Source organism: Psittacula echo, assembly GCF_963264785.1.
Source record: "Psittacula echo genome assembly, chromosome: 9".
NCBI lineage: Eukaryota > Metazoa > Chordata > Aves > Psittaciformes > Psittacidae > Psittacula > Psittacula echo.
The window spans coordinates 10,339,450-10,411,538 of NC_137745.1; the positions used below are offsets into that span (position 1 = coordinate 10,339,450).

General features: G+C 40.2%; 2 protein-coding genes across 2 annotated transcripts in view; one reads left to right on the plus strand and one right to left on the minus strand.

Moving 5' to 3' along the window:
* Positions 1–7,727: 7,727 nt before the first annotated feature.
* Positions 7,728–60,393, minus strand: SHQ1 (SHQ1, H/ACA ribonucleoprotein assembly factor). The gene is made up of 13 exons (XM_080625506.1): positions 60,371–60,393; positions 59,140–59,214; positions 57,504–57,676; positions 56,133–56,197; positions 55,183–55,305; positions 54,257–54,408; positions 52,706–52,818; positions 50,962–51,089; positions 41,004–41,158; positions 39,208–39,261; positions 36,537–36,660; positions 30,053–30,173; positions 7,728–8,656 (listed from the first exon to the last, which is right to left on the minus strand). The coding sequence occupies exons 3-13, from the start codon at positions 57,644–57,646 to the stop codon at positions 8,011–8,013; spliced, it is 1,824 nt and encodes a 607-aa protein (XP_080481632.1). The 5' UTR covers positions 57,647–57,676; positions 59,140–59,214; positions 60,371–60,393; the 3' UTR covers positions 7,728–8,010.
* A 5,850-nt stretch (positions 60,394–66,243) lies between these two features.
* Positions 66,244–72,089, plus strand: part of GXYLT2 (glucoside xylosyltransferase 2) — a gene marked incomplete at both ends in the record, with an annotated part of 20,162 nt that continues 14,316 nt past the window's right edge. Inside the window, one exon of the mRNA XM_080625519.1 lies at positions 66,244–66,458. Coding sequence (XP_080481645.1) covers positions 66,244–66,458 — 215 coding nt within the window. The remainder of the gene's footprint in view (positions 66,459–72,089) is intronic.

Genomic DNA, 72,089 nt, shown 5'->3' on the forward strand with positions numbered 1-72,089 from the left:
CATCGGTATCTTCTTGGAATAAAGATTCTTCCCAACTTCTAGAACCATTGCACTTACTCTCAGAGGCTGTACATATCTTTCATGACCGTGGCCAATGAAGTCTGCTGTCAGACATCTGAAGACAAAAGGCAACTTTCCACTGGTGCTCCACGCCAAATCCTTGCCTAATAGTTCAGAGCAGGGATGAATGACTGGAGCGCTGCCAGGCACCTCGGTTCAGTTTCATACTTCTCCTACATGATCCTCACACAACTTTGGCTTTCGATACAGCCTGGTGTGTCACGGCGGATGGAGCCGTGGTCCTTCCCACACGGTGCCACAGCAATCCTTCCAGGCACACTGTTTCTGCTCCTGGGCTTTTGCCTCTGCTGTTTCCCAAAGCAGCTCAGATGTTGCTTTGCAGGCCTGAGCAGGGCACAGGTACGGCAGAGTTAGGAAGAAAAGCAAAGTGTTATAACTTACACCAGGTCTTGGGGAGAGGCAGTTTCAGCTCACACCTTCACCCCAGCTATAGGGACCAGGCACAGAGCAGTCACGACAGGTATAAAGCAGTGTGGGAAAGCAACTGGAAGGATGGACCAGAACTCTCAACTTTTGAATGCTGTCTTAGTTATGTGATCATTCCAGAGGATTCCTAAATTAATGTCAGGGCTTGCAGCTCCTGAGTAATGTGCCAGGTACAGCAAAGTTAGGATACAGCCCATGGACACAAACCCACACAGATGCACACTGTAACTCCTCACAGCACTGTTCCAATGGATAAGGCAATTTAAAACCCGGAAGGATACACATCACAACTTTAACTTAATGACAGTCTCCTGCCTTCCAAATGCATTATTTCCAGGATGTTACAGCCCCTGTGCATTAGTCCTTACAATGGCACACAACACGTCCTGGCCATCTTTTATTCCTCAGGTATTTTCCAGTTGGGCTAACAAACAAACTGAACTGATGAGTTACCTGCTTCCAGTTGTTAGCAGCCTAGCAGAAATCAGCAGGAGAGTGAGCAACACGTTACCCTATTGCCACTATTGATCCATCAGCAATCCTCAGGATGGGAAAGGGAGGAGCAGCTGTGGAGGCATTAAGCTGCTTGTCCAGGACAGCAAACACTGAGTAGCAGTGACAGCTTGTCCCTATGCTCTGCCTGCTACTCCCAGCTCTGGCTCTGACAGTCCTGAGCTACTTCTTCCTAAACCCACAGAACAAAGTATTGCACTTTCCTTTTAGCACATCATCACTGAAACCCTGATTCACAGGCTCAGGTGCTTTGACCTTGTCTGCTTTTACACTTCTACATTCAGATCTTTAAATGAATCACCTAATTCCAGGTAACTGCTTTCAAATCCAGCCGAATGGGGCATGAATCTTGCTGAATGAGAAATGCAGGTCTCTATAGTGAAATAGATTAAGCGCTGATACACTCCCCATTTTGTTTCAAGACTCCAGTTGCGATTGCCTGCTCTAATTTGAGATGGGAAGTCTCGCTATAGGGTAATTAAGCACCCGAGGAGCTCAGGAGAGCTGCCTGCCAGCACCTGGCAGTGGGATTCCCCTTCCAGAGGCACCTGCACTAAATGGTAATTCCTCCCCTCCATTTCCCACTTCACTCTCCGACGCTTCTCCCAGCGGCTCAGAGGAACAGATGGAGCAATCACCCTCCTCCTCTCCACAGTACGGACCCCTGCTGCTACCCAGCGCCTTATGCAGTTGTAATACACATAATTAGGCAAATCAATGGACAATGCAGCATATTAGAGGAGGAGGAGTTACATCAAGGCAAAACACAAATCCCAATTTATTTACTACAGGAAATGGGATATTTTTACACAGTTGCCAAAAATTGCAAGCACAAGATGAGAAGTAATCACAGCCCTGGCAGGTAGGGGCTGCAATCAGGTCACTACCTGGACTGTGTGGAGCACAGTTGAGGGGAGTTTGTTCTCATCTTGATATGCAGTTGATTTATGCCTTAAACATCTCATTACCATTTATGAGTTGTACTCCCAAATCTCTCACACGTCCATAATTAGAGAGAATGATGTTTACTGCCATTCACCCTACCACTGCCTCCAGACTGAAAAGCACAACTGAAGGTTGCAAAACGCTTGTTGCATGCAGCATCCCTCCCTGTCCTTCATGGAGAGCCAAAGCTCACATGGCAGTGGCCGAGCACACACAGCTGCTGTCTCCTGACAAACTTTCTCCTCTCATTGCTCCCCAGGCACAGATTTGTTTAAGGTCAATGCTGGCCCTGTGCTCCCTGCACAGCAGCTTCTCACCTCTGCTCCTTCACCCCCTGCAGCTCCCATCCCTTGAAAGGAGGGGGTGCAGACTCACCACATCCAAGAGGCAGAATAGAGGTGTGAGAAATAAAATAGACTGACATAAAGAGCAGGCGTGCTGCGGACACATGCCCTGTGAACAGGCAAACAGACAACAGGAGTGATGTACAGAGGTACACCAAGAGCAGCTTAGCTCACGAGAAGCGGGGTTCTGTGCTCAAAGTGGGGCTGTGCACAGGGAAAGCAAATCAGTGATGAGAATAAGACAGGCTATTAAATTTCTGAGCTCTTCAAAGAAGGTGCTCTGCCTGCCAAGTGGAAACCCCAGGGATCTGTTTCCAGTGCTTGAAGCAGTCTCACACACACACACACACACACAGAGTGGGTTTTATCCTCATTTCTTGACTCGAAGCAAGGCTATGCCTGGGGATCACCAGAGATCAGGGTCTACCCAAAAGACAACCACTGAAGCACTGTTCAAGTAGTGTGAGGCCTCACAGACCCCGCTGGGCAGAGGGCTAAGAGGTCTGCTTTACAGAGGTATCAATACACAGTGGAACAGGGAGCCAAGCCTTCACACACGCTTTTGTTGTATTTTGTAAGAGGTTTCTGGCATCTGCTTTTGGCCAGGTTTCTCTAATTTTCAGGGAGTTAGAGGAGCAGTGACTCCAGCTGGTGTGGCTGAGAACCTCAGCTCCCAAAGCACCGATGGCCTTCAGTCAGGCGCTGTTACTGACACACAGAAAGGTATTCAAGGATACATCACAAACTGCAGATTTTCGTCTCATGCCCTTGCTCAGCCCAGGTCAGTAGCAGTTTCCACTGCCAGATTTGAGCTTATTACTTTTCAATGTATTTCTGTCTTCCTTTTCCAAAGCCTGGACTTTCCTGAGCTAGGTAGGCCCAATACCTCTGTGAAACCAGCGAAAACGATTTGGAAGTCACTCAGAGCATCAACAGTAAAGAGATGGACCAGGCACTGAGGTCACTGGTTAGTAAAGTTACCACCTCACTGACCTAAAACCTTCTGTCCTTTTCCATGCAAATCACTATCCAGCACTACCCGAGTAAATGAAGCTTCTCCTGCAGAGATGCTGGGGCAGAGCTGTCCTCCCCCATGGAGCTCTGCCAACATCTTAGTCCTCACCTAAAGGACACAGCTTTTGTTCTTGTCCTGAAGCATCCTCAAAATGGCGCCAACTGTGCTCAATTGTACTGCGGCTTTTGAATAGGAGAGAACATGTAATGAAATGCAAACCAACATTACCAAACGCATTTCAAGTATGATCTAAGTCAGGTCTCCATCTGCAGTATTTGTGGAAGTGGTACTGTCACTTCTCCAAAACCTAAGGATATAAAAATAGCTTGATTTATGGGTACCACAATACTACAAACTCATTGTGTCAGTGCAAAATCATGCCTCACACATGCCCACATAACCACAGGCTCAGCCCACTTGCCACTAAAAAAAGAGGGAAACAGACCCATGACAGGCTCAGAAAATACGTTAAAATCAGTGACTTGCTAACACAACTGACACCAATAGCATTTGTTTGTGTGCTATAGAGGTGTAAATATCAGCCATTGCCAAAGCCTTTCAGAAAAGCCTGTGAGTTCCCATTAGCTATTTCCCTGGGTGCTGCACCCTGCTCACTGCAAAGACCCCCAGGGTGTAGAAACCAGATTTGCTCCATGTAAAAGCCCAAGTCCAACCACAGCAATTCCACATTCATTTTGCTCTCCCAGCTTATCTTCTCACAGTTTTGGAGTGCATTTTTGCTTATCTCAGAGACAAATGGCCTCCAAGGAGAGCTCTAAACAGCAGAGCTATTTATCTGCTTGACATGTGCTTCCCTGTTTGTTTTCTCCAGCCTTGAGACAGGAGGCTCAAGCTTTGACAATATTCAGCTGTGTCAATGGCAGAGGGTTGCCTGGCTCCTTCACTCCAGTGCTGTGAATCAATTTCTTTGCCATATTTATCATTTACTGTAGTAAATCAAGTCTAATCGATGCTTTCTTCTTTTGATATAGAGCAAAGCCCTTGCAGACTTTTCAGAAAGCTGTTTGGAATTAGGAAAAGCTAGGGGTGTGTGGGAATATTTAATCAATTCAGCACTGTTTTTTTCTCTGTGGAACATCCTGTGGGTCACCCTGTCCCTGTTGAAAAAAGGAGAAGACAACAAAACAGTTGTGTTTAGCTACTTCTGATTGTTTCCAGTTCTTAAAGCACTGTATGAACAAGTGTCTCCCAAAACACAAGTGCATCCGCACTCTTTCTGAGCCAACTGCTGGATGCAAGGGCCTCCCTCCCTCTGCACACGCATCATGTATTCCCCTCTGTCCTGCCAAGCAGCAGAGCCAAAGCTTGAGAGCATCGGAATCACCTTCGTTCTCATTCACCAGGGCTCTGTTACAGTTCAGCAGGTCAAGAGAACAGGGCTGCCATCAAGAGCACAAACAGGTCCTGCTGATCTCTCTCTGCCATCCTTGGCAGGAGCAGCACTCCAGGCAGCAGAGAGGATGGAGAACAGACTCCCCTGGGACCTCGGGCATGAAGCCAGGCTGCTACCATTTACTTACCCAGGGTTACTTACTCTCTGTAAGGACAGCTCACGAACATCTCTGGAAGGATGTGGGGCTGGGAACGACACCTTGCCTTCACCAGGGTCTGGGTAAGAATGAAGACTGGTGCTGTCCCAGCGACAGTCTGCTGCAGTAGAGAAGTGCTAGGACATTAACTGAAGCCATCTTCCCACAGCCACCTTAGCTGGCTTCAAGGGAGCTCCGCACCACTGCCACAGCGTAAGGCTGGGAACAAAACGCTCTATTTAGCCTAGATCTCTAACGTAAAGGTAACTGATTAATAACAAGACATTCAACAAACTGTATTTCCAGCTCTGCCTAATCTCTCCCCCAGCAAAATGCCACAGCATTTCCCCCCTCAGGCTTAGCTCACATTCCAACTTATTTTCAGTAGGAATTTTGTCCAAACACTGCAGTTCTTTCCCTTCAGACTGTTTACGATGACAAGCAATAACTGCCTTAAAACAAAGTATTGGCTGTGCTACAAATAAGCTTGGGTGGATAAGGTGGGCAGGGGCACTAGAAATGGAGAATTGTAAAACCAGCAGAACAGACTACACATGAGTTCCACATGTATGAACCAATTTCCAGCCTGGAAAAACTGCGTAAGAACAATTCCTATAGATGTATCCAAACAGCTCCTCTACATAAATTTGACTCGCTTCTTACAGAACCCACAGGAGCTTAAAGGATTGAAGCATCAGGGGTGGTGGGGTTTGGGGGGGTATTTCCCCCCCCAAGTGGTTCATGGATTCAGCAAGCCTCAGTTTTGCCTAAACAAGGTTGCAGAGCTCCACGTTTCTTTTAGAAGTGTCTCTGTGTGTTCTTTCTGGAGAAGCAAAGCTTCTCTTTCACACAGACACTGCTCATCCTGAGCACTCTGGGTGTGCTGGATAATGCAGACACACATGAAATTCTTATCACCCGGTATGGAAGAACTTCCCACCCCATCACTATAACGGTCACATGAAATTGCTGTTGATCAGTGTGTAACTGTTCACATTCATTATCAGTTCCACAACCACTAAGTGTGGAGCTCTGCAAAAAGGCAGTGCTGAACATCAACACTGGAGGAAAAGGGGAAGAAAGCTGGGAACGGGAATGGGCCCGAGAGTACAACACACCGCAGCACATTTCCCCAAGTGCAGATGTGCAGAGAAAGAGCAGGGCAACAGCAGAAGGAAAGACAGGACACTGGAGACTTGCGGGAAGCGAACAGGCACCAGGATGTTTTCAGAGGCAGAAACAGAGCTCAGTTATGCAGGGTCTCAAAGGTGACAAAATCCCTGACAACGAAGTTAACATCTGTGTGCATGTTCCTCATTTGTGTGCATTTACTATGGCATCACATTGTATGGACACTGCAGATACTTACACCCAAATGATATTCACACAGGTAGACGGAAAAGGCTCACAAATGGCATACAGAAAGCATGCTTTAAGCACACAAAGAGCAAAAATATTAACTAAAGATGTTGTCCTCACTCCAGAAGAGGCAGCCAGGCCCTGCAAGTAAGGTCTGTTGGAAAGAGCTCTCCTCAACAGTCTGCCACAAAATGGGAGAGTGAGGAAAGGAAAGAAGAAATAAAAAGTGCTCAAGACCTGGGCTATTACAAATACCTATCAATTTTCACAACATGTATTTCCTAACTCATGCTATATAGTTTCTCCAGCCCATGTTCAGCTGAAGGAAGTTTCAGAGTTCATACCTGTAATCTGGGGACAGTGGGAGGAGGGTTACTTTTTCTTAAGCACATTTCTCCCCCTCTCTCAGGCATATGCTGCATAATTGCAGCCGCAGTGTAGGTTTTATTGCTACCATTTAGAAGAGTAAGTGCTCACTGACACGCAAGATGGGAAAGGTTCCTCCCCTGGGGAACAGAACACAGAGACTGATTAAGCAACCGGTGGGTATTTAAGAACATAAAAAATAGTGGCAGATCAGGGCTGCAGCCCTCCCTGAACAGGAGCCGGCGCAGGAACAGAGCACGCCTGCTGCTTTCCAGCAGGGTGTAGCATTGATGAAGAATAAGTCTTTAAGCTTAGGATTTTTATACACTTTTTAGTAGCAAAAATGTTGAAAAGTAATTACATTTGCTGCTCCAGAGGCACGAATCAGGGGCTCTTGTTCTGTCAGGCAGGTGAAGCAAACCTGGTGGTCCATGTCCCATCCTGTCTCCCTCCCAAATCCTTTTGTAGAGACTGAATAACAGCAAAGAATTTGCAGCAGCCACCTGAATTCATGAACTTATTTACAGTTAACAATAATCAGCACAAAATATATTGACTGATTGGATTATTTTAACATTATAAAGACAAAAATGAGTCAGCCAAAGCTACATGAAACACTGGTAACATAGCTAGGTCTAGACAGTACTGGTTTGCTTCCAGTCCTACACTCAATTGCTGCACCCCGTTGTTTCTTCCATTTTGGCTAACATTACTGTGGTGATACCAAGAGTACACACAGAAAGAAACAAATAATTAGTTTCTAGTTTTTGAAGAGTAATAGTAGCGTGCGTCCACACATAGAAACCTTTCAAAAACAGCGTAAAAGAATAAATACATGACAAAACTATTGAAATAACTGAAAAACTGCAGAAATATAAGCTATAACCCTTCTTATACTGATAAATTCCTTTATTTTGTACAAAAAATAGAAAATATACACTTAAAAATATTTTTCAACACTATTTAGACTTTAAAAGTTATAACCATTTTTTTAAGAGCTATGAAGCAAAATATCATAAACAACTTCATACAAACATAATGAGGATATTTTTCAAGTAAATGCCAACAGCTAAAGATAACTAAAATGATGCTACAAATCATTTCAATTGTATTTGATTAGGACATCATTCTACTACCAAATAAGCTTAATGGAAACTGTTTCTAGAAGTTTACTGAAATTACACATTCCCACATGCAGAGATCAAATGTGAGACTGAAAAATCTAACTATGAGGGTATCTATCATACAGTCATGTCAATTCTTTTCAAAGCAGTCTTGCCCTCCAAACTGTCAACACAACAAAAAAGAAAAATACCAGCTTCTTTCTGCAGCTCAAGATAGCCTTGGGAACACCTCATTATAGCAACGAGCTGCACTGCTAGTGGGTCACACTGTGTTCTAACACAGTCCTTTAGTCTTCATCTTCATTTGTGCCACAAAGAAAAAGCAATGGATTTGTCTTCGAAGACACCTCTAAGTAATTTCCCTTCCCATCAGTACCTTCTGAAAGTCTGTCAGGTTCAGATACACGGTTTTCGCCTTGCTCCTGCAAAATGCAGCCTGGAGTAGCCGATCCTTCAGGCTGTTCTGAAAGTCTAATTGCAGTGTGCATTTGCTTTCCTAATTCCACTATCAATTTTCCAGGAGGAGTTGCAGATTGCAAAGAAACCTTTGATTTTTCATCACTAACCTCAAACGTTGAAGTGTTTGTGCCCTGCCTTAATCCATTACAGTCAATAAGTGGAGCTGTCCTCTCCTCTTGAAGCGTGTCTTGTACAGAATTTATTTCCCCATCTTCACTGGTTGAGGACTCTGGCTCATCTGAATCAGAGCCTTCTGTCTCAGATGAAGTACTGCTTGATTCTTCAGAGTCACTTGTCTCCGACTCAGAGGAAGGCAGCTGTTGCCTGGAAACTCTGCCAGCAGCTTTTAACATGCTCTCTTCCTCTTGTACCAGCACTGCTGCTGCTTCCAGCTCTTCTAGTTCAAATCCTATGTGGGACTTAGTGAGTGTGGTTTTCTGCAAGGACTCAGAGAGTGCAGCCAACTTTTTTGACCTTTAACAAAGAACAAGATACAGAACTTTACAAACAGAACTTTCCTATCTGATAATAAGAACACAAATCTTAAACATTCCTACTATTTGCCTGGTTTGCAGACAACTTTCTCTGTCAATTATGATTGTAGAAGTAGATACTACAGACGGCGGAGATCAAAAGTATTCACAATTACTATTATTTTGGGTAACCTTTTCCCACAAGGGTAGCCAATACCCCCTGAACGTCTATGGTGACACTTTCAGAAAAGATAGTGCTTCTTTGATGTTTCAGCAGTGCACAGTAAGGGAAAACAGACCTTTTCAGGAATGCTGATAGCAGCAATCCTGCAGTATTTGGCTTGCTGGATTAAGTTCATATACAGAAATATTATTTTGGGTTACTACCCTTCCAGATATGTCTGTTAAATGCAGATGAACTGATAGAACATAACTGATCAGGTCCATCATGGTGATACATTCTCCTCCTGTCAAAGCTAGCTTGGTGCACCCATGATAACAGGAGATATTCAGTGCTGTCTGTAGATATGCTTCACCTTTCACGTATAACTCAGCTTAAATATAATTCAATAGAAATATCAGGAGCATTTAGATAAACACCTCTAACACAGTAGGCACGCTACGTCAGCTTCAGATCTTTGGTATAGCCAAAGCCATTTCCTCAAGCGTTTTGAAGTCAGCACATGCTTTACCAGAAATGCGCATCATGGCTTTATAAATAGAGAGAACAAGAAGTAAGAGAGTGCCTTGACATGGGGGGAGGGACGGAGGGGAAGGGGAGCGTAACGGGAAAAAGGGGTATAAAATAACAAACATACATCCTGTTTCTTGTTGTAGAGTTTTGCCTCAGACTATCAATCAACTTTTCACCACTTCCTGCAACAGCAGGTCTACTATAAATCCTGCAGTAACTGACTGGGTTTCATTTCCTCTGCCAAACCTGCTAACCTGCAAGGCATGACACACTGACACTGGAGCAAGTAGCTGATAATGTAATACATGACTCCTGCGAGGCAAAAGTTAAAGTGCTTGTTCTCTCAGTTGAACGATTTTAAAGATCTTTATATTCTATTTCCCAGGGGGCATAATTACTCAGTATAACACAGACACGTCATTTTTTTTTCTCCTAAAGGAATTGTATTTAACAGTGGGGGAAGGGAAAGTCAATACAGATTCTTTTTACAGAGACAGCACAACATTTAAAGCTAAACTTGGAATAAAACATACTAAAACTTCCTTCGTTCAACCCATAGACTTAGAAAACTAAGAAATAAGCAAGTGTTTACCAGAAGTAACTGAAGCAACAAAGAAAAATTTCTGTTCCTAGGATTTTTCAATCTGAAGCTAAAAATTAAATCACAACATCATCCCAGCAGCCTCCACTATGAACACGGGTACCAAATCTGAGAAAGCTGCTTACTTCACACTGCTCCAGTTTTTGCTGTTTGAGGATACATTTCCATTTTATTTTTGTCAAGAACTTGCAATTTTTCTTCAAAAGTTACAGAGAACTTGAGAAACTGCCAACCTAATTGGGAACACAGAAAGCATTCCCCCTGTTCCATACGTGAAAAGAAGCCAAGTGATAAACAGAAAGGTTCATGAAGCTCTGCAGTAGGTGGTAACAAAGTAAGAGGCTTGCAAGGAAATTTGCTCCTTGAACATTGGTGAGAAGCTGGTTTATACCCCAAGTCACACGTTTACATCCTTTTCAGAAAGCATTTTGCTTTGCTTCTGAAACAGTCCCTTTCCTTCTAATTATACCTATGCATGCTCACTGGAGGGAAGGGATGCCATCCACAGGGACATGGAGAGGCTGGAGAGGTGGGCCAGTGTGAACTTCATGAAGTTCAACAACACCAAGTGCAATGTCCTGCATCTGGGTCATGGCAATCCCAGGCACATATACAGGATGGGGGAGAATGGATTAAGAGCAGCCCCGAGGAAGGAGGACTTGGGGGTGTTGGCTGATGAGAAAGAAGCTCAATATGACCCAGCAGTGTGCGTTTCCAGCCCAGAAACCAACCATGTCCTGGGCTGCATCATAAGCAGCAGATTGAGGAAGGGGATTCTCCTCTACTCTGCTCTTGTGAGACCCCACCTGCAGTCCTGCATCCAGCTCTGAGGCCACAATATAAGCAGGACATGGACCTGTTGGAGCAAGCTCTGAGGAGGCCATGAAGATGATAAGGGGGCTGAAGCAGCTCTGCTCTGGAGACAGGCTGAGCGAGCTGGGCTTGTTCAGCCTGGAAAAGAGAAGGCTCCCGGGGAACTGAGAGCAGCTCCCAGTGCTTAAAGTGGCTGCAAGAGTTACCAATATGAAAGTGCAACCCTTTTTACTGTCCTACTGCCTGACTGTTCACAAGTACACAACGATCTTTAAAAGCTGAATGTGCCTTGTGACAGAGAACACTGTTTTGTACCCATTTTATATGTAGTTCACTGAGCAACTAACTGTAGGCACAACCATTTCCTCTAGTGATACATCTCCAGCTCCAGCCACCTTAGTCTCACCTACCTATGTTACTACTACCATTAATAGATGGCAAATAAACTCTGAAAGTGCTGTTTGTCCTCTCACCTCTCCTGTCATGTCTGTCACTTTGTTTCCAAATCCTCCATGTATTTTTTTTAGTTTTCCCTATTTCTGCTGTTCTGATTTTTCATTAATACTTTTTCCTGCTAGATATTCTCAGTCCCTGAAATCACAGCCTTAAAATCCTCTCCTCCTCCTTTACTGTTCTCTTATAATGCACTTAACATGTTAGATACAGAAACATGCCACATAACTACATCAAGTATTAAGGAGATGTATGGCATCATGTACTTTCTAGCATTAATGAATACTTCCCTGTGCTCCATTTTACTTAATGCCTAGTGTTAAGGAAGAAAACACAGTGATAGACTGATTTGACTCAACACACATTATGTTACTAAATTAGATGTGGTCCTACCGACAGATAAAAGAATGGCCTCTCTAAAGCATCAAGTGTTTGATCACTCTATACACAAATGGGTTTTTATCAATGAGTTCAAAGGGAAGAAGTGAAAAGGCTGGTGCTTGACAGATACAGACACCAGTCCTACTGGGTAACTGTAAAACTGCAGAAGGAATTCTTAGCCTGAAAATCTTGGGTTAATTCCTTTGGCGTGATCAAAATACACATCAAAACAATTACAATAACTGATTTCATAAACCAATTGTGGCTTCAAGTTTCACATTTAGTCTTTCTTCCCCCAAAGGTTTCGACAGAACTACTGAGAGAGGACATGCTTTTTATCTTTACAAAGGATTACAGGAAAAAAAAGCCATTGATTAAACAGTCTGTTCTTCCCTTCTAACAATCACAGCACAAACGGATACTTTGCTTGGATGAGGAAACGTCTACAAAGGCCAACAATTCCATCTGTCCTCTTAACCTCCATAACCACCTTAGTTCAGCTCTCTCACACAGTGGTCCCATGGAGCAGTGTGACTGCCAACACTATGCACAAGAATACATACAGTCCATGAACTACCAACCAGCATGCTTCAGGACAGGGGAAGAGGGGCAGACCTCCTTTCTCTCTACACTGTCAATGCCCCAAAGAGCATGTCAGGCCAACCACAGTAGGAATCTTCTAATAAACAATTTTTAAAATAGAATATATTTTACTATTTTTCTTAGCTCTTAGCCACATCAGGGATTTGATTTATATAGCATGGAAGTCTCCTTTTCAGTTACTCAGATTTCTTAATAGGCTACGTGTTTCTTCCCAACTTTCGCTCTGGCCATTAAGTCTCTTCCAGAGCTCAACATTTCAGTACCAGAAACAAACTCAAAACCTCATACTCTTGACAAATTCATACATAAAAGCAGAAAACCCCACTCCCCAACTTTCAAACCTATTAAAAGGGAAAAAAGGATTACTTGAAGAACAGCTTGCTTCCCCCTGCTTTTCCCCTAACTAACAGAATTAGAATTAGCTAGCTGTCCTCCTTGTTTAAGGCAATTACCTAATATCAAGGAAAACTGAGTTTCAGGAGTGCATTTCACATCAGCCTTAAGAAAAGGTGGCAGCACTTTATGGACAAAACCCAAGGCAATCAACATAAAAATCAGAGCATGGAAATACTTTCAACGCAAGCCTGTGGGTCTCTGATCTAATGATTTCCTTAGCTGAAGATAAGCAACAATTCAGGATACAAAAATGAGACACCAGAAACGAGATATTGTGTATTAGAGACTTGCAGTAAACAGGTCCTGCTGTTTCCAAAATCTTTTGGGGAGTGTTTAGAAATTAGACAGCAAATAATTCAATTTTTCAAGTATGATTAATGGAACTGCGTGATTATTTTCAGACATGCTCATTCAGTAGGCACATACGTGGTAATGATATTGAATTATTATGGTGCTAGTGTTCTTACATAAACATGCATAATAAGCTTTAAAGGTGCTATACATGATAATCAGTTATCACGATATCAGTTGCTTCAGGAAAATGTTTAATTACAGGTTAAACTAAGCAGATGCCTGTTTTGTTTAATATATAACTTTGAGGAACAGACAGCAGCATCTCAGGGCTTGCCCACATGGTCTGGAATTTAGATTTTAAGACAGAACTACTGTAGGCCTTGTCTAGGCACAGGAGAGAGTCTCTCCATGTGCTAGAAGAAAAAAAATCTTGTTCCAGAGATCTCAGATTATAAAAGAGTAAAACTGGGGTTAAAAGAACAAATAATCATGAGATTTAGCAAATAAAGTGATGTGGATAAAACAAGGGAAAAAAAAGAATTACGGCCACAGGAAAGGGAAATCATTAGTTTTAAAGCAAAGCCCACCTGTGGCAGCACGAAGGGAAGTGATGGCGATAGGGACTGACTGCAATGCTGACACATAAGCAGCAGCCAGGGTGGGAGGAGAGCAGGACACAACTTCTCCAGTTCAAGATTAATGCTTCTAAGAGCTTTGGTTCTACCTTCTGTTCCAAGGAATAAAGAAGGCACTAGGATCTGATGAATTAAGACAGCTCCTATCTCCAGAACACAGAGCTATGAGAAAAAGGTCTCACAGAAGACATACATTAGGGATTTGATTGTTACAGGGAAGATTTAACATAAGCTGGAAGGGAAGACAAAAAAGTCAACCTAGCCACAGAAAGTAAAAAATAAATGCAGGACTTAGGGGACACATCCAGCCACAAAAGCCACTTTCTTCTCAAATGTTAAAATAAGTAATCATGCTTCTGTATACTATGCCCATCAAGTTAACAATAGTACTACAAAACAAAAGGTTTTAAGAAGGAGTGTTAATGGACCAGGCCTTTCCATCTGCCTTACATTCAATTCTCTTGCTTTAGCAGTTTAGTTATATTGAAAAAAGTAAGCAAACAGAACTCAAAGAGTACTTGAAAATACAAAATCATAGAATAGTTAGGGTTGGAAAGGACCTTAAAATCATCTAGTTCCAATCCCCCTGCCATGGCAATATTCTGTATGATTGGTGGCACTGCATACTCCATCATGGCATGAGAGTTACATATCTAAAACACTGCATAGGGTATTTGCAAACATGGCAGTAGACAGTCAGATTGGCAGCACAGCCTTTCAAAGCGGGAGTCAGTAATATTTCACCATGGAATGAAAAATGACTTCTCTTGCACAGGCACAAGCTCTAGCTTGCTTTTGTTTTGTAAACAATAGAAGGATTATTTCTACTGCCTTGTAAGTTTTCTGAAGTACACAGTGTAAACCAGGTGTGAGACATAGCAAAATACAACAGAACGTTCTCATTATCTCCCCTGGCTCAATCACAATCAAGTCAGTGTACAGCGTGCAAGTGCTGCCATGGCACATTGAGCTGTTCTTGCCCAAGCACAACACAGCAGCAAGCATGGGAACCTGTGTATCTAAATTGTTGCTAACAGCTTTGGTTACCAGCCTGGTGTTTGAACGTGACCTAACTGGTTCTGGAACTGAGCTGAAGCCTAACTAATCTTGGAATCAACTTAAGTCTTGTTATGTTGTTTGAATGTGGTTAGGGCTATTAGAGCTATTCACTATGTGTTATATATATATATAAGGATGCTGGGGATGGACTATTCATCAGGGACTGCAGTGACAGGACAAGGGGTAACGGGTTCAAACTTAAACAGGGGAAGTTTAGATTGGATATAAGGAAGAAATTCTTTACTGAGAGGGTGGTGAGGCACTGGAATGGGTTGCCCAGGGAAGCTGTGAATGCGCCATCCTTGGCGGTGTTCAAGGCCAGGTTGGATGAGGCCTTGGGTGACATGGTTTAGTGTGAGGTGTCCCTGCCCATGGCAAGGTAGGTGGAATTAGATGATCTTAAGGTTCTTTCCAACCCTAACTATCCTATGATTCTACAATGGGAATCAGTCCTCCATGCTATCAGTGCTCTAACCTGGCTCTACAGGGCTGACAAGCCCTGTTCTAAGTGTAAACCACTTTAATTATCTTCATACCTTACAGGCAAGATAAACAAGTCTCATAGAAACAGTAGATGCTTCAAGTGCAGACATGCCTTTGCAGTGTCATAGGTTCCACCAAATACGAAAATAGATCTGTCTCACTGTCAAGCAGCCATCTCCTGGTAGGCCTACAATTCCTTGAGATGCATTCAAATACCAACGAGCAGGATGCTGTGCCAGTCAGCAGGGCTGATAAATATAAAAAGGGCAGCTATTTAACTTAGCTTCACTCAGCAAGAGCTCTGGACACACAGAATCCAGCCAATAGTGAAGCTGTTGCATTAAGCAAAAGGCTTTTTGTCTGTGGGATCACAAGGTTTTCTCAACTGCCTTAATTTTATGTATTTACTGAATGAGAAGCTACCAAATTTAAGGAGAAAGTATCAACCTATAATTAAATTACCTTTCTCAACAAGGCCTGACAAAACTCAGAGTTATATGAGGCAAAGTTTCACAGACACCCTCTTCTTAGATACATCAGATAAGATAACAAGCAGTACAACCAGTTAAGAGTATAACCACTTTAAAAGTGTTCCAAATAACATACCTGGCAGCATTGCTTACAATTTCCCACAATTATTCTTTTAGCCAGAGGCATCATAAGTATTAAGACAATTCCAGAGTTAATATCTGAGACACCACCAGATATTATCCCTAAGTAGAGCTTCAGCAGTTCAGATACAGAGAACATGTAAATTTAGTATCTGCAAGATATTGAAATGACAGTTAAACTATAAGGGATAACGAAATCTTCTGCCTTGCCACAAGACTTGTTGAGGACAGGCTGCAACAGGACATGGCTAGTATTTCTGCATGGACTGTCACTGGTGACCAGAAGTGGACCTGTAAAAGGGGCAGACTCTCCAGACCCTTCAGATCATCTTATTTTTCCCCTGCCCAGAGTGGTTCTTGCTGGATTCTATCCATCACTGTCTGCCTAGGCACAAGGGGTTTCAAGAGACATTGTTCAGTGTTCAGTCCCTTGATAATGCCAACATTAACTTCTCACAGGAACTCTGTCACGATCTTGATGAAAATCAATAATCCTATGGCAGTAAGTCTACTACTTGAGCTCTCTCAAAGCAGAAGGCACAGCCAACCATGATACCAAAAGATAAAACATAAGCTCATACAAGAATGACACAGCTGACAAAGCACCCAACTATTCTTAAATATACTTGAGAGGAAAATAAATTGCTCTTCCATCTAAAACCCAGATGTCCTCTCTAGTTCTGTACAGCTGCTTGAGGAATCAAACTGATGAGCTTTGGGGAAAGACTCCTGAAGTAAGCATTGTTGCCTGTTAGGCAACACTCTAAGTTACTGGAACAGCATATTCTGACACCCAGAGGTGGAGATAATGTGAGAGAAGACACAGATACTCTCAAACTGCTATAATGTAACTTCTGTGCTTTAAACAACAGTAAGTAGCATGCTTCCTTCAGAAAGGTACCTAACAAAGCCAAGCATCCCTCCACACTTGACATACAACTTCAAACAGCTAGAAAGAAGAAAACAATATACTGATTGAATTCTTATGACATAGAATTGAAAGGCAATATGATTTTAATAAAATATTCAAGACTTGAAAAAGTCTAGGTTTGATCAACCCCGACTGGTAAAACACAGAAGCAATAATGGTGATGGCACTGAATGCAAAAGCAGACTTCATTAATGTAGAAACATCTGAAGTCAACATGCACAAAAAAAAGCACAAATGACTGAATAATGAAATTAGGTAAAAAAGAAAAAAAATATATCTTCCAGTTCAGAAAAGAATCTTTACAAATGCACATTCAGCTGCAATAATGAGAAACTCATCACACTAAACACACCATCCATTTGACAAAACTACTCTTTAGAAGTCATGGGTTACAAAAGAACATGAGCTTCAGAATCTGCCTGGAGATAAGAGCCTAAGATTCAATTATACCTTTTAGCATGTGTTTTATATGAGATGCTATATTTCACCATTTTTATTTCACTTTCAAGGTTACTCCTAAGGAGTGCTTCAAATTATACACTAGTCCATGACCTCCAACCATAGTGAAGTAGTTTTGAAAAACCAAGTTCAGGATCAGTGAACTAAAATGCTCCAAATTAAGTTCTAAAAGAAATGCACAACAGAAAGCCTGCAGTCTTGGTTAAGTGTTAACAGACAGTGACAACCACTTTGCCTATCTGCACACACTGTGCGTCACAGACTATGACAAGGAATGTAACCTCACACTCATTTTAGTGCAAAGTACCTCATACACGCCTTTACCCCAATTCCCCACAAGCCTGTGGAAACTTTTATTTCATCTGGCCTCTGGGAACAGTTATTCTCTATGGTGAAGCATGGCTAAAACTTAAAGCATAATGATGCTACCATGAAGTTCAAGGCATGAAACGGAAAAGAAAACATACATGGCACCTGAAACACAGGGCAACCCTCTCACTGAAAGAAAAGGCCCTCATTCAGAAGAGCACAGATAATACTCTTTTATACCTGCACCATGCACAGAAAATGTCATAGGGTCATAATGAACAGAGAAGTGTAAAACCTATTTGACACCTCTATTCAAAAAAGGCACCTCTAGCCACAAAGTTCACTATTGTATCAATCAAACAGAAAGATGAACCTGCAACATTTAAGTCACTTTCCAGCCTTCATTAGCTGGTTAGCCCATCATAACCCTATCTGGCTTATGAGATCTGAAAGAATCACGGAATAGGGAGTACATTAACAGAGAGGAACACAAACAGCACCACTCAACAGTTTCACATGCTTAGTTTATTATACATTTTTATAGTAAGCAGCAGAACCACTAACTAACTCCATTAAAATCTCATTAGCTCTGATCAATGAGTATGGAAGATAATATAAGAAGAAAGCTGAATTTAATGTGTTAGTGAAGAAGAAACAGAACCATTTTTTTCAGGAGTCAGGTAAAAATGGACCTAAACTTTAATCTTCTACATTATCTGCAGCAAAAAAAGAGACAGATGAGTGTAAACACAACAGAAATAACGCAACATTTGCTCACATGATGTAGTACTAGATTAACCACTGTCTTCATAGGAAAGAAACACACAACCCACTAATGTCTGCTTCATTTCTATACTTCCTTATGAAAAGCCAGATGTTAAAATAATACGTGCTCAGTCTATTTAAGGTATTTGATGTAACTGCAGGTAAGAATTCATTCTTTCCACTTCTTAAGAGGATGGATTCTGTTTTTTAGCCTGAATAGCCTAGGTATATATAGACTTACATTGTCCATGTCTCTACTAACTGTTAATTATTTCCTTTCTAACAACTCTTGGAAACTAGGCTACTCCAATCAAATTTAAGAGCAACTAGAGTTTTAAAAAAGATCTTCAAATTCCTACATATTTGATGAAAATAAGCAGATGTATAAATAACGACCCTCATAAGAAAAGACAAGCAGAAGACAGCTATTGTGTACTGGCTCGCTAGGAAGCCATGACATGCACATACCAAACGTGATCAGTGATAAAACCAGCTACTGCTTATGCTGCCTCTTGCCTGGTAGAGGTGTCAAACGATGTGAGGAGATTAGGGCATCAGGCTTGGGTTTGCAGAAGTACATGGCACCTTTTTTTGCTCCCTCCCTTGTAGACATCAGACAAAGTGGGGACTGGAAAAGTGTTAACGCCACACAAAACCTTTACCTTAAACGTAGGAAAACCACACTATAAAAAAAAAAAAGAGCACTGGGTTCAGAAAGAAGACAGGAAAATACCTCTCCCTGTAAGCAAGATGCCACCACTTCAAATTGACAGGATTAGAAGAGCAGAAATACAGTAGGAAGAGACTTTTTGACAAGAGAAACCCACCACTTATCTTCAGGTGACAAAAAGCAGTCCTGCACCATAGGCTAATGTGGAAAAAATCCAGTGGGTTTAAGGGGAACATAAGATGCTTTCATCTTGAAATTCTGGCTTTTAAAAGGTATTAAATGAATTCTGAAACTAAGAAAATTATATACTTACACTTCAACCCAACTTGCAGCCTTGTAAACATGAACTGCTATCCACATAGCTTAAAGTATTACAGTTTGTTAACCATAAATCAAACGTAAAGCACAGTGCCATCGTTTCAATTTAAGTGACTTCTTTTATAAGTCTGAGTACTTCAAGTGACTTTCCCTCCGTATTTATTCTGAAATTCCACACACTTCATTCCTACTGATCTGAAACCTGCATGAGTTGAACTTCACATTTATAAATATTAAAAAGAAAATAAAAATGAAGCTTTCCAATATAACATCTTACTTTCATTACTTGGTCTTTTTGTTAAGTTGAAACCAAACTTTTATAATCATGGATTATAAAAGAAATCAAGTACAGCTTAGTTATGTAGCTGATCTTATGAAAATATTCATAAGAGAAAACAGACTTGGAATTAATATTGGACTATAAGAAGAATCTGAATGGTATTTATATGTTTTAGGAATACTTTAACTGAGCTTAGAAGTAGCTCAGTGTTGCCAAAATAGCTTCAGAAAGTTGCAGTCAGTCCAAACATTCAACAATGGCACAGCTTCCAAAGTCATATATGATAAATACAAATAATGAAAGATGAACAGATAATTCACCACAATAGAGACAGTGAGAAAGGAACAGATTTTATAATGTGATAGAAAGTATTGGCTACATTACAGAAATTGAACACTGACAATTGTTCTACATTAGCCCTGTCTCCCTCAAATTTCTTAACTGCCATTATTTAGAATTTGGTCTTCACCATCACTGCCGGTGATCCAGAAGCAGCACTCTTAATACTGTAAATTATACAATTAGTATTACAATATGGGAGTGAAAGATACTCACAAAGCACTGCAGAAAATGTGAATTTCAGTGTCAGGATAATGCTAGTAAATTCATGTATTACAAAAATAACAACAAGGACAATGGACAGGATTAAAGGCACAATAACAAACACATTACTCCAACATGATCCTACCCCTTTACAATGGAACTTAACCACCAAACAACAGAAGTCCTAGTCAGGTTTATCAGAGTTTTAACTCCAACACTGCTCCATTACTTCAGACTGAGGCCCTTAACACTTGAAGGGAAAACACCACCTGTATACTTCCCACTCACAATCCATTTTCAACTCACACAACCCAAACATAACAAGACACCGTATCTGAGCACCTTGCAAACTCCTGGCAGGAAATCAGATTTTTTGCAAGGGCATAAACTGAATGGCCTGTTCCCATGCTCTCACTCCACATCCTGCTGTGTTTGTGGGACACCCACTATCAGATACTCTAGAGGATGATCATGCCCCTTATGAATAACAGTAATTAGTAGTAATAATAATTGCACCACCCCCCACTGAACTGGCTGGAGATCTGTCTTCTTGACCACAACAGGACAACTTGCAGGCCATGGATCAGTTTTTGCAAGGAGGTGTTCCCAGGGAATAGTGGAGAGCAGACATTAGGCCACAGGCTAAGTCACCATCTCATTCCATGCTTGTTTCCTCTCTCATTCTGCCTCTGTTCTGTCTTGAGATTCATGGGGCAATCACTGCAAGGTGTAGGTGGAAGAGACCAAGCAAGCTACTGACAAGGTTGGAAACAAAACAGGAAGACATTATCAGCCTGCAGATCAGTTTTCCACTTTGATCACAGCTGCACACTCCACCTGCTTAGAGAGGCAACAACCACACAAGCTCATCCTTCCCCTAGTCAAAACAGAAGAGGAGTCAGCTGAGATGTGCTGACTGAAAAGACATGACACAGATCACTGACCCTTCTGCAGGCAGAGAGGAACTGCCTCCCAACAACTTTGGAAAATCAAAGCAGTAGCCTGAGGGGGGAAAAAAAATGGCTTTCTTCTTTGCCTTCTCTAGCCACAGCAAGGTGCATTCAGACACAGCCTGAAGGAATATGAGCTATAGAAAAGCAATGGAATAAATAGGAAAAAAAACAACAGAGGAAAGGAGAGGAAAGACATCAAAAGAAACTGCAGCTAGCAGCTGGGAGGAGAGATTAAATCCCTTGTTAAAAATCCATGTTTTACAGGGCTTGCTAAAACATATATAAAGGAGAACTTCTGGTATTATTTCCACCTGTCTATCACCTATTTCAGCCTTCAGGGCTAACAGTGTTTTGCTTTAAGCCTCTTAAGTCAGCGTATTACATTACTTGGGTATTGTTATTTACAAAGTGCTCTACATGCACCTCCCGCTTTACAGACAATTGAAGTGACAGCTCAGGCCTTAAATAAGATGCAACATTTAATGAGAGGCATGCCAGCTCAGGATGACAGTAAACAAAAAGAAACTGTATTAAGAACATGCATCAAAACAATGAAACAGGAGACACACAATGTGCTTGCAAATTATTAGTTACTATTTTTAAATCACAGAATGGAGATCTAAGGATTAAAAGCAGATGATTTGGGATGAAAATAATAAATCCGGGCACCAACAGCCAATATACTGTTTGATAAATTGGTAAACTCTTATTTAAGTTTTAAGCAAAATGATAGCATTTTCTCTTGTAAGACTAGAAAAGCCTGTTTTAGTAGCATAATAAATTACACAGAATCTCAAATACTTTCTGCACCAGAGCCACAGCTAGCATAGGAACCATGAGATGTTTTTTAGCTAGGCTATCTTGGTGGAAACAAGTAAGACAGTACAGAACTACCCAACATCCAGGGGAGAATGAGCCACTTCGTAACTCCTCTTCACTAGGAAAATGTGAAAACTTATTGCTGCCTGAATTTTTTCCCGTTTCCTATTCAACTACATGAATCTTATTTGTAGTTCTTTTTTGTTATACTAAACAATGGCTAAGAACTGAAACCTATATCCCATCATGTCTGCAGGCAAGTCCAAATCAATCTTTAACTTTCTTATCAATGAACTACTGAGTTCATTGGGTCTCTCGCTGAAACACAGGTCATTCAGATGTGTATATTCATGGAAACTCTCTTCCCCAGATTCTCTCATTTTTATAGCGTCTTTTTGAATAGACACTAGAATTAGTCTGTGGCTTAGTACAGTCTCACAAATCATCTATTTTAAGTCATGCCACTTCCTTCTCCTAAATGATACTACTCTGCTTTTTCAGCTGAAGATTGCACTCACCTTCTTACCTCTTCAGAGATAAATAGGTGCTCAGATTCAAACCATTCCCAAACATGGCTCAGCCTATTTTTCTAGAGCTGCTGCACTCAACTGTCTTGTATTCTCCAATGTATAACTGTGATCTACAATCTTTTATTGTGAATATGTCATCTTATACGTGGCTGTATTAAAATGCATATAGTTCAATTGCACATGTTGCCTGTGCAATTCATTTTCTACTTTTAACTAAATAAAATTTTAGTATCACAACTTTTTATTTTAAAAGAAAAATACTGTATTTTGTTACAGATTGTTAAAGATATTGGACTGTACTCACAGAGACTCTGAAAACAATGGATTATCTTAAGTTTACATAGCAACAAAAGCCTGTCTTTTCACAGGCTTTTTCACAACCTCCCCTTCCAATGTTTCCTAGAACATTGACATATTAGTAACTCCTACAGTCGGTGGTATGTAAACTGAAATATGCATAAAATGGACCTCAAAGAGAACATTTGAAGTGGCCACTCCCATTATTGGTAAAAGCTCAAAAATCAGCTGGGACATCTGAAAGTTAATACAGCACTGCAGGCCACCAAAGAAGTGAATGAAAAGCAAACCCAATGCAGCATGATTACTCAAGGGAGTAAGCAAACACTGAAGCTGCCAGCAGTAGTAATGCCAGTTTGCAAAGCCTGCTAAGAAGGAATTACAGTAATTACAGCAAGTCATCACAGGACAGTAAGGGTGAAGTGAGACAACCAGATAAAACACAGCTTTCTTGCTGTGTTTATGGAAAAAACGTGACCACAAGTAGCACCACGATTTTTTGGTTTATCCCTTTTACCTGCGTGGCTCTTACTAAGATGAAACAGCAAAGGAAACAGCCTTCAAAACAAAAATCTCCAAACACCAACAAGTTGGTTTGCAGGGGGTGGGGCAGGGAATTAAGAGGCTTCAGTGTATCCACAATGACAATACTATTGAAGAAGCATAGTCAAAAATATAATCCTCTAACTACACGACAGACTGAAATAAGGAATTTTGTGATCGCGACAGTGGGGTGCTTACACTATCTGGCAAGTAATAAAACTGGCTACATCAGAACATAATGCTGATGGCAAAGCTGCTTTCAAAGCAGTAAGGTGAAAGCAATTCAGCTTTCCTATGCACCACCTGCTTTGAATACCAGAGTTTTTAATCCAACCTGACATTACCACAGCCTTCACTAAACTGAAGTTAATATGGGCAGCAGTGAAGGCAAAGTAAAACCTAGAGAGTTTTAACTGTAACTAGAGAGTAGGGCACAGCTGACCATGAAACTAATACACATAAAATATAATACTACACGAGGTATATTCTGCCTAAGGTCTCAAACATATGAAGTGCTTTAAACATGCTGTACAATTCAGTCTAAACCCACTGAGCCACGAAGCAGGATTTTCATCCAGAATATATTACTGCTTACACCTTTGTTCTGAATCTTGGATGCTGAAAATTAGCATATTCCTTGAGCATCTGACAACACTTTAAAGCACTGATTAATTTTCCTTATCTGTTAATACACTCCCTCCTCCCCCCATTACAGATTGAAAATTTAATAAACATGTTAGCAGTTCACCATTGAAAACTTTTTAGGATAATTTTGTTCCTGCATTCTCCTATCTGAACTGAATGCTTTCATAGCAGAGGTGCACAGTCAACAAGTTACTGTTCAGCCCTCATTTAGCAATACAAAACTCCCAAGTTTCAAATGTTACATGGTAATGCCACAGAGTGAACAGGACTGCATGAATATCAACCCTACAAGCAGCAAAAAGATAAAAAATCAACAGCCTGTTTTTGCTCTATTCAAGTATTTTGAGCTTTATAAAACCCTGAACCACTCAAGACAACAAACAAGCCAAGAAACAGCTGCAGAAATGGCCCAACGAAAACGGCTTCTACACAGTTTGCAACACTTTCCAAAGTTTCCCAGGTCTTAGCAAATAATAACCATGGTAAATTCCTTCAGTTTGCAGATAGATGATCAGTTTCACAAATAATTTTAACATACAACTGGAATACATGTTTACATTCCATTTGCATGAATCAAAAGATTGCAATCTTTAAGCTTCTGTAGGCAAGTATGTCATATGCTACAAAATATTTTCCAAACGTAACAAAAGCTTAAGGTAATTCTTTCAGGAAGGCTATAACGCATAACCTGTTCTCAAACGCTTTTTTGCCCTACAAGCAAGGCCAGCATAGGATAAGGGCAAGCTGGTCATGTGTAACAAGATACAAGGAAAATAAATAAGATGCTCTACAGAGTAAAGAACCTAATGCAAATTAGTAATAAACCCATATAGCTACGTGAATACTTAAATGAACTGAAGAGAGGCTTTTGAAGATTCAGTGTGGTACAGTGTATTTAAATAGGCACAACCACAGTCAAACTATCAGCACTACTCTGCTGATCAAATGTATGCTTTAAAAAGTGTTAGAAGGCTGTCTCAGACATTGAAACCTGATCCTTTTTGCAAATAGAAAAGAGATGGTAACCTGTAAAATAAATGTTAAAAGTCAGACAAAGCCAAGAAAGAGGTCAGAACGAACATAAAGAAATCTTTCTTCTATCAACCTTTAACCAATGCAACAGACAAACTACGATGCTGAAGGTCGCGTTCCTTACTCCTTTGTGCATTTTACGATCCAATGTGACACAGGCAGTAAAAATCCTAGATCTCAAAGATCTTATTTTCTTATTCTGAAAGACTTGGGCTCCTTAATACCTTTGCAACATCAGGTCTTAACTCTTCAGGTCCACATTACACTAATATTGATTAAAACAGTAATTCAGAAAATCTGGGGAAAAGGAAAGGGGGGCTGAACAATCACAGTCAATCTCATCACCTCAGTGACATGCTGAGAACGTAATTAATCCTACATTTAGAGAACTTCACATCCTACACATAAAGCAGCAATTCCCTGCTGGCTTCAGACTAGGTAATTTTGTAACAAGGACTAGGTTTCAATTATAACAAGCAGACGAAAAGGAAAACAGACCTATGAACCTAGCCTATCTTTTAGGGTACGTCTCACCTGCAAATCAAGAGAAGCAAACATAACACACTTAGGAATATCTTTGCTTTAATTTAGTTCCAATAAAGACAGCAGCTTCTACAGAGACTGTATAAATGCCACCAGGAACCCTGATTTTTATTTAAAGTAAATAGTCCATGCTTGAACTGGCATGTTACACCTACAGTCACCCAAATTAGCAAGATTACATTTGTCTTAGGTTGTGGAGCACATATACATGTGTACACAGAGCACACATACACTAAACCGGTCTATATACCAGTATAACAAATCAAGTTGCAGATACAGTTCCAAAGGGCTTACTGAGGCAGGTCAACTCTCTCAACATACAGATCTCCTTTATTGTGCAAGTTGAAGCTACTACTATACACAACACAAATAACTCTGTAATTTTTTGCAATAGAACAGATGAATAAAAGGTGAGCTGGTAAGTTAAAAAGTAAAAAAATAGTGATAACGAAAAATATAACCAAATTACATGGGAACGTCTTATTCTCCTGCATTCCTCATACCCCTAAATCTTTGAGAAGTATACAACTGTGCATAAGTAAGTGTACTAACCCTTCGGAAACTGCCAGGAACACCAACAGCTTCACCTCAAATCCAGGAACACAGAAGAAACACATTAAGTAAAGTTACACATTTTAAACTACACATGTATTTAAATGGCAAGTAAAAATACTTAAAATCAGCATGGGCTTGATTGTTCTCTTATGCAGGACAGCATGCACTGAACTGCTTGCCTGGAGAAGGACTCTAGGGAGTCGATCAGCCCTCCACCTAGCCACTCATGCTATGGCCAGCAGGCATCAAGCAGCTCAGCTACCAGAAGGCACATATGTACAACAGGGGACAACAAAAAGCAACATGAATAGAGAAAGGCACAAAAGAGGATACAAAACACTGGAGAAAGGCATCAGGCTGCACAAAGGAACCTCAGCACAGCAAGAGCAGTGGGTAAAATGTCCGACTTCTAATAAAGGACACAACTCCTATGGGGTCACAGACATGTAACTGCCCTCCGGCAGAAGGGGAAAAGCTCTCCTGCAACAAACCCACACTCAGACTCCCCTGATCTCAGCAGCCCATATTGCAGCTATCAGACAACCAGGGTTTCCCCAAAACTCCTCCTCTCCCTCATCTCCTTCTGCTCGAAGTAAGGTGTGAAAGATGGAGAAAAGCTCAGACTTATAATACAAATTCAATCAAACTTCTCCTTGGAGAGGCTGCCATATGTATAATAGGGGTTTGTAAAAGCTCTGACCTAAAAGAAAAAAAGGCATGCAAAGCAGGCAAATTAAATTTAATTTTATTATGGAAATGAAAGTAATAACAGAAGTGACAGCAGGGTGGATGATAAGCTCACTTAGCAAGGGGATCAAATGAAGTGATGACATGTCATTATGACCTCAGGGGTTAAAGATGCAATTTTCCATCTGGCTGCATCTGGCTTTTCAACACAAATGTTGACACCACCTGCCGAGATTTACTACAAGCTGCCTTTGTCTCGCTTTTGTTACCCAGGTTAACATTTACTTCTCCCTCTTTTCTGGCAAGTTTTGCTGAGCAACATACTCCCTTTTTTCAAAGCCTAATGAACACTTACAAGGATTTACATGCCTCTTTATACAATAGATCAAATTATTAATAATAACTTCACAAGCAGCTCAAAGAGAGATTCTAGAAACCTAGAAAGCAGCTGAAGTTAGCTTCATAATTATGAACAGGAAGATGAAATTTTAGCTATACTTGGCTAACATCCTGCATTGTCTAAGACTTCTAGTACTTTTCACTTAGTAAGAGATACCTGAATGAAATCATTTTTCTGAGAGGGAAAAAATAAATAGAATTAAAGCACTAGCTTGTACTCACCATACCCAAGTGACTATTAGCCACTTGCATGTGTTTTATTCAGCTTAAGCATTTCCAATTCCAGGTACATCGTGCTTAAAATAAATCATCTTTTGCCAGCCCAGTGACACATTCATTTATTCATCTAATTTAGTCACAGCCAAACTATGATCTCAAACCAAATTTGTAATCAGCTACTGACACACTGTTGGCTATGAGGTTTGTGCATTTAAAAGCTAGTACCTACCAGCGGTGTTCCTCTTTTGGACACTTCATTTGGAATAGGACTGTAGCCTCCCACCACTTCATACCTCCATTACCTTTTTCCTTCTTTTCTAAACCTACAGCTCCCAGACTTTTCTCTGCCAGCACAGGTGAGCTAAAAAGCTTGCTTCCAGCTGTTTTTAAAGTGACCATATTCTTCACTAAAAAGAACCTACAGTCTGTTTTAACTGTTTAAGCAAAGAGGCCCCAACCTCCACTAGGACTTGGTTACGTACCAGGGAAAGAGAGGAATCAAAGAAAACCCCTCCAAAGGTTTTGAGAGTGCCCTGGAACTACAGCTATGGAGAGGAGGAAACTGAGACAAAGAAAGTTAATGAAGCTTGCAGGGAGCAAAGAATAGCTGAGACACAACACAGAGACTGACCAGACATCCAAATAACGTCACTGAAAGACCACCACAAAAATACCTATACACATCTTCACCTCCCAAAACTTTCTCCACAAAGGCAATTACCAGAGGGATGTTACAACCTTCTTCGCCTGGAACAAAAGCTGTACCACCCTCCTCTTCAGACGTGTTACTCACCTTGGGGAGCTGGGAACTCTTGTCCTTAATGGACAAGCCACCACCCAATTTCTGTATCTGTTAAGGTATTTTCTGAATGACAAGAGAACTTGTTGTTACATTCAACATAAGGGACAAAACAAAGTGTTCCTGTTCACTTCACACACGCTTAACTCAAGCACATGCTTCACTGCTAAACAGAACAGGAATGACTTAAGCATATGCTTAAATGCTTTCCTGATTCAGACCCTAAAAATAGGACAGATTTCTGCAGTTCCTCTTTCTCCTGTTCTCTTAATGACAGACAACTATTGTGCCATGTCATTATGACAATAAGATAGCTTAATTGCCCTCTTTCCAGAAGCTGTCAGTTCTGCTTAACTGGTACATAATGTATGCGTCTGGGAGTAAATGTGCTAATGTATCAGTCACTTATATCTACCATACGTTTCAGCGGCTGTATTTAAAGAAAGCCTTGGCTTTTATGACTGACTTGCTAGATACTATACACACTGATATGGGCAGCAGTAATTTACAGTCTTATGCCTCGTTTCTTTGTGAAAGATGCACAAAGTAACTTTCTCCTTCTCCATTTACTTTCTCAACTCCTGTACTTAAGGTGTGGCTAAGACCTCCTCAAAAATGACAGTGCAAAATGAACCAGCTGTTCCCAACTGTTCCTGTAACTGATCACGATGGACAAATGAAAACGTCTGGAAACGCCTGTAGTTGCTTTAGAATATTTTGTGTATTGTTACCTATAAGAACATAGACATCAAAAGCATACGAAGAATAGAAATCAGCAATAGGTACAACATGTAATAAGCAGCTACGAACTGAAAGCCTTTAATTCTCTAAGAAGCACTGGTGGAGTCACATCTAAGCATAAAGCTTATGCAAGCTGGCTCAATTCTGTTTCATATCCCTCTTTCTGATCATGATTATTACCAAGTTCCCTCTATATTCCCTCACTGTTTCTTTTGTCTTGTGCACTTAAGTTATTTTTCCTCCTACAGTCTCTCATTAGATTGTGAGCTATGAACATGAGTCTGTATGTTGCTATATTAACAAATGCACCAATGGCATTTTTTGTTTGTATTAGTAATACCTTCCTTTTGAGAGAAATGTTACTTGCAACTCATACATGTACTTTTGAAAGCCTTCAGAGAAGGCTGCTGAGACATAAAAAGGGAGGAAGAAAAACTAACTATAGGAAAAATAGAATAAAGCTGGCAAGAAAAATATAAAGCTTAGTAAGACTTGAACATGCAGCTTTCTTTGTTCATTTAATCCATTTCTCCCTGTTTTCCTACCAATATTTCTGTTTTTAAACGATTAAAGCATGCTGATACTTCTAAGCAGTCTGGTTGCAGGTTCCCAAGCCTCTGGAAATAAATAAAGCCATGCTGGCTCCAGCTGATAGAACACAGGTGAGATGCAGAAGTGCTGAACAGCCACTTAGTCTGGAAGTGGCAGAGTCACTGTTTTCTCTCAAGTGAAGTGGAAGCCAAAGTGTATTGCCAGGGAGAGTGAGCTGGCAGCAAGTACAGGGACAAGAGCACACAGTGCACAGAGATCTGTGACACATTCTGCTGTTAATAATCAATTAGTACAATGGCTACAATCCATAAATCAACTGTTTCATACAGATGTAAATGGTTTGCACATGTCTAACCAGAACAGGAAGTTGTCATTTCTACTGGAAATCAAGATTTCAATCCCAAACTAGGAGTTACTTCCAACCTTTTTCCTAATGCTGCATAAGTGCCATATAAACATTTTTCTTCCTAAGAAAGATTGTAAGAGAATGAAAGTTCTCCAGAAGCTCATTCCCCTACACCCCCCAAAAAAACGAAAATATTAATGAAAATTCACATTTTTATCTAAAATGTGATTCCTCCCTCCCTCCCCCAATGATGTCACTACATACAAAAACGCATTGCATGTCTTCGCTTATGTAGTAAGAATAGCTGGATAGCCAAGGTTACTAAATGGAAAGCACTGATCACATTTCCATTTATAGGAGATAGAATTTTACTGATACTTGTTCATAGATGTAGTATGCTAAAAACACTTCCCACATCAATAACTACCTAAGAACTTACTTAGCTTTCTGAATCCAGATGCAGTAGTCTGTAATGAAGAGATCATTCAGGATATAGGCAGGGTCATTCTCCATAAAAATCTTGTGAATGTCCAGCAGACACTTCAAAACTGCAGCTTTTCCTGGAAATAGATGTTTAGTTCTGTAATTCACTAGAAACCATAGATAATCTTTACCACCTCCTCACCTTTGAGACTTTAATAACCATACTATCTACAAAGATCTTATACTTTTGATTCACAGTCTCTGAACGGCAGTAATAGGACTATGCCCTTCAGTATCCACATCTATGTGTATGTGGAGTCTCTGAATTCAGCAGGAATCTCTCCTCAAGACTAAAGTCTCACTGCAGAGTCATGCATGTAATTCCCTGCAGCTGAAGCAGCCCCTTCCCTCAGCCTTACCTCTTCTGAGCTGTGCTGGCCCTAACTCCAGCACAGTCATACAGTTTGTGAAGAATGAGAAAACTTATTTCTCTACATGCCTAACACAAATACCTGCCTTGGAAAGCAGCAAGGTCGGGAACACAGGCTACAAGAGGGTCAAGCACGCAGGAGCCACAGGAATCGTGTAAGCCAACATAAGCGATGCCATCACCTAAAATCTCACCATGGCTTTAAAGTAGCAGAACTTTTCCTGCTTCTGTTAGTTACGGAATAATTTGGCAAATTGAGCCCCCAGAAAGAAAAACTCATTTCAGGCTCAAGGCAGTGTCATTGGACCTACAGTTGATAATACAGTAAAAGATTAAAAACTTGCATGTTTTCTCATTCTAAAGTGGAAACCTTTCCATAGTCTGTTTGATTTTCCTCATATGCAACCAGTTTATGAAGAAAAGAACTGATCGATGTAACTTCCAATTAGCTGGAATCTCCTCCCTTAGCCCTTTAGCAACTTTCATCAGAAAGCTAAGTGCTGGAACACTAAACAAAAATAAATAATTATTTTCACTGTTTAATGGGAGGGAAAAAAACCCCAAATCCCAGTCAAGTGAAAACAGCCACTACTGCAAATGGAATCTAATAATCCTCTCCCAAGAGGCTGCCTCCTCCTAGGCTATGAAACCTGAACATGGATGAACTTACATTTTACAGCCTTTAAAAACAACAGAACTCCCCCTGCTGTTCAAGCACAAAATCTGTTTGCTTACCTTTAAGTCTATAGACAGAGAATGAATGTTAAAGAATGTGTACAGCAATAAGGTGTAAGGATGTGGACAGTAAAAAGCCACCAACAGAACTGAAAAACCCGCTGGTTTGGAAGAGACCAATTGAAGAAATGTCAGGAAAAAGAACATAAAACCCCAAACGTAACTGATGAACTTTTGATTGTATCACCAGCACTGCCTGTCGAGCCAAGCTTGTCAAACTTAGCTATTGCGAATGAAAAGTGAGCTCTTTTAAAAATAAATTATATGTGGAATGAAAATTTTGCTAATTTTTTAAGGTTCTAGCTGTCAAGCTGCCAGCCCAACATCCTCTCCTGTTACTCACCTGCCAAGTAACAATGTAAATCAGTGACTAACACACTAATTCTCAATAAAAAGTAGTCTTACTTCACAAATTAAAGGTTTGGATTACAGCAGCTTAATGGGCCTCTAATCAGAGAGGCTTCAAATCTAGCCAGACTTACTAAGGGAACCTTCTTCTCAAGGCAAAAACATGAACTGTGGCAAACTACTACACTTTTACTTTCAGAACATGCATCTTATACATGCACCTTATAAACAAGACGTCCTCAGACAAAACTGCATTTAACTCCTTACCACAGGAATAAAATAATCAGAGCTGAAAAACACTATTTAAGCCTAATGTAGGATATTCTCACACACAGATGATGATTCTTGGCCTATTTCTGTGAAATTCCACACCACAGGTTCTGTCTTTGGCTATCTACTTCAGTCTTCAGTATACAGCTGGTCTTAACTTTAAGGCTGTGGCTATGTAGTCAGTAGTAGTATTATTTACACTGGCTTGAGTGCTCTTTGTTGCACTCCTTTGCCTCCCCTTTCCCACAGCTCTTTACCATGTGCCACTGCAACTATATGTGAAACCATACAATGAATTGGATCAGAAAACATAAGACACCCTAATACTCTCTCTCTTTTGCTGTGAAGATCTGTGTTAGATGTAAAGGAGGTTAACAACCAACTTGCAACTGGAATATATTGCAAGATGGGATATCAACTCTTAAGTATTAAGCCATCATTTTTCTGAGACAAAAGTGGTTTTCTTTACCTGCCATTAAAAAAATCATTGTACTCCTGCTGGGGAGAGGATGAGCTGCAACTTCAGAGGAAAAGAAGCAGAGAGGCTGATCAGACAAGGCAAGAATCATAGAAGTCAGAGCAGATTTGTGCAGATCACAGGATTCTTCTGGAGTTCATTGCTACAATAGCTGGTAGATAACAGCCTGCAACTTTAATTCTACAGTTGCAGAAATCCAGTCCTCTTTCCACAGACTACTTCAGAAAAGGCTATAATAATAATTTGACCCCAGCTCTCTCTGCCATTTGATATAAATAACACACTGATTTTGTATCATCATTAAATTCTACCAGCTTTTATACTGAATAACGGGAAGCAAAGGAAATTAATAGCTCCATCTTTCTATTTTACAGTAAGTTATTTTTCCTGGAGACTTCTCTATGTTCTTCCATGTTTTCAAGAAGGAAGAGCATTTATCTAAAAAGAGAAACTGAACTTTATTGTCTCACCAAAAAGAGAATAGCAGCATTCTTAAAAACAACAGGAAAAGCACTCACTGACTTTTAAATGGAAATGTCCTGGTAATAACTTACCCCAGTGAGGCAATAGTACTGTTTTTAATAGGGAATTGTATAATCCAAAATCTATTAACTTTTGCATGGAAAGAAGCACAGCAACTTTTATGTCACAGAAAAAAAATCACAAATGAGTTCTCTTCATTACTGGCTCATAGACAATAACTTCAAAATCAGTATTATGCAATGGTTACAGTGTCAGTAAATACAGACAGAACTAGCCCACATCACTTATAACAGCTCTTTACAAAAAGAAAAAGGGCTCCATGTATTTACACAAAGACACACCTGACGAAGCTCCGTTAGTCAACTGCCAAATGCAGTATGCACATTGTGTTGGAAATAGCATTGTAGCTGGATGTACCACTACATTTCTTTTCCTTTATTAATCCTATCCAAAGAACAGGTAAGTACAGTAGATAGCTGCTGAATTTTGAACACTATTGCTGAAGTATTTTAAGTATTATATACCACTAAAACAGCCTACGAAAATATCTGCTGAAGACCGCAACATTCATCAGCTTAATGCATTCAATTTACAATTAACACTTTGGCAGGAAGTATTAATTCAAAATAAAGTGTTTCAACCACACACAAGGATCCTTAATAGCTCAAAAATGCGGTATTCTGCACCTTGGAAGCGATCCACCAACACAACTCTAAGATTTTTAAAGCCAAGTCACATAACTTGAGGCGTAACAATTCAGTCCCATCAAAATTCTTTTGTATTTTAAAATAAATTAGTTTACTGTGCATATTATTATTAAACCATTGTATTACACTATGTCCCAGCTTCTGCTACCAACATCCTGAAAGAAACCTCAAGTCAGGATGCGGCTTGTGTCAACTCAAAGCAATTCTCCCTTTAAGGTAAACACCATTCTCCTGCATCTATACAAGGAGGAACAGTTTTGCGTTAGTATTTAATTGAATTTATTATCTGTTATTTGACAGTCATTTTTACTTATGTTCATCAGAAATATATTGCAATACAGTGCCAAACTGGGTAGGCACCATTTCCAGCAAACAAAGAGGGTTTTGTAAAAGAGGGTTTTGCAGAGGATTTTGTAACAGAAATTCCTCAAAAGCATGGCTCGACTTCTAGTGAAGTTTGAAGGAAGAAACATTTAGACTGTTTCCCAATAAACCAGCACAGCACAGACACAGAACAAAGCCAAACCTGCTGCATTTCTTAATTTCTTTCACTGCTTCTAAATCATTTGAACCGTCAGCTAAATAAAGCTGAATTTCTTCTAAAGCTTATGGCAGTGATTTTAATACAAATCACTGAGGTTAGAAAAAACAAGGCAGGCCTATCTCCTGTCCCACCAAAGAATGGGTAAGCATAAGAAAAATACTCCTCCAGAGAAGACGGGGACTTTGCTCTTGGAGCAAGACCATCATGAGTGACACCAGGAGACCATGATGACAAGAACTACTGGGCCACTGTGCTTTGGAAGCATAGGGTAAGGAGGTAACGTCAGCCACACGTCCAGTGTAGGAGGATGAATAAGGAAACCTGAAAGAGTTTCTACAAGATGCCACCTCCCTCACAAAACTGCTGCAAGTATTTTGTTGGATCATTGAATGTTCACTCATCCATTCACCGTTTTCCATCGTAGCATTAAAAGAAAAGCAAACAGCTTACCTCTCATGTACTCTCTTCTTCAGAAAAAGATCTAAGAGTCTGACAGCTCTGTATTTCTGTTTTGTTATCAGAATTTCATTTTTTCCACTTATGAGCAGCAGTATAAGCCAGAGGAGATAAGTGAAGAGGGAGAGATACATCTTCCCCTTAGAACTTCACTACCTGACTCTTATAATGTAAATGGTACTTTGAATCATCAATAGTTTTTGGCAGTTGTGTTTTGATTGCAGGGGTTTTTTGTTTGCTTAGTTTTTCTGGTTGGTTTGTTTTAATCCTGCAACTCAAAAGCATTGAAAACAAACCAAAGAGCTGCTTCTGAGTGATTCTGCTGTCCAAAAAGTAATACATGTACCTAGCACTTAATGCTTTTATTTGAAAGTAGTAATAAATAGAAAAGTTGCAAGTCACTTTAACAACCCAAGATAAAACATGGCTGTGTACAATTGCACAACTGAAGCTGGAATAACCATAGATTTGAAAACCTGGTCTGTTACATGAAAGCTGTCTGGGATAAACAGGGAATATATAAATAAATGTCACTGCTGAAAGAATAATTTGCAGTCATTAAGGTGACAGCTCCACTCCTGACTGTGAAACAAAACAAAGCTACATAGTGTGCAGTCAGCTGCCTTTTCTTCAGTTTTAAATTAAATTTCCATTATTATTTTTATTTATTTTGCAACAGAATGGTTTTCATGGTATTCACTGCTTGTTTTTTTAGGAACAGCTCTACTCAGCTGTTACTTACAACAACCTTATTTTCCTAGTAACAAGCAGAGAACTAAGATAACATATGCAAGTCAGATTTCGGTCTCTGCTTCTAGCAGAGAAAAATTATATAGGAAGGGCTAAAAGAGTAAGTTTTTCTGCTGACGCAAATTCAAGATCTCTGCTCTTCTCAAACTACCACTGGACTTGCACAGTCACCTCAACCATTTTGCCTTATTCCTACAAAGAGCTATAACATTGAACATGAATTACAAATCCACCTCTTGCTCTCAAATGTGTGATTCTGTATGGGGGACACAATGGAAGCGTTTAGGAATAAAGAATGCTAATAGTTATTTTGAACAGGAAAAGGAAAAGAATTAGTGGACTGGCTCAGTTAAACAACAAAAACAACCCACAAACCAACAGAAGATCTAATTCTAGAAAAAGAGACCGGCAAGGAGAGCAGGAAGCCCACGTGAGGGTAAGCTTCCTTTCTGTCAAAATCTCATCATCACTGACAAGGGTTACATTAAAACAGTATTTCTTTCAAACAGTAAGTTATGCAGAGAAGCTGCCTAGATTTGCAACTACAAAACCATGATGAGGAGACCTTAATCAAACAGAACAGTTGGAATAAATGAAGACAATGATGCTTTACAAACTTCCCTTAGGAGACAAAATATGGAAGTTATCAGAAATCCTTCCAATCTTTTTCAAGTTTCAGTTGGGTAATTAAAGAACACAAAGAACAGCAGAAAACACAGTGATTGCTGCTATACTTGTAAGAAACCCTGCTTTGAAATAAAAACTTAAGACACCTTCAGAATAGGGTCTAAAAAATTTATAGCATCTAACCTACCATAACAAAAGCTTCATTAAAATGTTCTTGTCCAACAGAAAAATCTCTTTACAAACAAATACAGTATAGAGAAAAATACTTTTAAGAGCCTTTCGCTAAAGCTTTACCAATCACAGTTTGACAATCCTGATCTATCAAACTACAACACTGAATCAAAGACTTTTCTAAAGATGATTAATGAAATTTATTTGTATCTTTCATTCATAATATTTTCTGCCATGAATAATACAGCCGAGTTTACACCACAACTGCATGCATTATCTGCTGGCTAATAAATGAGTTGCTTCAGGGGCTTTTCCCTGCTAAGGACACGAATTTTGTCCTCTCCCCAGCCCCATTTTCACAAAACCACAAGATGTCCAGAAGTGTCACTATCTATCAAGTGTGGGTGAAACTGGCCAAAGGATTAGAAGAAATCATTAGAAACCCCAGACATAAACCGAATGTGGCTATGTGTCATCACTTCCAATCCTTAAAAAACTTACCTAGTTGCAGTATCATGACTGTATCACTGAAGGCACGCATCACCAATCCAAAATGTCTGTATAGGGGATAGCACAGCACTCTTCTTCCGAAAGATACCAGGACATCATGAATGCTAGTGAAACTCTGTGTGTATCAGTGAAAAATCTGAATTAGTCTGTGTGCTTCCCTATACAAAGAATTAGGTCGTTGTTTGCTTTCCTTTAAGGAAAAAAGTCGTAGCAGAATAGAGCACATTTAAATATATTATTCATCTAAAAATGTGTATTTTAATAGCTATGGAAATCAACATGTTCAATAGAAACAAGACACTGCACGTTCAGTTTGCATGGCAGATTAACTGAAGTCCTATACGTTTTAGTGGTTTTGAATTAAAAAAAGAACTTAGAGAACATTAGAATAAAACATCTAACTCAAGCCCTTGCCATCCTTTAGATTAAAGCAATATATTACATCTGTCCCACATTATTACATATATTAAGGGGAAACTATAAAAAGCCTTTTAAGAATAAAGAAAAATTAAACCCACATGATATTAACAAAATACATGTGTACATGTAAGATATTTAAAAATGATACATGACTTCGTCTTTCATGAAAATTACAGATATTTGAGACAGGGATAAATATACCTGCTCAGGGAAAGCAGCTCATTGTCCTTCTTCACAAGTGAGGAAGACCTCAAATTTACTCAGGCCAAAGGCATTAACTTAAGAGAGTGATTTCCTTTCCAGCTTCACTTTTCAAGACAAAATATTCCATTTATGAATGCAAATCAAAACACCTATTTCATCTCGAACTCTCAATTTATTCAAATTAATAAAAATGCTTTGCTGACAACCAGCACTTTTTTTGCATTATAGAACTACCTCAACCCATTTTTCATTTTACTGGAGCACCGGTAAGCATTTAAATAATTTATGCTTTCTTATTTAATATTTAGACTCTAAGGTGTGTACATGTCACACACAGCAAAATGGCAGTCAGTTCAATCAAACCATAGCTGAGGCAATTTTGTTTACAGATTGATGAAAACACCCGCCTCTACATGGTTTGTAGAACAGATATAGTTATTAACAGCTTGGTGCCAGGAGACTGAATTTTCTGGGTGTGAAATACACTGTTGGCACAGACTGCACTAAGAACTTATATATTATAGGATAAGCACATGCAGAAAGCTCCTTCACTATGTTTGGACGTGGACCTGAAAAGAACTCAAGATTCAAGATGATTACCGCATTTTAACTGCATTTCTTTGTGACTGCAGAACATTCAATGGAAACAAATTAAAACAGATCTAGAAAACCATAGCACTGAACATAACATTCACCACTACAAGAAACGTTTGAAGGACTGAACCCAAAAATCCTATCAAATTTCATTTTGCATCCTGCAAACTGATACTGGGCTCAGTAACTTTAGGAACGAAGCTGGGACAGTCCTTTCTAGCTTACTGCCACTGTAAGAAACTGTGGATTACAGACCAGGTTAAGTTCCTTCCACTTTCAGGATCATAACAACTTAATGATACAGGCTTGTGTGGTTTCAGTAAACAACGTGAAAGTGCAAAGAACAGAATTCAGTTTGTTTCCTCTAGTCTATGTTGGTTTCAAAGGGCTAACAGCAACTAAACAAACAGGGATGTGGCAATAATGCTGCAAAGAAGGGGGCAGGTAAAGCAACACACGACCACTAACTGCAAGAAATCTGAAACAAAAGTATTCAGCATCTAAAAGATCACACAACCATTAAACCCTGAGACAAAAGTTCTACAACCACAGAAGTCTTTTTGCTACAAGAATATGGAATTTGGAATTCACCTTCTCCGTGACAGGAAGAAAAAGAACCACCAACCACCTTTTGATTGAGTTGTAAAAGCTTTTCCTATCACTGGCTTTCCATTTGTGTCTGGGCTTCCCAGTTCTGCTCTCCCAACGTATTCTGAAGCCACACAGCAGAATTGAGGAGAAGCCAGAAGGTGCCCCATTTGCAGGCAAGAAAAAGAGTGAGCTAGAAGTGCAGAATAATGAACTAGGAAGGCTGAAGAGGAGTTCAGCAGTCAAAAAACCCAGAAGTGAACAATAAGCTGCTTTATCAGGGCCTGCCATCTTTAAAAGTTATTAAAACATGTATCTGAGGTAGGACTTACAGGACACACAACCACTAAGAAATTACAGTCCTTGCTTTTTATGCCCTGATATGCCCTTTCTATTTTAACATGCTTTTGACGATTAAATAGGAAGTATCTATGACTTCCGATCAAGGAGCTAGGTAGCTCTGTTCTGTTGCCCTAAGCATGGAGTTGCACACACATGTGAAGATTAATTACAATTACTTCCTAAATAAAGGTCAGAATTTATGAATCAAGCCCAGGAGCTCAGGACAGTGTGTGGACAAGCAGCTTTTCTGTGGTGCCTAACCTCAGCTTTTCCAGAATGGGCGAGAAGGCGGCCCATTCCCAGACAGATGAGAGGTCATATGCCAGCCTGTGGGGAGTGGTAGTAGCTGGAAGCCCAAAAGTCACAATCTATTTCTCGTAACATTTATTAAAAAGAGGACATATACTTAATTCATCTTCATACTGAAACAGTAAGCTTTCCACAAAAGCAACATCCACTACCAAAACCAAATAATACAGCAAGCAGACAATGCAAAACTGAAGTTTTAACTTACCTCCAGCCAGCACAATGTTGCACTCAGTTTCCTTATGTTCCAAGACGATTCAACCTGATTTTAAGAGGAGACCTTAAAACAAGTGTTACCTAATTCAACATTCACAACTGCTGGCAAACTATTTAAGGTAACATTCTGGCAGCAATTTTAGAACCTTTGTGAATATGAAGCAGCAATTATTTTATGTGCATTGAAATGGCCACAGGACAGCATTAAAAATTATATTGCAATGCAGATGTTAAATAACTGAACTGGTTTCCGTATTGGGAATACCTAGCCTATGCAGAAAGCCTTTTAAATACAAGAGCAATCACAGAAAACACAGTTTTTCAGTGGAATTCTGTCCTTTTTCACCAAGCAACAAACTTGATTCAAAGCTCAAGCTCAAACGCCTTGTTTCGTGAAAACAGCTCAAGACTCTGGCTTTCAAAGAGGCTACTAAAGCCAGCAGTACATGTAAAATGTCATTACAGATTCACAGTATTTGTGTGGTAGTGTGGTCTAGTGGGATGATTAGGGCAAAAAGCCAGGAATGACTGGCTCTAGTAAAGATTTGTATGGCCTGAAGATCTTGGAGGGGTGTGTGTAAAAAAACAGAAGAAGAAAAAAAAGACTACAGTGTGTTTTCCACATATACCATACAGTTATTGCAAAGGTCACTAAAGGATTGTACAATTGTGTTCCTTGCATATTTGTGGTTCTGTGCAACACTAACACACAACACAACCGTCTCAGATTATTCTGTTGAATAAACAGGTCTGGACATTTCTGCCATTCTAAAATCCATGCCCCACACGTGAGTCTGATTAAGACAGAATGGTTTGGATTATATGTTCTAATATTTTGATTAAAAGCATTTGAGAAAACACTGTATTGGTTTATATCAGCAGAGGAGATGCCAGACACAAAGCTGTATCTGGGAAGTGAGTCCATTTCAAAAAGGCAAGCTGTCCACAGCACAGCATGGAATCTATCCTTAACTTCCACTCTTAATTCTTAATATCCTGCACAAAGCCTGGGATACAGAACATAAAGTCAAGCTGGCTGCTGCTTGTGGAAGAGATGGGCGAACACCAGAATCCTGAAAATGGAAACATGCCTTCCTGCCTTCCTGAGTGTTTGAACACTGTGCATTAGCATTTTATTATTATTTCTTTTATATGTGTCAATTTTAAAAGTTTTAAATGCTCGCTCTGGTTTCCAGAATGCCCCAGGAAACACCTTTCATGCTCTGTGCATAAGCTTAAAAAAAGGTACCCACCAAAGAAAGCAACTGTTGAAAAAACTCACTTTTTTTAAAGGCATATAATGGTAGCCTAATGCATAGTTTTAGTTTTACAGACAATGATTTCCCATGCTCTTTCAGAATCCAAATCACTAGTGGTATTATTACACATACCTGTTTGCAATAATACCTATTATGTTGTAATTCCCTATTATGGAACTGTCCAAACTACAGAAGGAAAAACCATCAATGTAGAAGAGTAATTATTTTGTGAACTCAAAATTTACATAAATCAAGACATATCACAACACAAATCAGAAACAAACAATTGCCTGGAGTCTCCTGCAACTGCAGTTCTCTTCTACAGCTAAAATGCTGCTCCAGAAGAGCAGAAGTCTTTAGAAATCATACTAAACCCTACATGCATCCCAATAGCTAGAGATGTAAAATCTTTCATTTTAACTTAATTACATATTTTTAATGCTTGGAAGCAAATTCACTTTAACAGGTAAGTTTCCTAAACGACAGCGAAGGGTCCTGCAGTAACTTCCTGAAACTTTTTTTGACTTACATTCTTGTCTCCTTCGTTGACACGGATTTCATAGCAATAGGCCAGAAGGATATCAATTAAACCAAGATACACATGATGACGGCTTCTTTTATCCAGAAGGTAAGATTTATTTGTGAACTTCCTCAGCTGCTCTCTCTCTTCCTCAGAGAAGACAACTATAAAAAGTCAAAGGATAATTGATTATGAATTTAAAGCTGGCACATTCATTTTAATAGGTGGTAATACTACTTAAACAGTCTCTTTAAAAAGAAGCATGTAACTAATCACGGGTCACTCATCACTCAAGAAGAAGCCTAAATCATTCTTACTTTCATTTTTAATTTCTATTAAACTCTGTCATGTTCCTTTCAAAGTCAAGTTCTAGCTCTGCAATGTACTGCATGTACCCACCCCAAAAGTGCCAAGGATTTCTGTGGACATCTGGGTATGTTACCAGAGATAAATGCATAATTAGGATCCAAGTAAATTTAAGTCCACATTGTATGGGATAAAAAAAAGAAAACAGGATAAATATATATATTTTCTTATTGTGGAAAAGGCTAAGAACTAAAGAAACAGGGAAGGTGAAAAAAGGTACAGTTCTGCATTTCCAAGACTTACCAATTTTGACTCATGACCTAGACATGATTTAAGAGCTTCATTTATGCTGTGTGATAACATCATTTCAGTGTCTGAAGAAAAAGAAAGATCAAAATCCTGATCCCACCAATGTTGGTATGAAAGCTGTACCTCCTTCCAAAGCCTTATGGTATACTATGTAAGAGACTGTCATATTTTGCTTATGTTCAGTATTTAGAGTGGCTATATTGAGCCTACCCTAAGAATCTTCTCACCCAGTACTTCCTCTTTGAGATACGTAAGGAAGACAACAGCAACACAGGAGGCATGTTGTGACAATGCAAAGTATTTCTTTAGAAAGAGTGGCAAAGACACAGATAGCTAGGATTGAATATTGCATGGTAACCTTCTGAAGAGTACTTAAAACACTTCAGAAAGGATGGCATAAGTGCCTTGAAATAACAGTAGAGATTAAGTAGATAACTGACGAGAAGCCAGCCCTGTACAAACTCACTTATCAAGAAGCCATTTAGTACAATTAAAACAGCCAGAAGCCAGAGGTAAGAGATTTTCAGCCAGGCTGCATGGAGCACAGGCATTCCATGTCAGCAGGCTCTGATTCACTGAATAGGACAGATGTAGTGAGCACATTTTGGTCATGCTACAGAAGAAAGTTACAGGCACAAGGTGACTTGACAGGAGAGACATGTTACTAGCCTGACAGCTGATGCTTTGCTGCATTGAGGAAGTCACACTCCGTAATTTCTTCAAGCACCAGTAACACTAGAACCAGCTTGAGTTTACAATACCATGACTGAAGGAGATTTCTCTAAGGACAGGAACAAGCCTAAGACAGCACTCTTGTCACACTTTTAAATGAAACCCTAAGTGCCAGGAGTAGGTACATGATGTATGCCTTAACTCACTGAATTTTAATTATTTATTCTAGGGAAGAGGGCGCAAAACCAAAACCTTACAATTACTACTGATGTATCTCTTGAATTATACTTTACTACCCCTTGAGTCACTATGTTCTGGCACGCTTACGGGAGAGGCCAGAGAAAAGCTGTTTGAAGATGTACAAACTTTAAAATGTAAACTAATTAATTGCTAACACACTAAGCTGAGGATGTGATACTAAATATTAATATGTTCATCACCCCAATAAAGCACCTGAGGAGTTCTTGCTGGACTGGGAGGCAGCTGGGAAGGGTCAGCCTTTGTGGTTCTGAGACTGATCCTTGAGTATTGCTGAGCCACCATCTTCCACCAGCTTCATCAGCATTTACACCTTGACCTGATAACTCAACAGTTACTGCCCTAACCTGATCCCCACTTTTCCAGTTTCGGCTTTTAAATGTTCCACATTGGTATTTACCTGTGGAATCCTGGAACTACTAACAATCCTACCTGCAATTTGACTATTCCTGTTTTCCTGCAGACTTTCTCACAGTTCCTTCCCAGCAGCAGGAGCCAAGGTCACACAGCCGGGCACAACCCAGAATCCAGAGCCCTGGACTCCCGGACACAGCTAAATATCCGCAGGATTGTGGGATGTTACAGCATGGGTTACAGACAAAAAAACGGTTACAACTCCTAGTAAACCAAGCTCCTTTTTACAGCCCTTGACCCTTTCTTTATCATAAGGATGATGATTGCATGCATGCTCATAGATATTTCTCCTCAAACATTGCTCATCATTGTTTTACACAATCCACGTACTCAGGGATTCTGAGGCAGGGAGTCTGCCTTTAAGACATGCAGTTTCTTTATCCCAGGAGCCTTCTACAAACTTCCTTATTTTATTATGTGTTTTGAAACAAATGTCAGTGATGTCAAAGGCACGTATATACGCACACACCTCATCTCCAGACAAAGTTACGAATTAGGCAAAATATTGTTGAACGTTTCTTCTTTATGAACTTGTAAAATGTTTCTATCAGCTTCATAAACATGAAATACTTCATATAACGTCTACAGACAGTTCTTGTGAGCTAAACTTTTCCCTGGAGTCAAGCCAGTCTCCATTTATTTATAAGCTCCCACAAAAAGAAATTCCAACTTTTATATCATCTTGAGAAAGCCTATCTCTCCCACTTGCTATGATCTTGTACAAAGCGACTATTTAGCAAGACTACAGCAGTTCTGTTTCCCTGTTAATGCAACGTGGTTCAGTATTACCCCTTATATCACAAATACAGATGATTAATCTATGCTCTATCAGCAATTTTAAGTTCTTAAATCACATTGATTCTTCAGTGAGCCACCTCTATCACTCACATTAAAATTATCCATAAAACCATACATGCAATGTTTTAGCACATTTGAAAAACATAAAATCAAACCATTCTGTAAGTTGCTACAGTAGGGTGGGTTTAATAAAGTATCACAACAGGGCGTTTACAGTTAGCAGGTCCAACTGGAAGTTAAAGAAGACATTTCCAATTTCAGCCGGCTTCCACTAGAAAACCCTCTCCTCAAATACAAAACAATTTATTATACAAGCATATGTAAGTGGCACTTCCACCCTCAAGAAAAGCACAAAAGAGAAGAGGTGAAACTGAAGCTAAAGATGCGAAAGAAATTCTGAGAGGTGAACGGCCAGAAGTTTGCTAGCAAAGACTACCACAGCAGATCAGAGTCGTAACACTTAAAATCACTTCTGATGACTACAGTAATGAAGAAGTTTGTTAGAAAGATGGAAATTTTAAAGTTTTACTAACAAGTATTGGCTAGATTCCCTAAAATCCACATTGTAAAGGAATACATAAATGTGATCCATACATTCCCTACAAACAGAAAGCAAAACAACTCCAAGTGAAGTTTACCAAACATAAGAGATAAAGTTTTCTTCCTCTAGAATGCAAACTTTCTGAAGCATCTAACATACACAACTGGACCATAAACACAGAAACTGCAAGTCTACTAGAAAGCAATGTCAAGATGCAGACTAGACAACTCCAAAGATAAATGTTACAAGATGTTCATTAACTCAATGCAAAGTGCTTGGTATTCAAAATAAAATTTCTCTCTCTGGAGAAAACATTTCAATTTTACAAATAGGTATCTACCCATCCCTTAAAGTTTCTGATTAGTCAATTATCCAGGCCTGAAACTCATTATTAACAGCCAAAACCACCACCTACTTTGTTTTCCCAATTCAAAAATACAAGTACATACTATAAGACTAACAAGTAAAACTGCATTTTCTGCTATATTAATTAAGCCTGTTCATTTTTGTACACTTGTGTTACCAATGCTTTAACAGTATCTGTACAACAATATTAGTTTCGTGCAAAGCAGCGTCTGCTGCTACTTATCAAGTACTGAATTTGCAAGTTTTCCTTACGATTTATTTTTAAATGCTTTGTACACTTGTCAGTGCCAAAACCATGCTCCTTCTAGCCACAGTACAACTGTGTATTAATGTATGCATGTCTAAAGGAACCAAATTAATCTCACATCCAGAATTCCTGATAGATGATACAGCAGAGATTAGCCTTACTTTTTAATCATCTCCTCCACTTACTCTAAACTAGCCATTTCTCATGTTAAATGTATTTCAAATTGCCCTTCAGTACCCAACTGTCAATGAAGTACAGTTTAATCTTTAAAGGGGAGGATGAGGTCTGACAGCCAGAGGGTGTTTTGTTATGGTCTTACTGATGTTTTACCCTGACAATAACATCACTTAAATCAAGCCAGCATAAGATCCGTATCTCAAGACTACTATGACACTTACGGTTTTAAATGTGTTAGAGGCACTTAGATAAAATGTGCTATCTGGACAGATAGCTGACTTAGTGGTCAGACTCAGAAAATAACAGCAAAGTATAGGTCAGGAAGGAGCCAGGATAATCAGCTGGTCCAGCCTTCTGGTGAAAGCAGAGCCTTGGCTTATGGTCCCGTCAAGCCAAGTTGTGAATTCCAGAGCTACCCCAAAGGAAAAGAGCAGAGCTAACTACCACACTCTTACATTAAAAGAAGAAAGGCAGCACTACTCTGACAAGGAAGACACCCAAAGACTTTGTTTAGGATCAGCATTTCCCACAGTGCTGGATACTGCCTTAAAAAAAACCACTTGGTAACAATACTGTAACCTTAAATAACTGAACTAATGAAGCCAAATTTTCTACTGATTTGTGTCTGGATTTGTTGCTAACTGGTAAGATGTGAAAGGTTACTGACACTTTCCACAGTGCTGACATGCCAATAACATCTTTCCTGCATGGGCTATACAACATCTAAAAAGATGGCACTGAAGATCCAATAAATGCACTCTTCCCCTTCTACAAGGGCCATTTTTTTAGAACTTGTAGGAAGAGGCAATCTTTAGAATCACGAATCATGGAATCAACTACACTGGAAAAGAACTTTAAGATCATCAAGTTCAACCATTACACCAGGACCCACGAGAACTCTGTCAAGGAGACTGTGATCAGACAAGCCTCAGTTCTTCAGGAAGTGAGCCAAGAGCCCTAAAAACATGAAACTGACCTCCTCTGAACACCTATATTTGCTCTAAACTATGATCCGTCAAATCTGGTTTGTTCATCCCTCCCCTTCCTTTACAATCCTTCCATTCAAAGTTTTGCTTTATCATCTTTTCTTCCTCTAATTCTCAAATCAACATTTATAGCATATTTCCTCCATACTAATTCTGGTGCTCTTCCTCCAGGCATTCTCCATAAAGTCACTGGACTTGAACAGTCTTTCCTGGATCTTGCAAGTTCCTTTATACTAATTTTTGTCATTATTCTTTAACAAATCTGCAGTTCCTATAAACCGTATCAAACCCATACATCATTCTTTCTTCCATGTCTTATTGTTCTTGCCTTTTCAAATCTGAGATACTTTACAACAGAGACCTATCATTTGTCCTATCATATGATATGTTAAGAATTTTGCATGAATGAACAGCAATTTTTCCTCACATGAAGAATACCTGCTCCGCAGCAGGAACAAACACATGCTGCAAAAGCCCAGAAGACTGAGTAAAACAAGTAAACAGATCAATTGCAGAAATCTGGTAAGTGATTCATCTTAAACTTATGAATCTACAACTAATGGTTTATCTTTGAGCAGAGTCCTCCTGAAAGGCAGATCTTTAAAAAGAAATTGCTTCCCAATCTATAAAGAAATCAGAAAGACAGAATGGTCACTGGTAAGCACGACAGGTTACTGCAAACAAAATAAAATATCCTTGGAACACACAGATGCAACATTAAATACATGTTAGCCTGAGCCTTTGAAGATCCTTGTGCTGCCTAAAAGGGAGTTTTTACAGTTATGCAATTCAAAGTAGAATAAAAATTAACTTTTCACTAAGTTGAATGTGACTGTTAGAAAACACAAAACCTTTCATCTGGGATCTGTAGAAGCAAGACTGTAACATAAACTTCAGCAGCAGTAGAAAGCAAGGGCTTTCCAACAGTTTTGTTCCCTCGTGGGAAAAAAGGCTGTGTAATTAGTTAAGCTAGGCATTATAAGCGTGAACAAAATCTGGGCCTTTCAGCTTTAGAAAACGTCCACTCCAAAAATGGTATTTTGCTACAAACAAGCTGGTGAAACCTACTCTCTCGTATTTCCACTGGTTCCTCAGCCACACTGTAAGGGCAATACTCTCAGCTGCTGGGTGGCTAGTAAGCTGGGGGACGGGGGGGATAAACAAAAACCCCACAAAGGGCAAGAAGAGATGATACACAGCAAAAGGTAAAAAAGGGGCAAAAGAAAGAACAAACACATAGGACAATAAAAGAAACTTTAAAAAGACAAAATACACCACACGCACACGAGCTGGGAGAAAAGTAAAGAGGTTAAATAAAAATAGATTCAAGGCAAGGACAGAAGAGAGCTGAAGACTTTAAATTCTAATGAGAAGAAATGATCCAAAAAGGACAAAAATCTGGTAATGAGACATTCAAAAACCTGATGATGAAAAAATAAGAGAGAGAATAATCAGGGCTGAAAGTAAGAACAGTATCAACCAAACAAAACATGCAGTTAATTGTAGTGCCATGGGAGAAAAAGCAATCTGTATTTCTAATTGCTCCTTGTAGCCAAAGGCGTTATAAAGACAAAAGTAATCAAGTTTTTGATTCCAAGGAACCAATGAAGATAAAACCCAAAAGACATCAATATAAACTAGCCAAAGGAAGAAACAAAACAAAAATACTCTTAGTTCAGGGTTTCTGAATCAGAAAACTTACTTTGAAAGAATCTGGTAATTTGTGTCACTTTCCCACACTAAACTTACATTTCCACACAGTAACTTGAGAAGTCAGCTCCCAGTAACATTCCTAATTCCACAGACACTGTGTAGGTGGGACCTGTCCGAATGGCAGCAGTAACAAAGCACAGAAAACAGGGACTCTAAAGGTACCAAGTGTCAAATTTTAGTCCCAATACCCTAATACTGTGGCAGCCTGTACTGTACTCCACCATCAATAATGCTTTAACATTGGTAAGACAAGAAGGTAGGAATGGCAGTTATTTAACTTCAGTTAATAACCCTCTAAAAAGATACAGCATTTCATGTTGGAGGGCAGCAGGCTTCCCCAGTATGAGATGCTGCACACCTGACAGCTATTTCCATCTGATCTCTCAGTTTTTATGTTTTTGTGGACGGGCTTCAGGGAGCACATGTTTAATTAAGAACACAACCTTCCTGCACACAGGACAGGCAATATTTCTGCAAGCTGGCTATATTACACCTATCACAAGTTGTACACCTTTTAAATACCCCAATATTTGACATTTCTTTACAAGCTGTATGCTTAGAAGTCCTCATCATGAAGGACAATGGAAATGGCCTAATTTCAGATGCTTTTCTGAATAGAAAATATGAATTTGCAACTCAGGAAGAAATCTGGGTACTCTTCATTTTATGCCTTTTTTCCATAAGAAATAAAAAGAAACTGCATGATGGCTTCAATCCCTCCTTCTTTATGCCCTTAAACTGGTTCAGAAGCAAACAGGGATACACATATACACAGGCTCAAAGAATTACCACACACCACGGAACATACTGCAATATGTGTTTGTGCCCCTAGAGCTCCTGTGCTCAAGTACCCTTTGGCTTTTTGTAGTTAAGCACTAGTGTTCAAAGGCTTCTTACTACAAGCACACTCTAATGCCAGTGACAGCCTCCTTATCCCTCTAGCTGTAGAGCATACCTTCCTTTAATGCAGACTTCTCCCCAGTTCTAGTGGAAATAACATTTCTCAAGTAGTAAAGAAGGCCCTTCACTCAGCATGGTCCTTGTTGCTTTTATGTGCCTTTTTTATGTCACTTTCACTCACCAAGCATGCATACTGGAATACATGTTAATGCAGATACACAGCTGAACTGCATTCAGCTGGTAAGAATTCCTGAATCTGGAACTCAGATTAGCCAGACCATCCCACTGATTAGATAAAGCATAAAAGCAATAAAAAACCACAGGTAATTCATCCTATTGATAGTCAGACTCCAGGTCCAAGAACCCAGACCTACCTTTTGCCCTTTTGCATTGCATTCATAAGAAGCCTTCAAGTAGAACCTGTACTCCCTCTCATGGTGGTTGCTTTCACCACAACTCACTCAGGTTTAAGAACCTCCACTGGTTTCAGATTCCCATTCTGCCCTTTGCCACCCCCATCTGCTGTTGCCATTCAAACACCCTTACCAAAACTGAGGTCTTTTTAAGGAAAAGGGTGGGTTGCTGTCATGAACATAACCCAGATGGCCTCTCATGTTCCTTAAATTTCCTCAAGATGCACTAAACTACATGAGCCACTTCTTTCAGCCATAGGAAGGTCACATTAAATTCTTTTGATCATTCCTGTTAAATGCATCTGTTAAAACAACAGTTTTAGAGAAAGATGATCCTTTCTGTAGCTCAATTTTCTGCATAACTTTCATTAGCTTGCCAGGCTTTGAGTAGTTTGTCTGCTGTTGTTGTCCCTGGAACCCAGCAACATACTGTGTATTTTTTCTTCAGAATTTCAATTTGAACTAAAACCATCCTTTATCGATAATATCATCCAGCAGTTCTTCCTTTTCATTATATTCCTCAACACAGGCAAACATTAGCAGTGTTTCATTTACTCAGGAGTAAACAGATGAAAATAAACAGAGGAACCCCTCATTATTCTATTTTCAAGCCTCTTGTACCTTTGTACAATGCTTTTTAAATCAAATGCTTATGGTGGATATAATTTACAATTTCTGGCTATAGAGGCTGAAAAGAGACCAGTAACCAAGATCAGATTACATTCATAGTGAAGTACACAACATTTACACAGATTCCATTGTTCTGGAGGAAATGTGAAGGTACAGGTATTATTAGTGCACTAATATTTGCTAAGAACCTCTGGTGAAGGGATTATCATTATCTACTTCAGTAATGTCGGATTTTCCTACTACACAGGAAATGAACAAAGGACAATAAAAGAATATGCATAATAGTAACTTGTAATGGCTCTCTGCAATCACTGTGTACAGACAGGTAACCTCAGTTACCTGTTAACAGTACTGCTACAAGGTCATCTACTAAACCTGAAACCATCCTTTTTAGTTTCTAAAAGGACATAAACACTTTCCTTTGAAAATAAGTCTCCAAGACCCATAAAAGTATCAGTAGAGTAATAAATGCCACAAGCATGTGTGCTACTGTGTCAATAAAACAAGACATGCTCATCTGAGCTAAATGGCTGATATTAGTACAATCTTCCACAGCTGATTCCTGCAAAACTTGATGTGAAGTGTCTGCACCTTATTTGGAATTGGGCACAAAACCCAGTTTTGGCAATTTTTTTCCCGTTGAAAATACAAGTAAGAAAGGGAGAACAGTTATTTGAAAAATCTGAAAAAAAAAAAAGAAATAAGCACCAGCAACAAAGGACCCATTTTCTAGCTGTTACAATCACTAAACAAAGATAGGTTTGATTTGATTTCAATTGCTATGACTTACTGACATTCGTATCTCCTTTGAAATCTTAAAGATTACAGCAAACCCTTAAAACGGAACTTTCTCTTCATTGATACCTGAAATTCTGAAACAGCCTTTTTGAACAATTAACTCCAAAATTTGTTCTGTAGATGAAAGAGATCACACACTACACTAGGCAACTAACAGATAAAATGCTTAAGATGAAATGACCACTTTATAACATACTGTTAATTACACACACAAGTGTCTCAACATTTCAGTATAAAGCTGTCCCTCAGAGAATCTATTATTTACTGGAGGACAGAAGTAACAGAACACTCCTTTACAAAGAATGGTTAAGACCAACAGTTGTAGGGTTAAAACCGTACCTTTTTCCCTTAAGAACAATAACCTAAAAGAGAACATGGCATCACAGCAATTATCATTCAAGCAACAAGTGCTCTTATATATATACACATATATTCTCACCAACTGTATGAGTGTCCTGATCCTGATGACTTTCCCCCTTCAAGGCCGTCATTTTTTTATTAGCATCAACCCACCATGGTTTGTACTTCAGAACATGCTGAACAGCTTCATCTTCAAAAAAATCAGCACTAGGGGGAAAAAAAGAAGAAAGAAAACAAACACCAAAACCAGTCGTATGCTATTTCAACTAAAGTGTATGTGGTTATATTTTAATGCATACATAGAATACACCTGACTTGGCTGTAGGCTATTTTCCATACATCAGAAATAGTTTCTGACATAAAAGCAGAAAATAATCATTACTAAAGGCATAAACAATATTCTCCTATCTTACAATATCCCTTCCTCACTTCACTTCCTCCACCTTTTCTGAGCCACCCAGAAACCTAGGAAATTGATGAGCTTGCAGCATGACATGAAGGTGAACAAACCTGACTTGTTCTGGGTGTTAAAGGAAAACACTCTAAAGAGAAGAATTTTCAGACAACGTCACTGGCAGCAAACCGCATTTTACTGGGAAGCACTCCCACTTGGTGCACTTTTGTATATACTTTGGGGAACGGTATGCAGCTGAAGGGCAAAGACATAATAGGGATGGGGACGGACTTCTAGGTAAACAACGGCCTGCCTAGTGTAGCGAGGTGAAAAAAGAAGAGTTGTACATGAATTCTGGAAGAGAGATTACCTCCACCTCAGCACAAAGCCACTGTGGTAAAAATCTCAATATAGCAATTCTGGGAGGATTTATACAAAGTGATTCAAGTTCTAAGCCTCCTCTTATTCAGCTTTTTCTTCACAACAAGCAATCATATAAATACTGAGAACTAAAAAAAAAAAAAATGCAGGAAAATTCCTAATACCTTCCTAATCATCACACAAAACCTGTCAAGTCTCCTGAACACAGACACAATTTGCTTTACTCTCATACTGACAGTTTTTTGTTGCCTTCCTTCAGTATCTTTATAAAGTAACTAAAAGAGATCAGCAAATGTGCATTTTCCTGAAAGGCAACAGAACACTTGTTTGCCAGTTTCTCCCTGATCTGTCCTCATCAGGATACACAAGAAAACATTTTTTGTTGAAGAAGGATTGGTATTATCTGAAGCAACCAAAACACAGCCTGAATGTTTGTAGCTCATCTACCAAGCCAGAACACAGGGTCTAAGATGGAAACTTACAATTACTGTCATCACATTATAGGTTAGGAACTACTTCAGTTCTAAGTGAAATGCTCTTCCAAGTGATGGTTCAAGAAGGCTTTTCTATGTGCTACAGAAACACACAGAGCTGCCTCCGAAACACCTGATGGGAAAAAAAAAACAAGCTTGCAAAGATAACTTCTGAAACAACTCCAAGTGTGTTAAGCCTCCCTCTCACCAACAAAACACAAGTACTAATTTTCCCTACCAGGGACTATGCTCTTTTTCCACCAAATCAATCTTGCAGGAGTCACAGTATATTAATAGAGTTTATGGCTTCACTTTAGTTTACTTATCTGGAAGTTTCTGAACCTAACTTGACCTGAAATACTCAAACTTGAAAGGCATGAAGAATCACTTCCACCTTCATGTTCATGGGATGAAGCAGAAAGAAACACGAAGTCTTGGTTTGGAACTTTTCCTCATTCTGCTGTAAAGCTATAATTTCCAAAAGTAATCTTAAACTCAATCATTTTTGAAAAGAAAAAGTGAATATTTCAATTGAGGTACTTCTACTTGACTAGGTGATGTAAATCAATACTCACAAGTAATGATCAGGCTCAAACTTGGCAGCCTCAGCTGCCAGACGTTTCCTCCTACGCTCATCTACAGCAGTTTGGTCTGGATCCTTAATGTCAATAACATCACTGAGTTCATCCTGCAAATGCAACAAAAAATTATAGGACCAGGCCACATGTATCACATACAAGATTTATTTAGTAAGAGTTTAGGAAGAATGCTTATCAGCATTACTACACTGAAATCCCTAGATGCTCTTCAATCTCCCTTTCAAATCTTCCAAATTCATGCTCCATTGTGCAATAAAACATCAAAATTCCAAAGAAATTCAATTACTTGAAGCTCCTTAGAACTCAGGATATCACAAAGTCTATTCAGGCTGTTTTATCATAAGGCAGTGGGTTACTCTGCATTATGATAAAATCTGCAATGTTTAACAAAAACACACAATCACAGAGACACGATAAAACCCACAGATACTGTTTTTGTAACTTTTGAGATTACTCTCACAGCCTGAAGTGGCCATACATTAGTTAATGGGCAACTGCAGTAACATTTAGGCATCATTAAGTAGTGGCACACTAAAGCTGATAGAAAATGTACTTCTTCACAAATTTAATTGTAATAAACTAGTGTATACATCCTAATAGCACGTAAATGCATTCTGATAATTCTACAATTCATGCTGTAAGTACAGTTACATAATTAAGCTGCTTTAAGGAGCTACAACTTAAATTGCTTAACACGTAACTGTAAAGTAACTGCATTTCAAAGCTCCTATCTTAACAATTAATCTGCAAAAGCGAATTGCAATGCATCAGCATAACCCTCGTAAATCCCCCAGGTACCAGGTGGACAGACAGCCTGAAGAGTGCACACTTCAAAAGTTCCTGTCTGGTAAGAAGAGTCTAAAATAAAAAGTACAGTGAGAAAATCACCACAAATTTCACAATGACAAAAAATTTTACTGCAACAACCACACAGATTAGCCAGCTTTCATTTGGTTGTTAGTTTTGGTTTGGTTTTGATTTCTCTTTAACTTAAAAAGTAATTAAAAGGCATGGCATCTGAAGTACACTGCACACTAATGTTAAAAGAGTTTGAAGTCAGAACAGAAGACAGTACCAAATATAATGCAAAAGTGTTAAAGCAGACTGTTAACAGCCTTCAGACTGTTTGCAGCTTGTCAGAACTCTTCACCTGGCACGTGGCCTACTTTAGAGGCCTTTTCCCATGCCTTCACAGGCCAGCTGAGCCATGCTGGTGATGGCAGCACACTTCCAGAGCCTGATTTTACCAAGGGCCCTATTCAGCCCTGTTCTCCAGTGCTGAAATTACTGCAGAGACAGATCAGCCTCTTGACTCTGCTATACAATTTACTCAATCTTGACCACTCCCTACTTCCACAGGGACAAGGATTTGTCTGTACTACTACATGCAAAAGCAGAGTATTTTCAGTAACAGAATGGGATAATGGAAAACAGTTACTAATGATTCCCTCCTGTCCACAGAACAAGCCTGGAAGACTGCCCAATACCCAGTACTTTTATGATAGGAAAAGGCAAAAATGCATCTACCTGCAGCCGCTGGAACACCCCAGACCGCAAGTTCCCAAAGCCATAACAGTACTGTAGTGGTAGACTGCTTTCTGCACTGTCTTTGTAAGGGGTCTGCTCTATTTCCCAGTCAAATTCTTCTTCCTCCTCCTCAGACAACTCAGCAGAGGCAGCTATATGTATTGCATGGTCAGAGAAGGAAAATTATCACACAGAAAATACCTATGTTTTAATAGAAAGGCAAACACTGGTGATACAATAAGCCTTCTTCACTTTACCGCACCTTCTAAGAAATCCTACACAATGCTGGGTCACACAGGCAGATGCTAATACCAATAATCCATAGGTTCTGCTCCAAATTCTACAACTTTCAAAAATGAAAACCAGGAACACTAGAGTTTTTAACTGTATGCCCTCAAAGACTGAAATAATTGCTGATTATTCTTGCTGATTTCAGCAAGATCAAAACTTGACGCTGAGACAACACTAACCAGGAGCAAAGCCATGCTATCAACAATTGAAGAAAAGCATAAGAAAATTAACCACAAATAAACATTCTTGTCTGTTAAATACTGATGTTAAAGTCACCCACTAGAACCTTAATTAGCCTCTACCATTTGAGCTACAGGTCCAGTTGTGCTAGTGTGTAGAAAGCAGAAGACTCAACTGTGTGTGGTGGATACAGCCACTAGAGGGGTACAACGATCTACAGAGGATGAGCATAAGCTAAGTACCTCTTGGAAAAATGTAAACATAACTAAGATGACATGCATATCACCTACAATACTTCTGTTCCTATATTTACCCATACTTTCAGATCCATTCACAGCCTTCTTGTACCTTAGTCTAGACACTAACAGAAATACTGTAGTTTTCTACATGTATCACTATGTAGTTCTATAACTATTTTGTTATGTACGTGTATAAATAGGATTGTTTCGTCATACCTATCTCTTCTACTAACGGTTTTGCTGATCTTGATTTCTTTGGTGCTAAAAGAGATGTCAGCATATCCAGTCCCTCAAAATACTGACCAGGAATCTCCTTGGGTAACCGAATTGTAAAAGTTCCTTAAAGGAAAGTCAGAAAATAGTTATTGCATGAAAACACCCAAAACAAATGAAAATGTGCATTTTCTTCTAATGAAAGACTCATAGAAACCAGGACATACACATTTCACTATGCATCAATTTCTGTGCATGTTTTTAACCTTAGTTCACAAGTTTCAAAAAACCCAAGTATTTTAATGATAGAATATGAACGAGAGCATTTAACAAGTTGTGGTCTTTTGACTCACTTTTATAGAAACACAAACCTTCCACCATCAATCAAGCAATCAACAGATCACAGGAAACTATATTCAGCAATCTATTGTCCTAGTCAAGCATGTAATAAAGACTTCGCAAGCAGCAAATTCTAAGTTTTATTGGTAGGCTTCACCAATTTTCACCTAATTCCAAAAGGTATGTATTTTATTCCAGAAATACCTTCCACCTTGAAGTGTGGAGAAAGGCTAATGCCTTCTCTCTCAAAACATAGCCAAGGGACTGCCTCAGGATTATCTCATTTCTACTCAGCACTACCTGACTTTGCAGATTTACTAGGCAAATAATCTCAGTATAGTAACATGTCTGGCCCCCACAGGGCTTGAAAAGGATGTGTACATAATTATTTCACTATTAGGACAGTTCTGGACACATCCTTTGAGCTTAAGGATGGCCTGAGTACATACAAGAAAACTTGAGTAAGACTTTTTCATGCTAAGTAGCATAGGAGAAATTTTACCTTTATTTACACTATTGTATATTTCACTAAAGTACTATGTAATTCCAGCATAACATATAAATTATTGGAGAGCATTTTTATTGACATATATAGTAATAACATTAATGAATACCTTTGTCTGCATTATAAGATGCTTTTTCTCTGCCATCTTCTACAATTCTTCCAGGAAGTGTCAACCTACAAGCAAAAATAAGATGCCTCATTGAATGCCTCACTAATTCTACAACTTAATGTCTCAGCCTATAAAAATGCAAGGCATATTCCAAAAGTAGCGAAAAGGACTTAGCTACATGACTCCTTTTAACAGTAATGGAAGTCATGCAGTTAAATCCCCATTTACTTCAAAATCCGTTTCCCTAAATATTGGCACAAGAGATCAGCATCTGAGATGAGATTTGTGACTCCTGGCTCTCAGCCTGGGTGAGGTTACAGCCACCACAGAGATGACACCCTTTGCATTATACGCAGCACTTGGAAGATACTACAATTTAAAACCTATAAGCTAACCCATAGTGACAGGATATGAGAACTCTCAAGAGCTCCTGTATTGCTTATTCAGAATAACTAAGTCACTCATTCTACCAGTCCACTAAAATCCCTTGTGGTCTACTAATGTTTAAAGCGGAAGCACACCCAAGAATATAGATAAGGATATAGAAAATAAGAAAGGTTAATAACTCGTCATGCCAAAGGTTCTCTTAACACTCTTACACCAAGATTGCCTCTTCTTCCTTTTCTACAGAATAGTGGGGACTCTACTATCTAGAGAAAAGATACAGCTGGAAGCTCATTTCCTACTGCCTCCACTCACATGGCTTTTCTCTTATGTTATTAAGAGTGCATCAAAATCCATTCAATCAAAATCAAAATCCATTCTTCATCAAATATACCGCGTCTCGCTCTCAACAGGCAAAATACACATTTGTTCTACACATCTTACATCCAGAATTGTTTTCCCATTTTACAATTAACCATTACAGAACAGTTTGGGTTGGAAAGGACCTTAAGATCATCTAGTTCCAATCCCCTATTATGGGCAGGGATGCCTCACACTAGACTATGTCGCCCAAGGCTGTGTATAACCTGACCTTGAACACTGCCAGGGATGGAGTATTTATCACTTCTTTGGGCAACTTGTTCCAGTGCCTTGCAGCTCTCACAGTAAAGAACTTCTATTCTTTCATAATCATCATCATCATCAATTAATATTTAATCTATTAAGCTACTAATCTTTAATAATAATCTATTGTAAAATAAATTTAGAAAAGTATTCCTTTAAACTCCCTTTAACGTAATTTAATGCCTAACAATGAAGTGGCCAGATCCATAAAAACAATCCTTTGACGAAATGGGCTGTTTGTAGTTGACAGTGTAAAAGCTGCAGATAAGGAATGTTCTGAAGGGACCAAAATGAAGTTCATTCTCTACTGACTGTATCTATTTAAACAAGTTCAATTTTTGTTTAAATCCTTCCACTACTTGCCTGAGGAAGTATGGCTTAGCGTAAAATTTAAAATCTTCCCCTTCAAAATACACATCAAACTCCGAAGCTCTGGCATAAGGCACTTTGATTACTATTGTAAGAAAGTCAGGATCCTGGGTCAGTTCAAAAGCTGGAGTTATCATGATGAAATCAGCAGGAAAAGCCGTGTGGCCCTATCAAAACAGAAAAACAAGGAAAGACTATTGTAGTTTCCAACTTATCAGAGCAAACGGTATCTCTTCAAAATTCTGTAAGAGGAACACTTTAGATTCTAACAAAAGTATCTTCCACATGCTGAAGAAGAAAACACAACAGCAGCAACAAAAAAGTTATCAAGAATGTGAAGGTACCACCTCTGTGCTTCTCAAAGAAATAACTGAATGTAAAGGAAAGCAAACACTTGGAGCACAGAAAAGCACCTATTACGCTCTGTTTAAAACCCACTAAAGTCAGTCCTGGAACTTGTCAGCTTTTTGTAGCTGTGGTTTATAACTATGTTTAAATCTTTACAGTTCATTAGTGAACTGATCACAAATCTCTATTAGAAAATATTGAAAAAAGGTAATACTTCCAAAAAAGTAGGGCTGTATTTCATAATTCATACACCTATTAACCAGAACAGAAGCAAAAGATTAAGTACACCCCAAACAGATTATATGGGCACACACACTAAGCATACTGCTGTATTCAATGCATAATGGGATAGCATGCACACAGTAATTCAAAGATGCTCCTTTGCAGCACGTTCATGACACAAGAGCTTAAACATGAGCAGCTGACACACTCAGGATGTCCAGTGTGACCATGCTTACTACTTTGATCAGTTTGCAGGGGTTTCACAAATCTGAAGAAGCATCCTAAAAACCTCACATGCCTTCCTGTCCTGGGTTCAGCAGTAGCAGTCATTTTTTCTCCTTCTTAGTAGCTGGTGCAGTGCTGTGGTTTTGACTTTCAGCATGGGAACAGCGCTGATAACACCGATGTTTTTAGTTGCTGCTCAGTGATATTTACTCTGACCAAGGACTTTCTGAATCTCATGTTCTGCCAGGGAGGACAGGAAGCCAGGAAGAAGTAGAGACAGGACACCTGACCCAAACTAGCCGAAGAGGTATTCCATACCACAGCACGTCATGCTCACTATATAAACTGGGAGCAGTTACCCAGAAGGGTTAGATCACTGCTTGGGTCAGGTTGGGTATCAGTCAGCGGGTGGTGCGCAGTTGTATTCTCTTCCCTTGTTATTTCCTTTATCATTATTATTATTGATGGTAGCAGCAGTGGTTTGTGTTATACCTTAGCTACTGGACTGTTCTTATCTCAACTCATGGGAGTAACATTCTTTCAATTCTCCTCCCCATCCCTCCAGGAGCAGGGGGGAGGAAGGGGGGAGTGAGTGAGTGAGGACTCGCTCTCCCAGTTTTCCTTGACTCCCCCTCCAGGAGCGAGGAGGGAGTCAAAATGTAACACAGCAGCAGTACCGGAATTAAATCCCCTAGAGGATACCTGCCACCTCCTTCACCAAGTGTTTCTTTACGGACAGTTTATGATTAGCATGCATCAGAATCATACATATGTATGTACATGGGCATGTGTATATATTTAGGAGGAGAGAAGGAACTTACACAGTACCACTCACCTGATACACAGCTTGTCTGACCCTTCAATAGCTCCTAAATGCAAGGCACTTCCTCGGGTTTAGCTTAGATTTCAGCTGGGGGGAGAGGAGGGAGGAAAGGGACTTAAACAGAATCACACATCTTTGAAAACTGCAAATTAACTTTTTCAGACAAAAATATTTTTACCAAAAAATGCAAAATATAACTATTATCTGGGAAAGAGCAAGTTGTCACTGACTTTCACAGTTATCTTTATTAAACATATTCCCAATCAGACAACTTCATGAGAGCTATATTAACAGATTACACTTTTTCCCCCCAAGGGTAATTACCTCATTTGACAAGTATGAAAAATAAATAAACTCCCGTTTCATTGTATCACTTGATTCAGGGCAATATTCCCACCCTTTCCAGGCTGAGAAGCTGCCATGTGTTTACTGAGTTGTAACTAGATAAGAAATACCTGGCCTGAAAAACACCTGATGTACACTTCTGTGTACCTTCTTCTCTATCCAAACACCATACATTGCCCAATGAGAAAGGATAAAAAGGAACAAAGCCCCATTTAGACCCTTCACGGATAACGTGCCAGCCCGCACGTTTATTTTCCCCATACCTTTTCCCACTTCCCAGTACGGCCGCATCTTCAGCATCCCGGACACTAATTAATGACCCCAAATTCATCTGGAAGCTCCCACGCAAATCCCAGGTATTTCACAGACCTCAGTTTAGGAACCACTGACATCCACCCCACAACATCACAACATTCAATCCCCAGCAGCACTTCCCACAACCGAAAATCAAAGTATCCGGAAATAACTGAGCTTCTCAGCCTTTTACTAGAGAAAAGTAAGAGCAAGTAGAACTAAAGTATTTCTGTTGCAGCCAGGGGCTGACAGTAAAACGGACAAACACTTTGCTTTCCCTCAAAGCACCACGGTAAGGCACAATGTGGCACCGCTCCCGGCAAACTGGGTCAAACGCCGGCTTTCCAGCCGCACCGGGGATACACAAGGGGAATCCCGCCGGCCTTACCCCAAACGACCCCGAGTCGAGCGGAGAAGCCGCTTAAGCCAAGGTGACGCGGTGAAGGAAGGGATGAGCCGGGCTTCTCGCAGAAGACCCGCACCACGGCTGAGGGTAGCGAACCGCCACCACCCCTCGAGGTCTCTGGGTGGGGGAAAGGCTCCGAGACCGCGGCTGCTGGCGGGAATCCCGCACAGCTCAAGCCATACCCCCTCCGCCACTCACCACGCCGCCGCCATTCCGCTTCCTTCACCGCGCAGGCGCAAGGAGCGCCGCCGGGGCGAAACCCAGCTCGCTCCGCCCTGACGGGATGCCCCGGCCCGGCCTCCTCTTCTCTCACAGACCAGCCCTCTTGCTGCTGCCCGCCTTCGCAGGAGAACAAAAACGGAAGGGACGGGGAGGGTGGAACCGGCGAGTGAGCGGTCAATGGCATGGGCGATGGCTGAGGGGGCGTCTCCCTTCCTCGGGGTTGGTCATGCCTCGCGTTCCCTCACGATGTGGTGGTGGCTGGGGAGCCGCTGTCAAGAGGGACCCGTTCGTTCCCTTCTCTCCCCGGCTGGCTTTGTTTTTGAACAAAAGTGAGGGTTTGGTGGGCTTGGTCCTGCTTCAAGGGAAATCCAGTGATCGCAAGAGATAAAAGTAGTATTTGATCAGATCCTAACCCTCAACTCCCATCAAAATGCTACTCAGAGGATTGGGTGCTGCAGTGTGAAGATCGCCTCCATAGCCTCAGTGCCTTTCCCCCCCTTTGTGAAAGCTGCAGAAGGCATCAGACACGGTCAAATACTGCTTAAACGTAACAGCCGACGGAAAGTTGATGGTGTTATCTCACAGCTCAAAATACAAGAAATGCTTGTATATGTAAATAAAGCGTCCAGTGAGAGCAAATGCATCTGGAGAGGAGAGAATGAAGTTAACAACTGAGTAAATACAAGTAGGTTTGGACCTAATGTAATTTAAATTGATGTGGTAAGGATAAAATGATTTCAAGAACCAAGATACATTGAAGTGGAGGGCTGCAGAAATACAGGAAACAGAAGAGTGGCCCCAGGAGCACTGTTGGAATAGTAATTCCCGATTATGTAAGTCTCTTCTAAGACAGGAGATAAAAGCGAACAAGATTGACAATGTGAATAGAGGCTGATCCTGATGAATCAAAAGAAAAATGGCATTAAGAACAAGAACCTCAAAAAATTGCTAAAAGCAGTAAAGTTGGTTTAAAAGCCATAATTTACTTATCTTTAAATACAGCACCTAATGTAGAATTAATCTGATTTTCTCTGACATTAGACCGAGATAGATAATCTGGTTCCAGATAATTCTCTACATTTTGAAATGCTACTGACTCTCTCCCTGCCCCCTTTGAAATGCATTCAAATGTTTTTCCTGAAGGGGAAAACTCCATAATTATGTAACTTCTGCTAATGAAGTGTGCTTGGGGGTTTTGGGTTGGTTTTGGGTTTTCTGAATAGACAATCAATCTTCCAGAGTAATAGAGACTGATTTGTCTTGCTGGAAATCCACTGCAAATGGCATCTTTTCATGAGAAAACATCTTTATTCTTGTACAGAACTGAATCAGCAGTTTAAATACTGCACAAAAAAATAAATACGTGCTACAGAACAGATCCAGATTATTCCCCCCATTGATCTAAAATTGACAGATCATTTAATATTCCGCCTAAACATTCCTGTGTGCCAGTTTTTTACAAGCAGAAATTGAAGATGCCTCGCTTATGGTTTTTTATATATATTAAGAAGTTAACGACATGTTATTTCAGACACTGGATTGGACTTAGACCAAGGCCTTAACCAAGTCTTCAGAAACTTTTGATGCATTTCCAGACAACTTCAGCACTAACTTTTTTCTTTAACTTTTGGACCTTACCAATGTAATCTATAGTAAGAACATTGGGCAGGAAGCTGAATTATGAGCCAGTAGGCACCATCCTCACTGGGTAAGTTCAAATATAAATGACAAGACTATGAAAAATAAGGAAGAAGTTTCATCAGAGTTTGTTCTTGTCTAACTGACCCTTTCCAAGACTGATCAGAATTATTTGCTTTAGAGTCTAAGAACCCCCAGCTTTTTTTGTCTGGTAATACTTACATTGTGAAAGAAATATTTATATGCTGATTTTAATAAAGAAACTGGTGCATCAGCCATTCTGCTCTTCCATCCAAGTAAAGTATTAAGGAGCATCTCTAAAACCTTTGTATTGCTTTCTTCTGGAAAAGGCATACTGAGTTTTTTGGACTCTGATGAAAAAGTTTTGTTTAGAAATCTAGAAAAAACACATATTTTGGTGCATCTTTCTGATGAAGAAGTGAATTTGGCTGCTGTATGTTTAATGGTGCGCTGAAGAATGACCATGCATTACTTACAATGTTCTGGGCAAGTAGGTAGTAAAACTTGCTATCCCTTTGAAAAATGGAAACATGAAGCTTTGCAATCTGCAAGCACAATTGATTCTGCATGGCTAACAATAACAAGTAAATCTGGCATAATCCCATGGATGTGATACATACTGTATTGTAGACATACAATGGACGTGTATGTAGAAATGGTAATCAGATACAAAAGGTGCATGTAATTTAACAAGTAGAAAACTGTTTATTTACCCAGGAAACAACTGGAAATGGAGTAGGTATATGTTTCAATATTAAATGTATTTCTCTGTGAGATACATTATGAAATACATGACTATTTCCATTCTCTGAATTAGCAGTGCTAATTTTTATAAAGAACTAGAAGTAGTTCTGTAATTGTCAGACTTACACTTTGCAAAAATTCAGTGTAAGTGAACAATGTAAATGGTAAATAAAGGCTTTGCCTGAGATAGAACTAGATACCATTGCACATGAGTAGAATTCATATTATTCTTCCCTTTATTTCAAAAACAAGTGAAAAACAGGTATTTGTACATCTTTTACCTAAGTGACCTGAAACATTCCTCTGAATCTAATGCATTTTCATCTGAGTGTCCTTTCCTCATAGATTTAATTTTCCAGTTTATAACACTTAACAGTTTCACTTACAGATGTGCCATGTTCATAATACCATGATATCATGATAGCTTTATTTTTGCTCTTTTCTTTTACAGTTTCCATTATCCAAAGATAATGAAGCTTCTCATTTGATTTTTCCAGAGGAGGGAAGGATCCTGAAACACAAAGTCCTTTTTCAAATAAGCATAACAACGTAGATGTTGTTATGCTTAGGAGGCAGGATGGTGGCCTTCATAAATTCAGGATGAAACCTGCAATAGTCTTTAGAAAAATACAACTGTAACAGTGAGGGATTCAAATATGCAATGTGTTTCTTGGTGTTACATTTTGTGGTGTTACCTGCTAGACAAGTGCCTGACTTGCTTTGAACTAGGTGTAAGTAAAGTTTGCATCTGAGAGATCAAGTTATAATTTAGTTTCTTAGTGACTGAAGGACATAAACTGTAATACCAGTAACTGTCACAGAGGCCCTAATGAACCTCGGTGGGAGCCTGACCCACCACTGCTATGCCCTAGCGTTCTTGGGGCCTCTGAAGTGGTGCAGAGACAGGCAGGCACTTCGGGGATGTTGCATTTTTGTGGCAAATATGGGGATTTGTGCTGAAGCAACTTTGAGGCTTTCAGACAGCTTCCTAGGGATCTGTTGTGGTCTCTTGTGGTTAAGAGCCCTTGGAGTTGTTCACTCATACTCCAGGAACAGCATATAAATGCCTTTGTTTGCTAGTCTAGGGTTTTAGTTCAGTTATAGGACAATAAATTTCTTAGATTTATTTCTCACTAGATGGTATGTGGTATAATTTTCTTTATACTGCTTCTCTGTAGAGGGTGTATGTCTGTCACAGCCCCATTCTGGGGAACCTGGCTCTTTTAACTCAGTCATTCACTCTCACATTAGGTTGCTTGAATCCTTGGCTGCTGCAGAAAATAGACCCTCTTACACAACCCTAGAAATTGCAATAATAAATTACTAAGAAGGCTTAATTTTTAAGATTTTATGAATATATATCTCATGTGTTAAGGTTGGCCAGGCCATTGCTTCGCTGTCAGAATCAAGCACTTTGGAGAGAGCCATGGATTCAACAACATGGATTTGAAGCTGTGCAATGTGATTCTGCACGAATCTGCGGCAATGTGTCCAGCTATGAAATTGATCTAGTTTGAGCATGCACGCTGGTGGCATGGGAGATTTGGGATTTGCACAACTTCATTTGAAAGAAAACGGTGCAAATGGGCAGGGTAGTGGTATACTACAGCATGTCACAGAAACAAGGGGAAAAGTCTCTGAAAATCCCTTAGAATCAGATTTCATAATGGTTACCATGGTATTTTTATGTAGCAATTGCTGACACATCTCCTATCTATGAAAGAGATTTCACTGACAGTATGAAATCACACATTTGTGCAGGTTGAGGGTTTCAGGGGGTTTCTACTGGTACTCATTTTGAAGTATGAAGTCTGGTGGGGTTTTACTGTAGTATGTGTATTCTCAGAAAAGAGCATATGTTTATGCAGTGTGGTTTTTCTGTAGTTTCTCATTTAGTATTGCTATTTTCTCTTAGCGTGAAGTAATCTATATTTTTTGCCTCTGCTCAGATGCTGAGTTGGATGAAATTCTGGAACAGGAATCATTCATTGCATTTGCATTGATAATGTAAAGGACATTTTGGGATACCCTGAAAGAAGGCGTGCTGTGGCAGCAGTACAGAATGGCTAGGCTGCGGTTTCACTGCCAAAGGGGTGCCATTTAAGTAGGAAAAGACCAACTCTCTGAAGATTTATCCTAAAAGTAAACCTCTGTGAAGTAGGGCTGTGCAGCGGGAGATACAGTTAAAGCTTGGTGAGCCCTTACCTTGGCAGGGTCCTGATCTGCAAGTTCAAGGTCTTTGCATAGTTACCTGTTTGAGGTGTAATGCTTCCCTAGGGTAGCACTGTGGCTTCTGCAGTGGTCTTCACAGCACAGTTGTATCACTGAGCAGTTATTTGAAACTAAAAGATCAAACAGCACTGCAGAGAGCACAACTCCATGGAGGTTGTGCATATGATGGGAACTACTCTGGACATCGGCCCCTCAGCCCTTCTCCAGTGCAATGCAGTAGCGTGTGTTGACTGCACCATGGACCAGTCCCTGGAGCTGAAACCAGCCACAGAGTAGAGTTCATGTCTTGTAACACTGTGAGGGACACATGAGGCTCCACATTCCTCCTCTCCCCATTTCAAGGTTGGTGTCTCCATTCTTTGCACAGCTTATACTCCAACAATACTGGTATTTTTGTTGTACTGTACATTTAAAGGTCATTAATCAGGTTATGAACCTAAGAAGGATTTATTTTTGTTGAATTCACAGTGTTGCAGTCTCTGCTGATGTTAACAGCAGGCTGGCTCAGATTAGTCATCCAAGGACAAGTTCAAAGCCACCCAAAAGTAAGTGAATCCATATATTCCTTCATAGTTCTACATCTATTGCAGTTTATTGTGACACAACCTGCCTTCATAGCCTGCCTTGAATATAGGGTGATGATAAGCCAGCATGGCACGGCAGAGGGAAACAGCAGTTTGCCTGTTAGTACAGTCGGGTGAAACATGCTTCAGACACCAACTTTCTCTCTTACCTTTTCCTTCAGCCCATCAGCCTGAGCACACCTATGCTTTTCCACCACTGCACACCTGCACAAGCAGAGGTCTCGGAGGTGCCTTAGAGCAAGGCAATGGGGCAGCGAGGGGGGGGGGCCCGGAGCCCTGCCCGGATGTTCCTCCTCCTCTACCGCGGGTACTACTACGTGCTGACTGCCTTGTTAAAGAACAAGATTTTTTTTTCCAGAAAGCCCCCGCCATCCCGTTATCTCCATCCGCGAACCGTGTCCCGGAGGTCACGGGGCGAGTGCAGGACCCGTGCGGCTGCGGGCGGAGTGCTTGCGGCGGCTAGTCCAGAGAGTACGGTAGGGCGCGCCCCGCCCCTGCTGCCGGGCGCCGGGCCGGGGCTCGGCGGCCACGTCCCCGCACCGGGCCGGGCCGCGTCCGTGCCGTTCCGTGCGGCGGGCGATGTGGTCGGCGGGCGGGCAGAGCGGCGGGCGGGCGGCCTGACCTCCCGCCATGCGGCTGTCGTGCAAGGTGGCGGCGGCGCTGCTGTGCCTCGGCAGCCTGCTGCTGCTCTATCTGCTGGCGGGCAGTGCCGCCGCGCCCCCCCGCCCGCCGCCCGCGCCCTCCGCACCCGCCCGCCCCGCCGTGCCGCCCGCCCGCCGGCAGCCGCGGCTCAGCCGGAGCCCGCCGCGGAAGAGCCCCGCTGGGGGCAGGCTCGTCAGCGCCAGGTAACGATAGCGGCTCCGGGACGCGGGAGCTCGCCTGGACCACGCGGGACCGGCCGGCGCCCCCCGCGCAGCCGCCCCTGTCCCTGCCATCGGTGGGGAGCCCTCCAGGCCCGGCCCTCTCCGGCAGCTGGAGCACGGTCGCTGTCCGGCGTGCGTGACCCCACGCGTGCCCGGGCCCTCCCGCCCCGCGGGTCCCTTCTGCTATGGCTGGTGTCTCTCGGCCGCCCGGTCCTTGGGGCACGCCCCTGTCCCAGGTCGGTTTCCCCTCGCGTTTGCGAGTGACCAACGATTAGAAACTCATTTGCAAACTGCTCTGGCTGCCGAAGCACAAACTTTTTCCTGCCAGTTTTCACTCGGAGCGTGGTTGCCAGAGATGCAACGAAAGTACGTGGAGGTCTCGCCTCCGCCTCTGGTCCCTGCGTCGAGCGGGGCGATACCCCCGCTGCGTGCCTGTGCGACGGCGGCCTCTGGAGTAGCCGCTTTTCCATGAGTTTTGGCCTTGTTTTGAAGGCTGACGTGCGGAATGCGGCACTCGCTGGCTGGAGCCCGTGAGGAGCCGCTGTCAGTCTCGGGAGCTACACTTAGTTTGTCGCTAATGCCCCAGGGGGAAGGGAAGGTGGCTATTTATGTGTGGTACCACTGGGTTGCAAACTGCAAGGCATCTGCGGATTTTAAGCTCTTGAGCTTTTTATTTTGAGTACTTTTAATATGTAAATTAATTTAGCGGAACTTTAAAAACGAGCTTGAAATCGTGGTGTGTTGCGTTTCCTCTTTCAGCACCTTACAGGCAGAGTATTTGTTAAAAAACTAATTACTTCAGCAAAAGATGTGGGCAGTGTGCTCTCTGTGGGTGGAGGACTGTTTTCCCCTTTGCATTCCAACTATATTATGGTCACTGTGACCTCATATATCTAATTAACTTGGTATGTCTTTGTGTCTTTGATTCACGATTTCACAGATATGTTCTGAATGAAAGCCTGTTCCTGTTTTTTTGAGCTCTTATTTCTTAACTTATTAAAGCAGTTGGTTTCTTACCAGCATTGTTACCCTGCTGAATGCAAGAGATGTTTACCGTGGCTGAAAATGGGTCATGGGCAGAATTCAAATGCGTGTATTAAAGCAGGATTATTTCCACTAGCAACTGTACCTCCTGAAGTCATTTTTCTTTAAGGCATATCTCTGTGATTATCATGAAAATCAAGAACACTGAAGGAAGGAGCCCAGAAAGTATGAAACTGCTGGAGGGTATAAACAACTGTTCTATTTCAATGAGCTTTTCAGTGAGCATCTTCATGTTCCGAAGTTTGACGTTCTCTAACTTTTCTATTATGTGTTGACTTTGGAAGTACTTCTTACAAGGTGTGCAGCACAACACAAAAAGAAGAGGAATGCTCTATTTAACCCGTGCCACTTCTTAATTTTTTTTGTTTGGTTATGGGTTTTTTCAGTAGGTTTTGGTGGTGGTTGTTTTCCCCTCACATCTGCTGGCAGCACATGATCCTGGACCACTGGCACCTGCAAGAGATGAGAAGCACAATTCTGTGGGGCCAGTTCTGTCCCTTGCTGAAAGATTGCACAATGTGTTAGCTACTATGAAAATAAAATTTGTTTAAGTCAGAGTATCCATAAAAATAGATTTTTTTTTGCTGGGGGAGTGTGTGAGATAGTGTGGTCCAAGGCAAGGAGATGTTTGTGTTCTTAGAAAGGCAGAAATACCCACCGATGGGTGCCACTGTGTGATGAATCACATCCACACTCACATGGTGAAAGCATCAGGTGGTGGGATCTGCTTGGCTTAAAAAGCCTGATCCTGAATACACCAAAGGCAGTGAGAGGGGCTTCAATTTGGAGTGGAATAAACAGACAATGATTTAGCTCGTTACTAACTTGAGGGTTGAGTATTCCCCTGGATATAATAGGCTTTGCTAATGCATGTGCTTACAGTAAAGTACATCCAATGTAACATACTGAATCGGGGTTGTTGTTGGCAATTCATTCCTATAGTATAAATAATTATTATTTTAGTTACTCCTTATGTGCAAAGGAAAGCATTTTTTTATTTGATGTGAGGGACATAATATGATATGATTCCTTCAGGATAATAAAACATATGATTTTGACTGCGTAAGACCTTGTGATCTGATCACATTTTAGGTGTTTCTACATAGACTGCATGATGGACTCAAATAACCCTAGTGAAGTTTTGTCTACATGAATGTAAAAAGTTGTTTTAATTCAGTTTTGCCATGATCTGTGTAGTTTCATCAGAAGGATGCAGTTTTGGGGCTGAACTCAGAAATAATCAAAGATGTTATTTAGGATGCATGTTTGCTGTATAAGAATCAGTCATGTCGCCAGCGAGGGGAATTGTATTTTAACTGGAATTTTGTAGTACTGCTTTCTTTAGTGTGCTTAGTGTTATGTGTGATAATAACAGAAAATGTTAGGTTTTTAAGAACTGCAGGTTCCTTCTACTGTAAGTAGTCATATGTAATAAAAGCTGAGCTCAGTCACACAGCATCAGCTGGCTGGTACCTGGTAAATGTTGGGAAGTGTGTTCATATGTAGTGCTTTGGTTACTAGATAATTTTGGCAAATCTAGATGAGCATTGCATTTAAGTTTCTGGTTAGCTCTGAAAACTGACTTTTGATGCTGGTTTTATTGATCCTTCCTCTTGGAAGTACTAAGTCCTCTGCCTTCAGTAAGGGTTTTTTTTAGTCTGAATAATTGTAAGTATGTGCCAAACCAACGTGTGCAAAGTATCAAAAAGCAAAAGGATTATTTTACATTTGAAGGGCAGATGTGACCACACTTTCTATTAAAGCAGCATGAAAGTGAACCTTTGCCAGCACATTTAGTTCCCTTGAAATAACTCTTCCAAAGCAAAGCATTTTTTATATGGTAACCTGTCAAGATACTTTTTCTTTGCAGTCTGTGTGCACACATACAGGTTTGGCTCAAGTCTGATGGCCTGTAATGACATGCTGAAGGCCCAAATACCTCAAACTTGTCTAACAAAGAACCCACTTGATAAAAGAAGATAGAAACATCCATTCTGATACTGAGTGGTTTTCTTCCCTTTCTCTGAGCAGTAGAAGGAGGTTGAAACTTCAGCAGTTTTTTGATTGTCAGCAGCTACAGTCAGTTTTGTGCAACTGCATTAAATTAGGAAAACTATTTAAAAATATTTACAGCCTTTCTAATTTATGTTTTAAAGTCTGTGAGAGAATGTGTTTCATATAGTGGAGCCACTGTTGGGACATTGACTCACTGGGGCAGTGTTGACTGTCAGGGAAGGAGCCTATTTAGTGAATCACCAGTTTTGATACAATGCTTGAATCTAACCTTGTTTATGCCGCAAGAGTAAATGAGATCATAATATGAAGAAATTTTCAAAAACTAACAACTCTACTGCATTTTGTAAGAATCTGCATGCATTATCTTTCAGGAATGAATTTGGAGGCTTCACTAGGTTGACAGGCTCTGTAACGAGATGGGAATGCATTATTTTGAATGGATCTGGATTGATTTAGACAGGTTTTGGGTTCATTATGTTTGAGACACTTTGGCTGTGACTAGTAAGAAAATTGCATGTAATCTAAACTTTAAGGCCTAGAAATGCCCTCTGTTGTGCTGGAGCACTCAGGGCTCTGCTGTCTCAGTAGCCATGCCTGTCAGAAAAAAATGTATATAGTAAATAAAATACTGTTGGGCAACTGGATGGGAGTTGGTCTGGCTTGTTGGAAAGAAGCCTTTGGTATAAGCATTTTATTGTGCTATGTCTTAGCAAGCCCGTCTTCAGCTGTTTCAGAGGGATGTATTCTGCAACTATTTGGTGTTGTTTTCTGTAGTGCTTAATCTTAGGCAACAGTGCTTAATTTTAAAGCCATATAATAGTATGAGAACAGCACATAAGGGAGAACACGAAGCATTTTGCTCTGAACAGAGCAAAGAGTTAGGCATGTTACGTAAGTTAGATTTATAATACATCAACAAGCTACATTTATGTACTGAAATTAGAACAAGGATATCAAGGCCTATAACAAAGACCTTGTATATTTAGTTTCTTTATTTGTTCTTGTTAAACACATTAAACTTTAAGGCCCAGGTCACTGTATTGTTTTAGATGCATTTAAACATCTAATTTAGATTGTAAAATCCAATCATAGACTCTATCCATAGCCAATAAGTTGGACTATAAATGAATGAATGTGTGTGTAAATGTTAGGAAGAATTAGCTGATAATAATAATTGTAGCACTCTGTGGATCTACATGCTCTTTTAAAGTGCTTGGAAGTCTCTTGAGGTAGGTTACTATTAGTACTATAACAGCTGCTCCCCTTTTATGGGTAGGACAACTAAAGCAGAAAGAATTAATGACTCGCCCAAAGCTTTGCAAGGACTGACTTACTGAAATAGAGCTGAAACCAATGCTCATTCACCCTTCAACCACTCACTGAGTACTTCTCTGTGTCAGAAGCCCATCCATGTCTTAGTTTGATACCTACCAATATATTATTTCTTGCTTGCCAGCTGTTTTTTATGTATCACATTTTATCCTTTGTACAATTTACCACAGTATTAACATACTGCATCCTTTAAAACAAAGTATGCATCTTTTGTGTTCCATTAGTTATGTTGTCCAGGAACACCTGAACAGGAGGTGTATCGCAAAGCTTTCTGCTTCCCAGCATGTTTGCATCAGCCACTGGTAACTGCATGATAAATAAATATTTGCAATTAGAGGAGACATCCTCTAATTTCAGGGTATTTAAAAGATGTGTAGATACGGCGCTTAGGGATATGATTTAGTAGTGGACTTAGTAGTGTTAGGTTTATAGTTGGACTTGAAGGTGTTTTCCAGCCTAAACGATTCTGTGGTTCTAGGACTCAGGATTCAGTATGTACCTTACATGAAACCTCAGCTTAAAGCAGCTTTCATTAAGCAGTAAGCCTGTTTGAATGACAAGGCTTCTGGTGCCCAGCCCCACTTACTCCAGTAGAAATGAAGTACCTGCTCTATTGGTATGAGCTAATTTCTAACCTCCAGTTTCTCTCCTTACAACACATGGTGGAGGCTCTCATACTTTCATGAGGAGATCCAGCTATGCCAGCACAGCCATTTATTCTGTATGAGGCAGAATAGATGCTGTTGGTCAAACTGGAACTGTTTTGGTTTGATGACATTGGCTGTATCCTGCAGACCTTTAAGGAATATCTTTTGACCCAGATTATATTTCTCACCATCCCTTGTTCCTCCTTGCACTGTATGTACGTGTGTGTACAGAGGAGGGATGGGGAGTTGTGACATTCTTTGCTATAACTGGGTCTTTTGGCTTCCTGACAGTTTGACTTTGCCTTTACACCTGCTTCTTTCCAGGCTTCTGGATAATAATAGTAATTTTATAAAGGCTAAGCTAAAATTGCTGTTAAATGCACCTTGCTGTGGCACTTTTGTATCTCCCTTTCCAGCTCATCTTTGTTTTCACAGCCCTCTTGTCTTCCTTATGTACTTCTTAACTAACTGTTGGCCTCAGTGTCCCAGCCTACTACTAGGGCAGCTGAAATACAATCTCATGCTCCTTTTCTTGGGGATTTTTATTCCTACTTAGGCCATTGCAGGCTCCTGA

Bases quoted from the DNA above. Each gene is read 5' to 3' on its own strand.
- SHQ1 (XM_080625506.1), bottom strand. From the start codon at position 57,646: ATGATAACTCCAGCTTTTGAACTGACCCAGGATCCTGACTTTCTTACA. The intron at 41,159-50,961 runs GTGAGAATATAT...GACTTTTTATAG, and splicing joins TCAGGACACTCATACAGTTG to TTGTCTTCTCTGAGGAAGAG. The intron at 39,262-41,003 runs GTAAGTCAAAAA...TCTTAAAATCAG, and splicing joins TCAACGAAGGAGACAAGAAT to GTTGAATCGTCTTGGAACAT.